This window comes from Pinus tabuliformis, chromosome 5_1 (assembly GCF_031772625.1).
Source record: "Pinus tabuliformis cultivar Carrire ecotype Pingquan chromosome 5_1, CPIR1, whole genome shotgun sequence".
Taxonomy (NCBI): Eukaryota; Viridiplantae; Streptophyta; class Pinopsida; order Pinales; family Pinaceae; genus Pinus; species Pinus tabuliformis.
The window spans coordinates 522,212,339-522,284,427 of record NC_142305.1 but is presented as its reverse complement, the minus strand read 5'-3'; positions in this window follow the sequence as shown (position 1 = coordinate 522,284,427).

The window sequence follows — 72,089 nt, the reverse complement described above, 5'->3', positions numbered from 1 at the left end:
CTTGAAAGAAGCATGGCTTCTGCCTCAGCAAAAACACTGGAGTTCATTCACTGCAACCTTTCTCAACCTTTTTTTTATAGCATTTGGCATTTTGGTTATGAAAATATGTCAACAGGGAGGTGCCAGTTTCACTAACTTAATCAATACATCTACATCATGAGAATATACAAGGTCTGACAACCCTTCACATGCCAACAAGGATTATAACAATATAAACTCTGTTCAAGGAACACTGAGAAACATTGTTCATAAAATGCCATTTCTCACCTCAGCACAAGCACAAAACCGAATCATCTCTGTGGTGTACGCTTGTGCTGAAGAAGCCACAAATGCACATAAAGATGCACCCTAAATAGATGTGCTAATACCTTTCGTTCATCTAATGAAGGTGGGTTGGCCCTCAGAGTTGTTTTGAGATTGCATGAAGAGAAGGCTGGTACTTTGCCTCTGAATTTTGGATCATTCAACCTATTTGGAAAGGAGAAAAAATAAAGAGGTATAGGAATCAAGTGATATGTGTTCTCCAAAACATAAGTAGAAGAAGGCCTGTCTGGGAGACTGATTTTAATAAATTCACAAGGTATTATTTCTATATATTAGGAATCACATCCTCAGGTTCTTGAGAATAAATAATAGGACAGTCAGATGGATAAGCAGGTCTAATTTATAGAACCTCACCCAGAATCTCACTCAAATCTCACACAAGGTATAGTAGACAATGAAGATGACCAATTTTTCTATCTTACTGATGCAGAGACCCAGTTGTTGCCATAGAAGTTAAACAACTAAATTTAGACTCGTGATTATAATAAAACTTTAATCATGATATATATAAGCTGGTACCTAATCATCCTTTCCCTCATTAAGTGAGGAATAAAGAGAGCACAAGTCCTGAAGTACCCTGAGAAATGTAGCACTAGAAATTTGACTTGAAAGAAGCATGGCTTCTGCCTCAGAAAAAACACTGGAGTTCACTCACTGAAACCTTGCTCAACCTTTTTTTTATAGCATTTGGAAATTTGGTAATGAAAATATGTCAATAGGGAGGTGCCAGTTTCACTAACTTAATCAATACATCTACATCATGAGAATATACAAGGTTTGACAAACCTTCACATGCCAACAAGGATTATAACAATCTAAACTCTGTTCAAGGAACACTGAGCAACATTGTTCATAAAATGCCATTTCTCACCTCAGCACAAGCACAAAACTGAATCATCACTATGGTGTATGCTTGTGCTGAAGAAGCCACAAATGCACATAAAGATGCACCCTAAATAGATGTGCTAATACCTTCCGTTCATCCAATGAAGGTGGGTTGGCCCTCAGAGTTGTTTTGAGATTGCATGAAGAGAAGGCTGGTACTTTTCCTCTGAATTTAGGATCATTCAACCTATTTGGAAAGGAGAAATATTAAAGAGGTATAGGAATGAGTTTGGCTATTGGGTTTTGATGTTTAGAACGATTAGGTGATATGTGTTCTCCAAAACATAAGTAGAAGAAGGCCTGTCTGGGAGACTGATTTTAATAAATTCACAAGGTATTATTTCCATCCATTAGGAATCACATCCTCAGGTGCTTGAGAATAAATAATAGCACAGTCAGCTAGATAAGCAGGTCTAATTTACAAAATCTCACTCAAATCTACTAGTATCATTTCCATGATTTAAATAATGAATGGAGGAGTCTTAATACTCCCATTCACTTAACATAAAAGCGACTAAGATGGTTAGAGGATAATACCACATGACTCTCAAGCCATATGTGTCCTATTGATAAAATATGTATACCCTTATCAAGGTCTTTCAATGTAAGGGCATCGATTGAGAAGAGTCTATATACTCCACACAAAATATTCCATGTTCTCAGAGTTGCAGCTGAGCCTCAACAACTGTACATTTGTGAGGCATTTAAACTTGTATTCTTGTAACTCTGTTTTTTCTTCATATGATTAGATAATAAGCAACTATACAAAGTCAAACAACCTCTGCATTCCAATAAGAAGACTCTATATCCCCCTCTCCAAGTCTTGCAAGGAAAGGACATACATTGAGAAGAGTTTATATACTCTCAAAACCTTCCAAGATCACATAATCACAATTGAGACTCAGAAACTATACAGTTACGAGGCAGACTAACCCATATTCCTGTACTCTATTTTCCTACATGACAAAGTGATAAATAGAGGAAATGAAGATTTTTTGAATATTTCTACCATTGATACAACCCATATGCAATTCTAGGAAGGTAGAAACCATGTTTCTACCCCAAAAGATCAACCATATGAAAAGTATGCTGAAGATCATGCTTTCCTTGTTGATAATTTAAATCATGAATACACTTTTGAGGTCACAGAAATACAGTTCAATAAACTAATCCTATTTTCACAGACACTGAAAGTAAGAGAGCTATAGACTTTCATGGCAATACACTTGGCACCTCAACATTTCATTGTGAGTTTGAGTAGGAGTAATGTAACCCCCATGTTGCACTTTGATGTCGATCATGATCGTGTAAGAAATAAATGGAAGTAATCATGGTTTCCTAGAGTTTGAGGTCAATAAACTTTTTCAAAGCTAGCAAAGAAATAATGTGACCATTTTGATTATATGAGTGAAGAAACAATTAATTTTATAGTTCAATCCTAAAAGATCCTTATCATGGAATTTGACAGTCCTGCTATTTTTTATGTCTACGATCTGAATTTATTCTTCAAGCCAGATGGGATAGGGAAGTCTCTTCCTTTTACTGTCAATACTCATATGGAATACAAATTTATTGACATATGTCATGGATATTCCTTGGTAGACAAACAAAGGGTATGTTATAAACACATAATTATTGAAGCTTTCAATCATACAAATCCATTTCCACCTCTAGATAGCTCTATTGTTGACAATAACAAAGTTGGACATCCCCAGAAGATTGATTAAACCTGTAATGAAACCCTCGATGACATATACAACTACAGTGATGAGAATTAAAACGATTTCAAGAAAATCATTGATAAAGAATACAGCTTGACCAAATAAAAAATTTCTCTCTGGACCACATCAAATGCAAATATGTTCTCTTCTCCATGAACATGTGGACAATAATTCATGCACTAGATTTTAAAAAGGAAATGTAGACAACAAACCTCTAACAAATCCACATGAAGTCAATGCTGAGGGACAATTTTGGGGCCTGGAAAAGGTGCACTCTGGAATGATCGATGATATAGGTCAAAATGATCTTGAAACCAATAAGAGGACATTTTCTCAACGTAGTCATAAACAAGATCTGGCTACTCTGACCACTCAACTTATGGGGTTTAGGGTTTGATGGTGATACAAACACCGTTATGAAGTGTTGTGTTGTGTCTGTGTATCAATTTCTGGGCATTATATTTCATAAACATACTCTAAGACGTTACTTATAGTGGACCACTATAAAACAATCAGGTTCCATCTTTCTAATTCCCTTCACTGTGTGTTCAATTTTTGAATGAGAAACGACTTTTTGTGGGTATTATTGGTCTTCTGGATCAACAAAAATCGCATTGGATATTCTATCGAGTTCGAAGAGATTCATTGGAATCATTCTCATTGCAGATGATAGAATAAAGCTCTATGGACCAGGCTGCCATCTATTACTTATTTTGCTTACCCCTAGGATCCATAATTGCAAGGTATATCTACCATGCATTTTGGGTATTCTATACTTTACAATAGTGATTTCGATACTATGATTTGTCATCCTTGCATGTGACATTATTTGATGTATGGATTCTCCATATCCACTATCTGGTTTCTTCTAAATATTTTTGTCATTGTATATGTTGGTCTGGCTTTCTATTCAGGACAATGGCATCATTATAATCCCAAACTAAAGTATTGATATCCGTACTTTAGCACATTGGCATCTCAGTGAATCAGTTATCACGATGGTATGGCAACTCAAAGACCTTGTTGAAGGTGTCATCACTGTTAGGTTTAGTCTCTGATTAGTTAGCATTTCATATAGTCTCACCGCACTTGTAATTATGTATAGATAAGTTTGGATACTTGTCAAATATATAGTTAAAATCCTGAACCAGTGATGATAGCTATGTTACAACTCATTTGACCGAGACAGTGTTATGCAGTAGTCTTGTTCACAAACGAAGTTGTGAACAAGCCTGATTCACATCTAGGAAGCTTGATTCATGAGATTTTGTACTTTGTATCTTTTTGATGAACTTTTGATGACAACTAATTGAAGAAGAGCAAGGATCAGGTGCAAGAAGGACCATTTGAAGCCAAGCTCTGTTCTTTGCAGATCCTTCTCTCAGTACAATTCTGCTTAGCATATATATCTTCAGTAGACCGACCAATATTGGCATTAACAGTTAGCACCAAAAGAATAATTCATTGTTCTCTCTGAAATCAAGTATGGCCTTAAGGAACTTTAAAATATTTGGCAAGCAAACAAACTTTGAAAGGGCTTATGGGCTTATAGCTTATTTTATTCTTTTAATGGTTGAGCTCATTTGTAGGTGGTTCTCCATATGTCATAAATTCTGGACTCTGAAGTAGTCAAGGGTTATACTCCATCTGTAACATTTCAACCCTCTAAGACAGTTCAAAATTCTTGGTAATGCATCAAGATTAAAAGAGAAGGCCCAACCCTCCACTCAATGTGATTTAACTATGTTTTCGACATTACTCACTAATGTGCCACATTTCTCAACTAACTTATATTTAAGGTAGAAGGGAAAATAGATCTATTTTCAACCTCTGGTGAAATCCAAGCTCAAAATACAATGGATTCAACACTTATTAAATTTGGGGTTTAAAAAGGGAGTCTCCCACTCTGATTGGTGATCACAAACTCAATATTTGGCACTGTTTTAGTTTATGCCCAACCATTCAACATTTAATGCCCCTTATGGGTTTGGAGTTTGCAATGGAAGATCCTAAATATGACTAGTGATAGCAGCCAAGCCATGAGATAGCATGTGAAGAAGCCTCTCATCCCCCACACTAAGGGCTTGTAAAATTATACAATTTTGTCCACCTTAGAGTTATTTCAAAATTTGCAAAGACATGTAAAGCCATTTTCTCTCTAGGTGTGATAAAGGGGTGTGTCTTTTCTGATGCCTAAGGTCTATTGTTAGACATACATTATTGGTTCTTGGTCCAAAAAGTTGTAAGCCAAGATAAATGGAGAAATAAACAACTTAACTAAAACCTTTAAAGCTGAAAATGAGATGCCATCTTGTTATTGTCTCAATGATGTTGGTATTCAAGACCATAGCCTTGATTTGCCTGTGATCCAAATAGGAGCATGCTTAGAGAATGTGCAACCACAAAAAGAAAATCAGAGTTTAATTAATTGTGGACACTTGTAATATTATGGCAAGACATATAAGATCAACAAATCAAAAAATCCACACACAATGCAGGTCATCAAGGAAATGGCCGACTCTTCAAAGAAAGTAAGGAACCCCAGGTATGAAGAATCAAATGTTGTTTGATAAAGAAGCATTATCTTGTATTGGCCCTCTCCTTTAGATTCTTTGGGAATCTGGCTTATTGATTGTAGTGCTTCAAGGCACTCCATCGGATAGAAGGGTGCACTCTCGAATTTGGTAGAGATGGAAACAATCGTGGGATTATAATTGGAGCCGATGCCACCTATACCGAAAAGGGTGTAGGGAATGTTACCCCTCAATTGAATGAGGGTAACTTGATTCATTTATAGAATCTCTTTATGTACCTGATCACAAGAAGAACCTGGTGTCCATTTTGGCAATGAAAGTCATAGGTTACAGGGTGGCACTCATCTATGGAAAGGTGTGTGTTTGAAAGTAGAATTTTCAAAGATGTTTTTGAGTTCAGGGTTGTATTCAAGTTGTAGGAAGTCCACTGGGGACCATGTCCATTGACACATAACACTGGAGATTTGTGAGTTAGATGGTGACAGGGATGCCTGAATTCAAAAAGAGCATGAAATTACATGTCTGAGATGTACCGAAGGAAAATCTTACAAGGGGACCATTCCCCTTATGTAGCAGGTCCACAAGTTTGGAACAACCCGAGGGGTTTGAGATTCATGATCAGGAATCTCACGTATGTAGGTGGAAGAAAGCCTTATAAGGCTTGAAGCAAAACTCCCCGGGCATAGTATGAGAGGATTGATAGCTGTCAGATGAAGGTAAGATTCACTAAGAGTGAAGCTGATCCAAACCATTGTTTGAAGGTTGTGGATGATAGACCTCTCATACCAGCACCTTCTGAGGATGACCTATTTCAAACAGGTGCAGACCCTCTCACTTGTAGAAGTAAGAGGGAGTTGGATTCTAGATGTGGAATGGTACACTGCAAGCCCGTGACTACCTCGAGGATCTTAACTTTCATAAGTTATATGGTGATGATGCCGGACCAGATTTGGGAAATGCCTCTAAGTTTCATAAACTCATTTGCATTGATGTTCTTGGTGAACTTCCGTTCGGACATATGTTTTGCAGTTAGCATGGTGAGCTCATATTTGGTTGAGCCTCACTGGATTGGTGCCAAGAATCTTCTGAGTTATCTTCGGGGCACAATCTCTCATGGATTGAGATACACTGCCGGAAATATGAAGCTGCATGATTATTCGAATGTTGACCGGGTAGGCAGTGTGGAGGATCACTAGAGCACTTCTCAGCGCTAGTTCTCTTTGGATTTTGCTTCGATATCATGGATGAGTAGGAAGTAGAAGTCGGTTGCTATAAGCACCACTGAGACTGAATATATGGCTACGAGTATGATATCATATGAAGTTTCCTAGTTGTGGAAGCTCTTTAGTGAGCTGTCTGTACATATGATGAATACCACCGTGATCCTCTGTGACAACCAGGGGGGATTCGATTATTGAGGAATCCCATATTCGATGATTTCTCTAGAAGATAGACATTAGATACTACCTTACAGTAATTCGATGAGCGAGGAGGCTCCATTGCATTGAGATCGATGTACAGGTTGCAGACATTTTGTCAAAGCCCCGGGGAAAGGTCAAATTATTGACTTTCCGAGAACGACTTGGTGTCGTTCAGAGACCCTCTTATGAGGGTCATGTATGATACACACATTGAGCTCTGGGAGCTCCAGGGGGCACAGGGTACTTCTTGGAGCGACATACGACCATAGGGCAATTCACCCTCCCCTAGTGGTGCGCTATGTACAGGGTGACAGGTTCAACCTTCCCCTGTGATACCCCGTGGCAATTGTGGAACAGGATGATTAGTTCTCCTGTGGGCCGGGATGATTATTTCTCCCATGGAAACTATGGAACAGGATGATTAGTTCTCATGTGGGCCAGGATGATTAGTTCTCCCATGGCAACTTTGAAGTAGGATGATTAGTTCTCCTGTGGGATGGGATGATTAGTTCTCCCGTGGCAACTGTGGGACATGATGATTCGTTCTCTTGTGGACAGGATGATTAGTTATCCTGTCAAGGCATCCTACCCATGTAGTTTAGGACTCATGGGAAGTACCTCTCATGTGATCAATGAGCATGGCAATGGGGTTAGGGACCATAGTAGTACTATCGATGGACGCTTTGTTGTATCTACCATACTCCCTATGCTAGGATGACTTCCATTGATCTGAGATCAATGAAACTGATCTGGGATCAGTATGAGTGGTTTGAGAAACTCTCTTGTGATATTGATCTGGGATCAATAAAATTGGCTTCAGGTCAATAAGAGTGATATGACGCACTCTCTTCAGATGAAACTGAATTCGGGTCAGTAGAGAATGGTATGGGACATCTTCGATCAATTCTTCTTATTCATGGTTTAGTAGAGCAGAGAAGAACTTAGCAGAGCTCAATAGAGAAAAGCAAAGCAGAGCTTAGCAGAGTAGAGCAGAGCCCAATAGAGTAGACTAGAGCAGTATAGGGCACTGATGGCAGAGATAGTACAGTCGTACATATGGATCAGTGGATGGAGTTCTACCTAGTTGAGAGGGAGTGTTAAAATTGGAAACTAGGGCCAAAATCCATCTGGGTCATATTATTAATGGAAGCTGATATTTTTCTTGGATCCCTCTCATCGAGAGGTGTAGGATTGATCTAAAGATCATCGAATTCCGATAAGTATTCATGGAGATATGAATTTATTTGTGTTATGGGACAATTCGTCAAGGTCGGCCAGCAACCAATTAAACCCCACTTGTGCTCAACGTTTTGGTATAAATAGAGGTGGCCTTCAATTCATTTCAACACACTTGGGATATCTTCCTCTCTACTTGTCTGTGTGTTTTAGTAGGAGGAGAGATCCTAAGGGATAACGCTGCCCTAATCGAGAGGGCAGAAGCCAGAACTGTCGGGAATTGCCGGAATAGCCAGGAATGTTGATGCAGAGGACATAAGCTGAAATTGCCGAGAATAGCCAAAATTGTCGGGAACTTTCAGGAAAGCAGATGTAGAAGGCAGAAGCCGGAGCTGTCGGGAACAACCGGAACTGCTGGGAACTGCCGAGAAAGATGACACAGAGGGCAGAAGCCGGAACTGTCAGGAATAGCCGGAACTGTCGAGAAAGCTTACGCAGAGGGCAGAAAAGGCTGACACAGTCCCTAGAGGCTGACGCTGGGGTTTTTCGTGGGGAATATTGGAGCTAAGGAGCTACCAGAGTGTTTATCTGGGGTTTCAGCTGGAGCATCTGTCTCAGAAGGAGAGCAGCATGCAAGGGACAACTAACTAACATTGGGATAGTTGTATGGTACTTAGCAACAAGTACACCAAGCATGCAATGTTACAGCAAGCATGCAAGGGACAACAAACTAATATTGGGACAGCAACATGATACTTAGTGCAGTAAGCATGTTTTGGTACAACTAGCATGCAAAAACAAGCATGCTAAGGACAACAAGCATGCGAGGGACAACAAGCAAGCAAGGGACAACAAGCAATCAAGGTGCAACCAACACATAGGTCAGTATGGCAACATGGTGCAGCAATGGCACATAATGCAGTACAGTGATGGGTACAGTCATGATTAATGAAGCATGATGAGATGCAACATAGTGATGATGGGTGCAGCATGGTGCAACACAGTGAGGTGTAACATGATGACAAAATGCAGCACAATGATAGGTGAAGGAGTCACCTTGGAGAATCAGTTGAAGCAACATGTTTTCAACTGATCTCATGTATAATCTTCTTAGAGATGATCTATGCTCTTATCTGGATAAGTCAAAGTGTTGACTTTTGTTGTAAACGTACTGTCTCTCTCTCTCTCTCTCTGCTGAACTATTGAAGAACATATAAGAAGAATTGATCAAGGGTTTCCCCACATTGGGGTTTGTCCCTGGCTAGTGCCACATCTTGTGTTCTCTTGTCTTGGCTTGTCTTCTACGATTTATGTTTATGTTCTATCTGTAGTTTACTTTAATGCTGAGGTGATTGCTAATCTAGAAAAGATATTGAGATAACTGTGAAAATTGAAATAAATTGCTCTAAGCATAGAACATACCTAAAATTAACAAATACCAAGTGTTTCATCTCTTATATGTGAGACAAGACACATCGACTCTAAAAACATGTCAATAATGATTTCAATTATTTTAGAATTTAGAAACTAGAACATTTACATGATACAAATTCAATCATACAACTAGTACTTACTAGTACTACATCAATGATGATCAAATGGAAAACACAAGAAGTTAGAACCATAAACTGCGGTCTTCTCATTAAGTCATAAAAATCAGAATGTAGAAAACATACTACATAGATATTGATTCAATGCTACTATAGATTGGAATGCCAATGGAAAATACAAAATAGCATGGATACTAGAACCATAGATGGAAGAATATCATAGCCGATGACTATCAGTAGTCCTCCTCGATGCCATAATCATCAGAATTTGTGCATTACCATTGTTGTCTCATCCATCATCCTCCTCCTCTATACCTAATCCAATCTATGCATCTACTAGTGTGGAGGATGAACACTCAAGAGGATCACCATCATCAAAAGTGACCAGCTATAGCACTAGTCTAGAGGGAGTGCCCTAGGCTCTACACTGCCCTAATGAAGAAGCCCTAGATGTAGGAGGAAAGGGAGATCTAGCACAGTGAAGGAAGCCCTAACACTACCCTATGGAGAAGCCCTAAATGCATTCCTATGGAGAATCCCTAAATGCTTCCCTATGGAGAAGCCCTAAACATTGCCCTATGAAGAAGCAATAATACGTAGCCATGGAAATGAAGGCAGAAACCCTATCCGTAGGTTTAAGGAGAAGAGATGAACTAAACCTAGTTGCTACACTGCCTAATGGAGATGGCACCTAAAAACTGTCCTAGAAGAAATGATCTACACATGGAATGCCCTTGCTGTCATGAAAGGAAAAGCCCTTATCCTATACGTAGCCATGAAAGGAATACCATTGCTGTTATGGAAGGAATGATCTCACACGTAAACACTGAGATAAAGAAGCCACACCTTCAACTATCCTTAACGTTGTTCTAAATAAGGATGCTCTATCTGCTATTTGGATTGAATCATAGTCATGAATGATAGATCCAATTCTTGTGATGAATGTTGTAACATTATAGACAACATAGTATATGACATCAAGATGTATGGTGTAGCAATGGTGCAACAATATGGACAACAAGATGTATGGATAGCAAGATGTATGGTGTAGTAGTATGGACAACAAGATGTATGGTGTTGCAGTGGGACAACAATGCTACATGGTGTTGCAATGATACATCAATGGGACAACAAAGGCAACTTGGTGCAATATGGTGCAGCATATGGTACAACAACGAGACAGCAATGGTCAATGGCATATAGTGAACAATGGGACAACAATGGTACAATGGTACAACATGGGACAACTAGTATTTAGTGTAGCAAATTCATGGTGCTGTTATGGTATGGCAAAGCACAGTGGGACAACCATGACATTGTGCAACAGTGGCACAATGGGATAGCCATGACATGGTGTAGCAGTGGCACAATGGGACAATCATGACATAAGTGTAGTAGTGGCACAACGAGACAACCATGACATTGTGCAGCAGTGGCACAATGGGACAGCAAGAATGTGCAGCATGGTGCAACATGATGACAAGATGCAACATAATGATAGGTGAAGGAGTCACCTTGGAGAATTAGTTGAAGCAACATGTCTTCTGATCTCATGTATCATCTTGTTAGAGATGATCTATGATCTTATCTATATAAGTAAGTGTTGAACTTTGTTGTAAATGTATTATCTCTCTCTCTCTCTCTCTCTCTCTCTCTCTCTCTCTCTCTCTCTCTGCTGAACTATTGAAGAACATATAAGAAGAATTGATCAACGGTTTCCCCACATTGGGGTTTGTCCCTGGCTAGCACCATATCTTGTGTCCTCTTGTCTTGGCTTGTCTTCTGCAATTTATGTTTATGTTCTATCTGTAGTTTACTTTAATGCTGATGTGATTGCTAATCTGAAAAAGATATTGAGCTAACTATGAAAATTGAAATAAATTGCTTTAAGCATAGAACATACCTAAACTTAACATGGTATCAGAGTTGAGGTGAAGAAAAAGCCCAAGCAAGAGTGAAAGAGCAATCACTGAAGACAGTTGGGAAAGGACAAAAGAATCAATGGATTCCTCATCCCTCTTCAAATTCACCAAGGGTAAAGTCGAAGCAGAGTATATCATCAGAATGGTGTAGTGGAAGCTTCTGATGGCCTACCTATAGATCACTTCAATGGGAAGTCTGAATCTCAGGGTGAAAGGAAAGGCAGATGCCTTTCTTACAATAAGTTCGGCCATTATGTGAAGGAGTGTCCAAATGGTAGGGACACATCTATTGATGAAGATAACAATCATTCCAATGACATCTTCAATGATCGAAGGAATGACAGATAATGTAGGTCATGAAGGAAACAACCTACTCTTCAAGGAAAGGAAGGAACCCCAGGTATGAAGAATCAAATGTTGTTTATGATAAGATAAAGAAGCGTTATCTTGTATTTGCCCTCTCCTTCAGATTCTGTGGGAATCTAGATGATTGATTATAGTGCTTCAAGGCACTTCATCGGATAGAAGTGTGCTCTCTCAAATTTGGTAAGAAACAATCGTGGGATTATACTTGGAGCCGATGCCACCTATCCTAGAAAGGGTGTAGGAAATGTTACCCCTCAATTGAATGAGGGTAACTTGATTCATTTACAGAATCTCTTATATATACTTGATCACAAGAAGAACTTGGTGTCCATTTCGGCAATGGAAGTCAAAGGTTTCAGGGTGGCATTCATCGATGGAAAGGTACATGTTTGAAAATAGAATTTTCAAAGATGCTTTTACTCATGAGTTTAGGGTTGGAAATTTGTACCAAGTTGTAGGATGGTCCATTGGGGACCATGTCAGTTGACACATCTCATCTATAGCACTGGAGGTCTACTTATTGTGGGGCCCTACTTGATGTGATTTAGATGGTGACTGGGATGCCTGAATTCAAAAGGAGCATGAAGGTACATGTCTGAGATGTACCGAAGGAAAATCTTACAAAGGGACCATTCCCCTCATGTAGTAGGTTCACAAGCTTGGAACAACCCAAGGGGTTTGAGATTCATCGAGAATCTCATGTATGCAGGTGGAAGAAAGCCATCTATAATGATGCAAATCACCTCAGGTTTGATATGAGAGGATTGATAGTCATTAGATGAAGCTGAGATTCACTAAGAGTGAAGCTGATCCAAACCATTTTTTGAAGATTGTGGATGATAGACCTCTCATACTGGAACCTTCTAAGAACGACCTATTTCTGATAGGTGCAAACCCTCTCACTTGCAGAAGTAAGAGGGAGTTGGATTCCGAATGTGGAATGGTAAACTGCAAGCCCGTGACTACCTCGAGGATCTTAACTTTCAAAAGTTATATGGTGATGATGTCGGACCAGATTTGGGAAATGCCTCTGGGTTTCACAAACTCATTTGCATTGATGTTCTTGGTGAACTTCTGTCCGTATATATGTTTTTTCGTTAGCATGGTGAGCTCATATTTGGTTGAGCCTCACTGGATTGGTGCCAAGAATCTTCTGAGATATATTCGGGGCACAATCTCTCATGGATTGAGATACACTGCCGGAAATATGAAGCTACATGATTATTCAAATGTTGACTTGGCAGGTAGTGTGGAGGATCACTAGAGCACTTCTCAGTGCTAGTTCTCTTTGGATTCTTCTTCGATATCATGGATAAGCAAGAAGCAAAATTCAGTTGCTATAAAAATTGCCGAGACCGAATACATAGCTACGAATATGATCTTGTGTGAAGCTGCGTGGTTGTGGAAGCTCTTCAGTGAGTTGTTTGTATACATGATGGATACCATTGTGATCCTCTGTGACAACTAGGGGGGATTCTATTGTTGAGGAATCCTGTATTCGATGATTGCTCCAATAGATAGACATCAGATACTACCTTATCTGGGATATGGTAAGTCGATGAGCGAGGAAGCTCGATCGCATTGAAACTGATGTACAGGTCGCAGACATTTTGTCAAAGCCCTGAGGAAAGGTCAAATCTGTGACTTTGACGAACGACTTGGAGTCGTTGAGAGACCTTCGTATAAGGGTCTTTCATGCTGCATGCATTGAGCTCTAGGAGATCTGGGGGGCTTGGTGTACTTACTAGAGCAACACACGACCATAGGGCGACTCACCCTCCCCTAATGGTGCACTGTGTATAGGGTGAATAGCTCAGCCTTCCCCTGTGATACCCCGAGGCAACTTCGGGATAGGATGATTCATTCTCCTATGAGCCAGGATTATTAGTTCTCCTCTGGGACAGGATGATTAGTTCTCTTGTCGAGGCATCATGCCCATGCAGTCTAGGACTCATGAGAAGTACCTCTCATCTGATAAATGAGCAGGGAAATGGGGTTAGGGACCATAGTAGTACTATTAATGGATGCATTGTTGCATCTATCGTACTCCTTATGCTAGGATGACCTCCAACTGATCTGGGGTCAGTATGAGTGGTTTGAGACACTCTCTTGTGATATTGATCTGGGATCAATAAAACTAAATTTGGGTTAGAAAGAGTGATATGACACACTCTCTTCAGATGAAACTGACTTCAAGTCAGTAGAGAATGGTACGAGACATTATCGATCAATTCTTCTTCTTTATGGTTTAGCAGAGCAGAGCTGACAGAGCTCAGCAGAACAGAGCAAAGCTCAGCAAAGCAGAGTAGTGTAGAGCACTGATGGCAGAGATAGAACAGTCGGACATATGGATCAGCGGATGGAGTTCTCCCTAGTTGAGAAATGAATACCATTGTTGTCATGGAAGGAATTCTCTCACACCTAAACGCTGAGATAAAGAAGCCACGCCTTCAACTATCCTTAATGTTGTTCTAAATAAGGATGATCTATCTGCTGTTTGGACTGAATAACAGTCATGAATGATAGATCCAAGTCTTATGATGAATGTTGTAACATTATAGACAACATAGTATATGACAGCAAGATGTATGGTGCAACAATGATGCAGCAATATGGACAACAAGATGTATGGTGCAACAATGGTGTAGCTGTATGGACAACAAGATGTATGGTGCATCGATGGGACAGCAATGCTACATGGTGCTGCAATGATACAACAATGAGACAACAAAGGCAACTTGGTGCAAAATGGTGCAACATATGGTACAACAATGGTCAATGGCATATAGTGCACAATGGGACAATGATGGTACAATGGTACAACATGGGACAACTACTATTTAGTGCAACAAATTCATGGTGCTGTTATGGTATGGAAAACCACAGCAGGACAACCATGACATTGTGCAGTAGTGGCACAATGGGACAGCCATGATAGTGCAACAATGGCACAATGGGACAGCCATGACATAGTGCGTAGTGGCACAACAGGACAATCTCATCAAGAAGTGTAGGAATGATCTAAAGATCATCCGACTCCAACGTGTATTCATGGAGATATGAATTTATTTGTGTTATGTGAAAATTCGTCAAGGTCAGCCAGCAACCAAATTACCCCTATCTATCCTCAACGTTTTATTATAAATAGAAGAGGTTTTCAAGTCATTTTGTACATAGACTTCACTCTTGATCTCTCTCCACTTGTTTTGGGTTTTGGTGGCAAGAGAGATCTAGATGATGAAGCCCTAGACGCAGGAGGAAATCAGATAGTCTGGCCGTAGTCAAGAAGTATTCTATACATTGTCCTAATAGAGATATGATGCCCTAACTGCAGTCCAAACTAGGAGTTGAATTTCTTGTTTATTTGTGCACTAACCCGCTATCAAGGGAGGTCTAATGCTGCCCTAAACACAATCTTAAAGGAAGAGTCAGAGCAGCAGCCTTGGAGGAGCCCTAGCTATTGTAAAATGTGCCTTATCCGCAAGCCTTATATACTGTCCTAAAGGAATTAAATCACAGTGAAGAGAGGCTCCTTCACTGTCCCAAAAGAAGGCTCTTCATCACAACAAGGAGGCTTCCATACACTATCAAAGGAAGCTCCAAAAGAGCCCTAGTTATAGTCTTCTATTCACAGCTACGCAATCAAAGGGAGCCTAAATGAATCCCTAATCCACAATAAGAAAGAGACTCAACACACAATTCTAAAGGATGTGTTTTAAGTGTTGTTCAAGTAAGGAGACCTAGCACGTCTTAGCCGCGGTTTTGAAGCCCAGCCGTGTTGAAGGGAGAAGTCTCTATAGTTGTCTTATGAGGAGGACCTATATGCTGTCAAAAGAGGTTCTAAACAGTAGTTAAGGAGGGCTCTACTACGCTAGCTAGAGGAACTATAAACCACTATAAAGGAAGGCTTCACAGTTATGATGAGGTCCTAAGCTACAACAATGAGAGACCCCAATCCGCTGATGGGAAGAAGCCCTAATAGCATATCGAGACTTGAAGGATCAACATAGTATTTCAGTGGCAACATGATGATGACAACATTGTGATTGAAACTATTCCTGAGGACTGTTTATAAGGTTGGTAACCTATAGTCATATTATATTAATGAAATCTGTCCTAGACAAAAGTTCAGATCAACACACTCAGATTGAGTCAAGTCCTTGTAGGACTTATACTACTGCATTGATATTATTTGTTGACTGAAGATCAGAGGCCAAACTTGCTGCTGGGCTAGGCCATAGGCCATAGCCAACAACAAAGGTATTGACTTGAAAGTGTGACAATGGTGGAGCTGCACCTCGAAGTCATGCATTGGTAACTGTGTGAAGGAAGAGGATTGAATGTTGACGCCATATCTCATAAAGCAGTTACAACTAGTGCAACAAGAAGTTATCAGTGTTTTTGGGAGCTGTATTGGGTCAAGGGTTGACCATGTTTGACTCAGTTTGATGAGCATCCTATTGGTGCCATATGGATGAACTTTAGAAGAAGGTTTTGTCTAGTTTGACCAGCATTGACTTCTCTGGTCAAGGGTTTTCTACTACTATCATAAATATCAGTTTTGTATATTTGTACTATCTCTCTGCTGAACTATTGAAGATCATAAGAAGATTTGATCAAGGGTTTCCCCACATTGGGGTTTGTCCCAGCTGGTGCCACATCTAGTGTCCTCTTGTCTTGGCTTGTTTTCTGCAATTTATGTTTATGTTCTATCTGCATTTTACTATCATGTTAAATGTGATTGCTAATTTGAAATTGATATTGAGTTAATATGGAAAATTGAAGTAAATTTTCTCTAAGCATAGAACATACCTAAAATTAACAATAACCCTTTGAGTGCTATTATTGATTGAGTTCTGTACCTCTTGAATTGGAATTGGGTTAGGTAGCTAAATAGAAATTTTGAGTTTTCTTCCAAGTCTAGGTACTTGTCTATGATTTCAGGAACATATGCAAGATATGTAAGTATGAGAATGCGCAAGAATAAACTCCTGGGATAAATACCCATTTGATTATAAGGACTTCTCTTACATTGATGTCAGAGTGTCAGCAAGGAAATTTGCAAATATCTTAACACAAAGAAACAAGCAATCAAATTCCATTAAAATGCACTTAACTTTACATATGCCCAAAAGCAGAGGAAATAACTAAGCTGGAATCTGATCCAAGAAAATGCCCCATATTATCATCCTATGCTTAGTAAAGCTTACAAGGAAATGGGTTGGGTATGTGTTTAAAGTCTGTACAATAAAAAAGATAGAATCTAAAGGTAGCCCCAACAATCTGAACAGGCAACAGGATATGATAATAATTTATTCAAAGAGCTATTTTTTAATAAAACAAACAGAAAGCCAAAACACATACCTATTTTAGGCAAAAACTATGGAAGATCGGCCTCATAGAAAAAAATGGTAGTAAATGCAGAGCTTGTAAACCTGTCTTGGCGGTCTGGAAGGGTTGTTGACAGAAGTGCCTCACCTGTTAATGCTACAGGATACTCCCTTGACCATATTGGAGTTAATGTGTGCACCCGCTCCTCAAAGCACATGGATCACGGATTATCAAAGCACATGAATCACGGATTATCTGCTCAAAAGTTTCCCAAATCGTTGAACACCAAATATTTAGAGTGCAACTTGAAATTTTAAATTTTCCCACAAAAATGTTTGAAAAGTCTCCATCCTAATATTTTTTTAAATGTTCATTTGCCAGTAGTTCTATTAATTGGTGCTTTTATTTTATTAATACAAACCATATAATATAAACTCATATTTTCATCCTATAAATTATATAAACTCACATTTGCATCCTATAAACTATTCACCTTAGAGGCACCAGGAGGTGGTTTTGTACCATGTGCATAGTTTATATTATTACTAAACCTTAAAAACCACTCGTAGTACCTAGGATGATAATGGTGTTTCTTCTTAGATGATGTCGAAGACCCCAACAAAAGCCATCCTTGTTGGGAAAATCATCACATTAACACCCATCCAACATCTATATACCTATGGTTTATAATGATGGCAAATAGTGCTCCCCATCACCTAATTGTGCAAAAAGCCCCAACTAACCTAGATGCCATGTCAAACATGTTCTCGATATTAGCATATTATCATCCTACATTATCCATTAGCTCATGGAGATAGAGGGTTCAAGTACTCTCAATTGATGGTTGGATACTATAGTCCATCGAGAGGTCAAATTTCGGGCTAACTATATTAAGGACATCTCATGGTCAACCAACACTAATGCAATGTATTAGTTGTTGGCACATTGACCTATCAAAATGTCACAATATTGGGTAGTAGACATTAGTAAGTAGGACACTAGTCACCAACAAGAAACCTTGATATCGATAGAGTAATGATGTAGTGAGTGGATGTGGAGTCGGGGATACCACATTTCAATTGTGTGGCAGTTGATTTGACATGCTAACGTTTCATTATGATGTGGCACCGAGGTGATGTCTAGGTGGTAACCATATAGCGATGACGTGGATGTTGGGCTTTTGGATGTTAAGATATCAACTAATTAGTATCAATGACACTCTTTAGCCTCTTACCGAGGGCCCAGTGGCTTGATAGCTCAACCATTGGCCTTTCAAGATATCGGGTATTGAGACATTAGGGCTTCAATCTACAAGCTCATTTGTATGTTAGGTTTCGAGTATCGAGACAATAAGTATGTATAGAGCATTAAGGAAAATCATGTGTTTCGTGTGAATTTGGGTAAGCTTAGAAGTCGGGTTGCAAACTGCTACAAGTGTCCTTATTTTTCTACAAGAAATAGTTTAATGTGAAGGTGAATATGCTAAATGTGATATTGGATGGAAATGATGCTAAGGAGAAGTTGGAAAATTGAAAAGTGAACCTATCCAATACATCAAAACAACTTGTGGTAGGGTTAATCTAACAAAATGCAAGGTTGTAGTGTTTCTTGTAGTTGCAAAATAGAGTAGAGTGTAAGAAACAATGAATAATACATAATGAACAAAAAATTAAAAATAGTAATGGAAATGAACTAAATTCAAAGTAAAAATTCTATATAACTAATGTAACAATGCTACAACTATCATCAACAAATGTTAAGATAAGCTGCAAGAAAAAATTGCTCATAAACAAATGTGTGAACATAAATGATACAAGAGGGATATCGACCACCTAGGTTGGGCCGTAAAACAAGGAAACTTAAAAACCTTGGAAGAAAGCTAAACTAAGAGCTGAAATCAAATATCACTTCGATTAACAAACATGTTGTTTGTACTTGACAAAGTTACAAAAAATGCTTGGAATCTAAACCTCTCGTATTATTCACATGCTTTCCTATGATTTTCTTCTAATCCTATTATGCTACTCAAGCTTATTATTTGTACAAGTGGCAATACAAGAAAAAAGGTCATTGGTGAGGGTCATGCTTGTGACGGACCTTTAAGGTCCGTCACCAATGTCGCATATGGTGACGGTCTTTAAAAAAGCATTGTTGTAAGTGTATATAGTGATGGTCGTCTACGGTTTGTCACCAAAGCCATTTTCAATGACACTTTTGGTGAGGGTCATTAAAGGCCCGTCACTAATTCTCTCTTTGGTGACACTTTTGGTGATGGTCGTTAAAGTCCCATCACTAATTCTCTCTATGGTGACACTTCTAGTGACGATCTTTTATTGACAGTCACCAATGATATTTTTGGTTACTTTTGGTGATGGTCAATAAATGTTCGTCATCATTTATCATTCCAATGAGTTTTTAATGACACTTCATGCCTGTGACGGACCTTTAAGGTCCATCACTAATGTTGCATATGGTGACGGTCTTTAAAAAATCGTTGTTGTAAGTGTATATAGTGATGGTCCATTAAGGTTTGTCACCAAAGCCATTTTCAAGGACAATTTTTGTGAGGGTCATTAATTTCCCATCACTAATTCTCTCTTTGGTGACACTTTTGGTGAGGGTCGTTAAAGGCCCATCACTAATTCTCTCTTTGGTGACACTTCGAGTGATGATATTTTATTGACCCTCACCAATGCTCTTTTTGGTTACTTTTGGTGACGATAAAAAATGTTCATCATCATTGATCATTCCAATGCTTTTTTGATGACACTATGTACCTATTACTATATTTTTTGTCAAAATATAATGATTTAAGACGATTATTGTGGAGTCTTTTTCATTATGTGTCGAAGGTCATAGTGGTTATAATAGCCAGTCAATTTGTTAAGAAGTAATTAATGTGTATCATTTCCCTCAAGTCATAAGAATATAGTCTTCCTATGAGTCAACACATGATTCATCTCTATTAGGTTTATTATCTAGCCAATTTCCTTTAAAGAAAGTTCCACTAGTGTGTGTAGGAACTATATTATTTAATACATAATCAAGCTCTATCAATTCTATTAATGAGAGAGACCTAGCACTCCTCAACACTCATGGCACACCTTAACATGCTTTGGAACAATACACTAACATTCCTTGGCACCTCACATGTCTTGGAACATCTTTGTACCTGGAACATCTTTGTACCTAGAACATCTTGCCATGAGTAGGACGCCAAAGCACATGTTGGCATGCCATAGCATAACATAGCACTCTCCTATCATGTGTTGGCATTCCCTATAGTCCCTAGCATGCCCTGGAACTCCTTGGCATAATATTGCATTGACAAAAATTAGCACTTGGCACACATTGGCACTTGGCATGTATTGGAACATATTATTAGTGTTCCTAGCATGCCCCTTTTGAAAAAGATAAAGTCCCGACTTATTAACCCTCTTATGTGTTCATTTCCTTTCATTTTAGCTTGGTTATTCCTTTTTTTGCCTTGAAACTCCTTGACGCATATTGGCATACTCTGGCACCCTGCACATCCTAGCATGTCTTAGCACCTGGAATGCCTTGGCACTATTTGGCACATGTTACCACACCCCGGAACTACCTATCACACTCTAGCACTTCTTGAAATTCCCTGATATTCCATGGAATTCATTACTCATTCTTATCATACCTTGTCACTCCCTCCTTGGCATGACAACTAGCACTGATTGACACTCCCCAACACACCCTCATATTCATTCACTTCCATGCATTTTGACCTAGTGCTCCCTTGTGTTGTCCTAGTACTCCCTAACACTCCTCAGCATGCATTGGCACTCTCTAGCACACCTTAGCACTCATAAGTGAAGAATGAAACTTGTAACCAATGTTACCAGACTTGAAATAGACAATAAATCAATGAGGAAAAAGAGCTAAGAGTTTTAATTAGATTGGGGAAAAATTGGAAAAAAATCGGGAAAAAATGGGGAAAAAATCAGCGAATTCAATAAATAAAAATATACACATATATTGAATTAAAAAAAAAAAATTTTTCATTGATATTCAGTAAAGCCATGTCCAAACAATTCACAATATTAATAGATGTCCAAAATACCATGAATGAATAAGTATCTCAAATATGTTATGAGTCCAAACATGATCCAAAGTACTGAGTCATGACTCCTAACTAGTGACTACATAGAACTAGAAGCAACTGCTTCTAAAAGTTTACAAACAACTGCATGCTAATTAGAAAAAAATAGTAACTAAGAGTCTAAGACTCTTAAGAGTGAGAACAAGAAGTGATTCCTCCCACTCCTCCACTTGCTTGACTCTCAAAGTTATACATGTCATGTAGGCTTAAAAGAGGAGCCTCCTCTAATTGGACCCAATTTGCTGCATTTGTAGTTTGCAAATCTATCTCTTCAAGGTCTATTGGTGAATGATCCAAACCTATCATTATCATGAGACATTGGAATGTGAATTTAAGTTTGACTTTGAATAAAGTTTAAACTTTAAATTCCAAATTAGATTATGAAACCTTCAAATTCAAGCTCTCACCTAGTATTTTCTTGTTGTGAAGTTATAGATTGTAATGGAAAAATACAAGGTCATTTAAGCGCTTTTGTGTCAATCAATTGTGCTTCTTAGAATGTATTTTCTCAAACATGCTCCAGTTGCACTCACAACCTGAAGCACAACATGCTTGGTTTAAGATTCGAATGGAAAATCTCCTCAAATCTGGCGTATCACTACAAAAGTTTTGCCACCAAAGACCTAGCAAGTGGCAAGGGTTCGTGAGTAGACGTACTAAATAATAAATAGTAAAAACTTAAAAAGACAACAAAATTTAATAAAACATTTAACATACAAAATAAAGTTTAAACAAATTTAATGAATTGATAAAGCCTTCAAGCCTCAAAGGGTACCTAGCAACACCATAGACCTTTCTTGTATAACTCTAGTATAGGAAAATAATTTAGGTGGTGCTATATAATCCTATAGTTGGGAAAAGACACGACTTTGAAATTCTAGATCAGGGAAGCACCTTTCCATGCATGTCATAAGTCCTCTGTGAACCTCCCCATCCTCATTAAATTTTCTCTTATCATAAAAATACTATGGGTTTAAGAAGTACCTAGCAACATGTAAGGGGGAATGCAATTTCCTATCCCAATGTGCATCAATAATGTCCCAAAGAGGCATATACTTTGCCTCCTCATCCCCATATCTTCTTTTGATGGCCTCCTTTGTGAGATCCATCGCCTCATAAATGTAACCCATAGCGGGTTTGTCACCATCAACCATCCTGAAAGTTCAAGCTTTCAAATTTAAATTAATATGAAACATTGAAAATAAAAAGAAGCTTGAAATGAAATTTAAAACATGAAAAAGTTAAAAGACTTGAAGTACCTGAGAACTCTAACAAGGGACTCCATCACAACAATAATCTCTTTGGCATCTTTCTAGAAACCGTCATTAAACACAAGTGCAACAAATTCAATGCCTTCAAGGGTATTGGAATGTTTAGATGCCATCCACTCAAGTCCCAAGCACATGCTCTTCAAATTTATCTTTTACTCAACCACAAATTGCAAACCTATTAAATTTGTTGCAAATCTAGTCACTGCAGGTCAAACAATTTCTTTACCTTCAGTGTATTTTCTCATGGTGTTTAGGACAATAATGTGGTTGTATAGGTATTTGGTTATGGATTTTTCCTTCTCCAGAACCTCATGTATCCAATGAAGCTTACCAATGTCCTCAAGCATTAAATCTATAAAATGGGCAACATAATAGGACCAAAAAATAGTGGGGTGTCTAATCTCAAAAAGTCTACCAGCAACCATATAATTAGCTACATTGTCGGTGAAAATTTGTACAACATGTTCTTCTCCCACTTATTGAACGAATTCCTCCATCATTTCACAAATAAGTGGTGCAGTCTTAACCTTGTCTGAGGCATCCAATGATTTGAGAAATATTGTACCTACTGGAAAAGATACAAGGAGATTTATTAAAGTTCTATTCCTCTGATCTGTCCATCCATCACTCATGATTGTGCACCCTTTTTCTACCCATGATGGACGAAACTCAGATAGCACAAGCATGGCATATTCAACACTTTCTAATAGCAAATTTGTCCTAATGCTCTCTAATGAGGGAGCTTTGAACCCTGGACCTGCAACAACAACTGCATCAATCATAGCTTGCCAATAAGGACTTATGGAACAGTGGAAAGGTATGTCAAAATAGTACCAAAAGTTAGCATTGGCCTTCCTTGCCTAAATATGGATATTGTTTTTTTCCAACTAGCGGTATCCAAGGTAGTTTGGGAACCAGGTTTTGTGCGGGGAGAAAAAAAGGTGTTTATGTTTCCACCTCCAATGTTGAATGCAGGAGGATTCATTTGGCATTGAGTTTGATTTGGACTTGGAGGCATGTGAGGGAAAATTGGGAACTGCATTAAGGATTCAACAGAGGGAGATGACAATGGGGTAGTGAAAGAAAAATTGTCAACTCCAGTTCCTATTTCTTTTTTTTTTTATTTTTCTTTCTTTGCATTATGCTGACTCAACATATCAATGGCCAAGGTTGCGTGGTGTTTGACATTTTTGTCAACGTTTTTGAAAAGACCTATATCATGGTGGGGTATTTATGCAAGGTGGTACTTGAATCTATAAATGCCTCCACTAGATTTCTCTTTGAAAAATTTACAAAGGAGCTTAGGGTCTCCAAGAATCTTGTCACAATAAGTCCAAGCAAAGTCCTTCTCCCTCGACATTATTGTTGTTTTGGACTTGTGTTTAAATTGCGGCTTCTGTTTAGATTTGGAGTTGTGCCTTCTATTTAATTTGGCTCCTGTAAAATTCAATAAAAAATTAAAATTAAAAATGCCATATATAAATTCACAAAAAAGAGGGTTGGTTTTAAAGGATATGAGGTTTTGTTAAGGATCAAAGAGGAGTCTGTCCAGCAACACAAGCACATTTCGACCTAATATATCATTATGACCTTGAAACAAAATTAGGTATATATGAGGAAATGCTACCTAAAGGAAATATTATCAACATATATTGCATTGTAATCTTGAATTTGCAAGTTCGTTTAGCATAAGACAACTGAACCAATATATCAATAACAGATTCTGAAAGAAGAAAAATACCCAAAGTTGTGAATGCATGGTTAAAGCCTTTGAAATCGGCAAGACATCGACCAAGGAAGGAATGCTTGATGACTTGGTCAATGGTTGGTATGAAACCATTTCTTAGTGCATTTTAAAAATCTATTTAAGCCCCATTTATATGAAAAGTCATAACCAAAGGAATACATCGAACATTCGATTGCTGAACAATGAAACTTGAAACTTGCCATTGAAAACGACATTGAAACTTCAAGATAGTAATATAGCTATTAATTAAGCTAAGTGCCAATGTACCTCGATTGTTGAATAGTGAAGCAGCTAAGCCTAAAGGTGACACGCAACTACCCAAGGGTTGATATGGAGTATGGATAGAGCACACATTGGCAACTGCCCGATATGGAGTCTGGACTTAGGCTCACCTTGGTGGTTCCCCGATATTGAGTTTGGACTGTGTAATAGTGAGTAGTGATTGATTACTGAAGGTCTCGACTTATGAGTTTTGGGTCTGAGAAATGAGAAATAAATTTTGGAACTACTGACGTTTAGTTTTTAGCAATGCGGGATACCTAAACTTGAAAAACTCATGCTCGTCGATTCGAGGTTGAAAATGAAATAAACTGGAATCAATTGCAGGAATCTTCTTTAATTGGAAAGTCTCAAGTCAAAATTTCATTAACCATGAGTTAAACTTGGTCAACATGAGTTAGACTCACAAATATTTAGATCAGATCGTTTGGAGAGCGAGCAGATTCCAACTCGTGATTAATCATGATTGATCGACGAGTCCTATTTCACTGCTTGTAACTAAAATCTGAACTGAAAATAGGAGATCTTACAATTGAAACTAATTGTGAATTTTCTAAACTGAAATTGGCCCATCGGCATCATTTCTATTTGTGGCTGGGCACGTCAATGAAAGAGATTCATTTTAAATCAGGTTCATGGAGAAAATATTTTATGGAAGATGTTTCTTTTATGTCGAGGAAGACATAGTAATATTTTTTATTAAATTTGAATAACAATAGTATCTACTCTGTATCTCCCGTATCTCATTATTTTTATCTCCTGTAACTCATACAGAAAGTGGGGTAATAGTGGACATGTAGCATCAAGCTCCACTCCTTTTAATCCAAAGTTCTGCATGCAAACCTTTGTGTCACTTGTGCCGCAAAGCCTTCATTGTAGAGTGTGGAGTTAACACCTACCTCTACATGACAAAAGCTACACATACCTTTTGACTTGGTTTTTTCACCTTTTTGTCAATTCTTTGTTTGGAGTCTGGGACAACAAGCTCCACATACTTTTTTTCCATACCTCTATGTGAGTGTAACTTTGTACATTTTCTTTGCTTCAACCAATATCAAAAGAATTTGTGAGCTTCTTTCAAGGCATGAATACATGCTTCAATCATGGAAATTAGCAAAGTTTCTAAAGAGAAAAATAACGATGGAGTTATCCTTTTCCATTTCAAATATGTTAGGATTCTATTAAGAGTTTTTTAGAGATAATTATTAATTGGACCTCTACTTTTCCCTTTTCCTTAATATAAACTGCATCTCTTATTACATTTCTAATCAAGAGATTTACATCAAATACTGGATCAAAGGGCCAAGGACTTTTCATAAATGTTTCCTTTTCCAGTAGAAGAATAAATGGTCAACATGCTAGCTTGGCTCCAATTTCTTGGGAATTGGTAATTGTTTTGAAAAATGACTATTGTTTGAACCTAGACCTATGTTTAAGCTTTGAAAATGGATTTTCCTCCAAATTGATCTTGGAAAGGTCCTTATTAAAGGCTTCTCTATATCTCCTCCACTAGAATGAATGGCTTGTATGTTGAAAAGTATAGCAGAGCTCCCTTCTGAAAAGCCTGATCATCCCATTGTCACCAAGAGCTCCCCCTTTCCCCAAATTGGACCCAAAACAACACTGAGTACTTAATTATGATCCAACCTGAGAAATTTTGATTGACACTGCAACTCAAGAGCTATTAAATTTAAAGTGCGCTAATATGATTCGTCATTCATTCATTGAATAAGTATATTGTTTTTGAATTTGTCATTTGTGCTTGTAGTATGTGCTATTGACCTTGTTTCACTTGAAAGGGTTTTTATTCTTGGAATATGACAATGCTAGTAAGATTTAGTGCTTTTGTAGTATTTGTACCCCATGATCATTTTTGCAAGATGTATTTCCTATGTGGAAAAAAATAAGCATTTAGTTATTACCTCCTAAACTAAAGCACTGTTTCTTTTATTAGGTGCCATGTAACGTTCTCTACAAATTGAGGATGAATGGGACGTAATATCCTATCCATCCTCGTAGACTATAGGGCTCCATAAAGGGGGAAAACCCCAAAATACCCATTATTGGGCAATTTTTGGGGAAACTAGGCTTAAAAAACCCAAATTTGGGGTTTGGATATTGGTCTCTTGTCTTTTTTCTGGGCACAAGATTTTTGTTAAAGGTGAATGAATTTGGAGGAGAGTGCATGATAGCTTAGCTCAGTTTGGCATACGCCTCTCTTGAAGGAAGCAACAAAGTTTTTGAGTCTTTAATATCTTGTTTTGGGAAACGCACTTACCTTAGGTAGTGGATTCGTTTTGGCACCTGGAGTAGCGAAACTCTTTGCTTTATTTAGTTTTTGCATGCACAGTTAAAACAAGCACTTCCCTAGTTATTAATTCTCAGTCTTAGCTAAGGAAGCATGTTTGCATATATCATATCATATTTGTTAGAAAATTATATATTATAGAGCAATGGAACACATAAAATATTGCAGAAATATAAACACAGAAAACACATAAAACAAGAGAGACACAGATATACGTGGTTCACCCAGTTTGGGCTACGTCCACGGAGAAACAACCAGTCCTTATTTTTATATTATCCAGCAAAATGAAGAGATACAACCTACAACAGATCCGTTGTAACTCCCTCTTCGCTCTCAATCTCCTCTCTCTTCCTCACTCAGAATACAGATCTACATAGTCGCAATACAATTCCCTCATATGTAGCGAGGGGTTGCCTTATAGGGCAAAAAACCCTAAATTAAACATAACTTCTACTGCCAGATCTACGCCTACTGAACGGCCCAGATTGACTACGAAATTACAACATTTTAAAAGGAAAATTTACATCTATTCTTAGCTTCGGGGGCACTGCCCTTGATCCCCCCGCCAGGGGGGGTTCCCAAAAGGTCATAGCCGCCTGCCCAAGACCCCCCTGCAGCGAATATTTTACAGGCGGCATGAACTGGGGTCCAATGCGGTGATACCTTTGAATATAGAAGATAATCAGGCTCCACACCCAACAATATTCACTAGCGGCAGACTTTAATTGTCTTATCTATCCATGCAAAGAAGGTGTATTAGGATTAGGAGTTAATAAAGTTGACACATTGTTGTACATGTTTCCAGATTAATTGTACCTTCTAGACTAAAGGAAAAGTGAATAGTAGTGTTTGAAATTTTTAGTTATTTCTTGTTTCAAAGAGTAATAAATAGTGATGTGATTTGAGTTACAAATATTTGCACTTGCTGTTACTTTCTTCAATGGCATGTGCTTCCCTGTTCAGAACAAGGGGTTTTTCTGCAGTATCTTGCCTCCAAAGCTTCTTCAATGCAAACTACATATCAAATCATGCCCTCGTACTCCAAATCATCTAAGGCATCACCCTAGAGAGGTTCCAAAGTAGACCAATGAGCTTTGACAGGCCAACTCCAACCCCATGTCACTATACAAGTGTTAACATTACTGCTACAAAAATTATTCTGAAGTGTTGCATCCTACACCAATTCCTAAGATGGATGCCCAAATGGGTTCTAGAATGAGGCTCAATCTTCATTACCACATTTAAGACTTTTCAAAGGGATTGGTCCCTTTAAACCATACCAATTTTTACACTTTCACAATTTGGCCATGTTCCTATCAATTTATATTTTGTATTGAAAAGTCAATGCTATTTTACATGTTTATTAAATTTAGGAACATTTATAGGTCAGCTCCAGCAAAATGTCAACAAATTTGTGGGTTAGGTTGGCATTTCTCCAAATACTATCACACATGTATATATAATCACACATTTTCCTTTTTAGATCTTGGTTGGTTGCACAAAAAGGTTCGCTACCTGTGTAATTTTGTCCCATACCTCCACATCAGCACTCATAGATAACAATATTCTTAATTCTTCATCTACGTGCACAGTAAGGTCCCTTTTGGTTGCTATTTTTGATGGAGCAACCTCTGACAGTACACCTTTTACCACAGAGATGTTGTTGTTGGATAGAAATCTTCAGAGGAGTCTTACACCAGAAATATAAATGGCTATTGTATATCACAATAATAAGCATGAACATATGAAGATGTGCAAACCCTAAACTATGTGCATTCAATCCATTACTTTTTCTTTCATGGTAGATTTCATTCTGCATAGTAGATGTGTTGTGCCACTTGAGTGTGTTCGCATAATAAATTCTAAGGCCAAACCGGATTCTCATGTGTCATGGAAATTCAACATATGCCTTGTTCACCTAAGAACTACTTGTAACTCATCTTAGGGTACTCATGTAGAATCTCACTCATCCCACTTAACAAGTTACCAAGACAAGGCTCATCACATCCAACCTTGGTCTAAAACAATTAAGCAACACAATTTACATCTTGACATCCCATAGCACCTGGCATGTCTTAGAGTGCCTTGGCACTATGTGGCATGCGTTAACATCCCCTACATTCCTTGGCATGCTTTGACACTCCCTAGCACACCGTGGCACTTCCTAACATGCCTTGGTAGTCTAGCATACCTTGGCATTGCCTAGCATATAACCTTGTCACTCCCTCCTTAACACACCTCGAACTCATTGAAACTCCCTCTCACACACTCTTATTTGTTAATTTCCATGAATTTTTAACTAGTGCTTCCTTATGTTTCCTTGACACCCCCTAACACTCCCTAGCTCACCCTAGCACCTGACACATCTTGGCCTACTGCCTTAACACTCTAACATTCCTTGGCACTACATAGTATACCTTGTCACTCTCTCCTTAGCACACCTAGACATCGTTGACACTCTTGGTCACAAACTCTTATTCATTCATTTCCATGCATTTTTACCTAGTTCTCCCTTGTGTTTCCTAGAACTCCTTATCACTCCTTGACACGTGTTGTTACACACTAGCACCTATGACATCTTGGCATGTCGCCCTAGCCTCTATCATGCCTTAACACTGCCTAGCATACCTTGTCAATTTGTCCTTAGCACACGTAGAACTCACTGAAACTTCTAATCACAAACTCATATTTGTTCATTTCCATTCATTTTGACATAGTTATCCCTTGTGTTTCCCTGGCACTCCGAGCTAACACTTCCTTACACGCGTTGGCAAATCTTGGCGGCATGTCGCCCTAGAACTCTAGCATTCCTTAGAATTGCCAAGCATGCCTTGTAACTCCTCCTTAACACACTTGGAACTCACCAACACTCCATGCCACACACTCTTATTCCTTCATTTCCATGCATTATGACCTAGTGCTCCCTTGTGTTTCCCTAACACTCCCTAACACTCCTTGGCACACATTGGCACACCAAGGCACTTGTCACATCTTAGTAGGATTCCCTAGCACTCTATCGTCTATTGGCACTGCTTATCATACGTTTCACTCCCTCCTTAGCACACCTATAACTTGTTAACGCTCCCTGTCACACACGCACATTCATTCATTTACATGTAATTGAAACGAGTCCTCTGTTGTGTTACCTTGGCAATCCCTAGAATGTGTTGGCGCCACATCCTAGAACCTAGCGCACATTGGCATGCCTTAGCACTTGGCATGTCTTGACATGACTAAAACTCCTTGGAACTTTATAACATGTGTTAGCACTTCCTAAAATTCCCTACACACCTTGGCACTCCCTAGTTTTCATGTCCTCATAGATAACCTTACTTTTTTTGTGACTTGGGAAACCAACCAAGTTATTGAAAAAATAGTGTTGTGCCTAGACCAAAGTCTCCCTTTGTCTCAAACTACTTTTTCCATCCTCTTATCACAATCGTAGGCTTTCCTCCTACAAGTCCTAATATGAAATTCTCCTAACACACTTCGTCCATGGGACACCTAGAATTCACTAACACTCTGTGGCAAATCTCTTATTCATTCATTTCCATGCACTTTGACCTAGTTCTCCCTTATGATTCCCTGACACTCCCAAACACTCCTTGAAATGCATTGACACTATCTGGTATATGTCAGCACGCCTTTTCATTCCTTGGCATGCCATGGCACTCCTTAATTATCATTCCCTCATAACTAGCCTTATTTTCTTTTAGACTTAGGAACCCAACCAAGTCCAACCTCAACTACAACAACTTTACCAAGTTACATTTACTACAACTAGACTATGCCTTGTTCCCCTAATGGACTATAAATCATCTTAGGCTTCTCATGTCCAATATTAACTCATCCCACTTAACAAGTTACCAAGTCAAGGCTCACATCCAACAGTGCCCATAAAACAACTAAGAAACATAGTTTACATCTTCATATTCCATAACATCTGGCACGTATAACAATCCATTGGCACTACATGGCACACATTATCATCCCCTACAATCCTTGGCATGATTTTCCACTCCCTAACAGACCTTACCACTCTCTAACATGCCCTGACACTCTAGCATGCCTTGGCACTGCCTAGCATATACCCTTGTCACTCCCTCCTTAACACAATTGGAACTTGCTGACACTCCCTATCACACACTCTTATCTATTCATTTCCATGCAATTTGAACTAGTTCTCCCTTGTGTTCTCATGGCACTCCCTAACACACATTGGCACACCCTAGGACTTGGAACATCTTGGCATGTCACCCTGGCACTCTAGCATTCCTTAGAACTACCTAGCATACCTTGTCACTCCCTCCTTAGCACACCTAGAATTTGCTGACAATCCCTGTCATGCACTCTTATTCATTCTGTTAGGTTCCTATACAAATAGGTTTCATTTTTCATGATTGACTGTAGAAAAGTCAAATATGTTCATCCTTGCATGCTGCAAAGGTTCCATATTTTGTAAACAAATCAAGAAAATTAAAAAATGAAAAGAGGGTATGCCCCAAAAGAAAAATCAAAGGGCAAAAAGAGTAAATTGGTCAGAAAAAATGATGAAAATGAACCCCAAACCAAAAAGACCAAGAAAGTGTGCTAGTTTAAATGCCACTACTGTTCCATTGTTGCAGGACTTCATTGTGTACAGATGGTAGATTTTTCATACAGTTGATGAATAGCCAGACAGTCCAATCCTGGCTAGATCATGTTTGAATTTACTTGTCTTTAGAATAGAGAATAAAGATCTATCCAAACAGTTCAAGCTTGGTAGATGAGTAAATAGGTAGAGAAACAAAGGAGCCCAACTGCTTAATCTGGGCCCTTGGAAGAGATAAGGGTAGACTTAGATAGGAGGGCATTCAAAAGAAAAGAGGAAAATCAGGGTTTGCTAGTCCAAATGCACCCAATCAAAAGGAAGAAAAAATGCTAGGTGTTTTTAGGCTGGGTAGGTAGTTTGAGGTTGCAGAAGCAAGTTGGTGATCATTTTTGTCTTGTCTAGAAAGGCTTATCTCATATATGTCACAAAAACCATGGCAAAGTAACTGCAGGAGAGTGGAAGCATGACTAACTTCCCTTATCATTCCCCCAGAAATCATTTACTAACATCCCCTCAAGGACCTTGGGATCTGCCCAATAGTCCTTTTTCACTTCATTTTATGAGAAATGCTAAGTTAAACTCTGAGTTTACATAGTTAAAAGAAGCCACATTTCTTGTGTAAAAATGATCATTCCATACTCCTTTCATTTCCCTATGCCTAAGTTTTCACTCTATAGACTTAGCATGTATTCATCCAGTTTCATTCGATATATTCATATTGACATCTTAACTTATTATATAGCTTCTTTATCAATATCCCCACCCCTATTTTACAAAAAACTATATAAAAAGCCCAAAAAGTATTTAATATTCCCAACCTTGGCACCTATAGCCATATAAACAGTTTCGGGAATTATTAAGTCCATCCGGGACCTTAGTAATAACCCTCCCGCGTTCATAATCCATTAAGGGTTAATTTAACATCTGGTTAAATTAATAACCGCACCTAAACCCTCCACCTAAAAACCATGCATTAACCCCGACGCACATGTATATTGTGATTTGTTTTAACATTTTGTTAAACAAATAACCATGGCAGCCTGCATAAAACCCATAACTCAAGGTTCTATACCCCGTGAATATTAAAAACATTAAAATATTCGTCGGGTCCCGTATCATAAACTGTCCACCACCTATCATCGCCCGTCGACCGTCCGATCCTGCTCCCAACATCCAACAGCTGGCGGAAATATCGGACCCCCGATCTGCCAGAAGTTAGTGTCCGGGGGATGGGAAGTATTACTGCCGTACCCCTGCCATGCCTCAGATTTCCGGCATGATCGGAGCCCCCTCCTGCAAAACCACCCTGGGCCAAAGGCGGTGCGAGGAAAACCACTTACTGCCCGGCCGCCTACCCCCTGATGTCAAGCCCATGTCACCCAATGACGTCGCGTCCACGTCGCCCGCCACTGCTCTGTACCAACGCCACATCATCTACTGACATTATCGCCTGGCCACCGTGTCATGCGCCACTTCACCATACACGTCAGCTGCCATGTCATCCTCCGTACCCGTTATGCGCCAAAAATACGTCATGATGATGTCATCATAAAAAAGCGTTAAAATGTCCAAATTTTGTTAAAAGTCATGAAAACAACGGTTTTTGTTTTTTTTTTTTTGTCCGCCTGCGGAAACGTGCATGCCATTTACGATGAATTCGCTTCTAGAACTCCAATTAGCTAACTAGACGAGTTCATCCTGCAAACTCGGCCCCCCAGTTCAGCGTTCTACCTGCAATTTGTACCAGTCGCCTCTAAGAACAGGTATTTACCCATTGTTTGCCCGTAAACCCTATTTTTAGAAATTTCTCCATTTGAAATCAACTGTGGAACTACAATTCAAACTAAAATGCACTCCTGCCTGTGAATCACCACCTTTTAATTCATTAGTTGAGCCATTGTTCAAAAGCAAACCAGCAAACTTTGCCCTCCTCTGCAAATTGATCATTAAAACACACTTCGAGCCCACTTCCGTTGGCAGAGTCTCCAAACTGCCCATGCATTAAGTTCATTTGTCAAAATCCTCTGCAAAGAACACTATTTCCTCTCTATATCCAGCCTCCCAATTTAACTGTGTACACTTTGTCCTTCCTGTGAGCTTTATCCGGTAAACCCGTTTTTATATCAAAGTTTAGTCTGCCAGTTCCCTGACAAAGCCTCAGAGGAAGTTTTCACTATTCAGTTGTTGCACAAATCCAAATTCCAGATTACAAACACAGAGAAGTTAAAGATGGCCACTCTAGCAGCCTTGAATATCACTCCTCTCAATGCACCTCACAAGGAACTAGAAGCATTACCTTTGGCTGATAGGGATCACTTAATTCAAGACTTGGTTGGTGACAGAAACCACCTGCAGACTTTCTGTTAGCTGAGGAACAATTATTTGAACAACAATGACATTTATGGCATTTGGGAATCAAACTTGCCCATATACTTCCTCCCTTTTGTCAATGTCTTCCCTGAAATAATTCGCCTCTGCTGTGAAAACTATGACCCAACTCAAAGGGCAGTCAAGTCTCCATCTGGGAGCATCCTCTTCCATATAACTCCTGACTCCATCAATCAAATGCTAAACTTCAAGAAAACTCAGCTTTTGGTCCCTCTCTCTATGAAATTCCTACTTGATGAAGGTCCTAAACTCTCCAGCTTAGAGATAGCTCGAATTGCCAAAGTATTCATGAGAGCAAACCGCCAGCCTACAGGGCCACCTCCTTTTCTCTATGTATGTTTCAATGAAGTGGGTAAATTACTAGTACATATGATATCTTATGTATTGGGCTTCTAGACAAGTGAACATATTGATCATACTATATTGGTCTTGCTGTCTGCATTTACCCCAGGACAACCCCCTACTGTCAAATACAACTATGCCAAATTCATTGCCAATAAGATACATGACCAACTGCTAAAACTGGATAGGGAGGGAGTCTTCAAATACTCATCTTACATCTATCATCTATTCATGTATTATCAGCCAGACTGTTTCCAATGCCCCATCAAAAGATTGGACTCCAAAGGAGAAAAGAGGTCTGTGATTTTTTGGACCTCAGTCTTTCATGAAGTCCACAACTCCCCTTACTCTTACTGTGAGTTCATTGACCTGTTTGTCTATCTAGTCTCTTGTCTCCTGATGAGAACTCCTCCTGCTAGGCTATCCTATGACATGCAGAAAATATTGCAGCTTTCAAAGAACTATAAAATAGGTGATTGGTACTTTTACCAGAATCACACTGTCATTAGGATATATGGCTGTGAGCTCTGTCCCTACAGGTTGCCAAGATATGTGCCAATGAGACTGTTTGCCTTAGAATATTACTTGCAATTTATCAACTATGATTTAACTCATTTTCATAGCACCAAGAAAAAGGCTCAATTGAAATTCAAAGACCAACTAGGCCCCTTTGTCATGAACAAAAAGAAGGATGGAAAGATGCTGATCAAATATTGGGGGAGAAATTCGGGTTAAAAAGAAGTTTTTGGTGGGTACCTTATGACCCAAATGGTTTTATCAATGCCAGAAAAATAAAATATAGGCTGTCAGCCTATGAACATTGCAAAATCCCACAGATTGAACAATTTGCCAACCAAGATGAGTGGGTGGTAGGGACACTAGTTGAAGAATTCACCCAAGAAGAAATAATGGAGCAAAATGTAAAAGATTTGGAAAAGACTCTTGACTTGGATTCTTTTGAGCAGGTGACATTCAAACTGCCAAAGCAAGTTGGAGAAGGCACATCAGCTGCTGCTCCACAAGCTGCCCAAGAAAGGTCTACACCAGCAACAGGGACAGCAAAGGGCAAGGAGGTAGTTGATGCAGAGCAAGAAACAATGACAGAACAACCAACTACTTCAAAGGAACAGAGTCAAGGGAAAACCCCTCCACTGCAGACAGAGGCTCCACAGGTACCAGCTTTACAGACTCCTCTCAATGAGGAAAGAGGAAAGAAGCGGGATAGGGAAGAAACTACACCTACTAGTGGCTCAAAACAGCAGCGAGAGGCCAAAAGGCCAAGAATAGATCCTCAAATTGAAGAGGAAATTAGCGAAGAAGTCATAGAGAGCCCAAGGAGGGAGAGGGAAACCAGTCAGCAAACATCCATCAGCTCTCAAAGACAGGAAACAGAGAAGCAACATGGTATGGAGATGTCCTCCTCAAGGCAGCAAGATGCACAACCATCTGGCATTAAAGGAACCTTCATGGAAATCAAGGCCCAAAATGAGGTGTTGAGAATACAGTTGTATGATCAATCTCTAAAGACAACACCCTCCAAACAGCAGAGATTAATGGAAACTTATGATATTAAGGAGGAGAAAATGATCTTAAGTCATTTCAAACCGAAGATACCACAGCCACAAACAGCTGCAGATTACATAAAGACAAACTTAGAGGTCCTCGCCAAGGACATACACCCGATGGACCAAATTGAGCTACACAAGCAGACAGGTGAAATGGTCTATGCTACTCTAGCAGACAAGGCAATGCTGGCCCACCAATTGAAAGAATCATTGAAAAATACAAATACTCAATTGGATTTGGAGAGAATGTCTTCATTGGCCAAAGACAACAGAATAAAGACATTGGAGGAAATTATTATGGAACTAGGGCATGATCCTAAGGATGCCAAGGGCATAAAAGCTCTCATAAGAAAAAAGGAATAAGATATTGCTGCACTTAGAAATCAGCTAAGGCTACCTGCAACCATGCACCCTCAAACTACAGAACTTGTGCAAGAGAAAGAAGGTGAAGATATAATGGATTTGCTCATGAGGATGAATCAAAGGATAATTCAAATGGAGGAAGAGTTGGAGAAAGCATTGCAAAGCAAGCAGGGAGAGTCAACCTCCCAGCCACCGGTAACAGCTCCAACAGTCCCCACTGCCCTTCCTACAGTAGCATCAGTAATTCCTCCTGTCATTCCAACATCAACAACAAGTACGCAACTATAGATCCTACAACAGCAGCAACAACAACACCAGAGTCTAGCTTGAGTATGGAAGAAATGATGAAAGCAGTCAAAGAGCTAGAAGTCCAAATGATAGAGCTGAAAGAGGCCAAGGAAAAGTTGGCCAAACTTGAAGTAAGCTATGACAAGTCCAAGGTAACAGTGTCTGAGAAAACAAGGGAAATAAAAGCCTTGGACAATAAAATAAAGTCCTTAGAAAAAGAGCTTACTCTAGATAGAACTCTGGCTGAAATCAAGAAAATCTTATGGGCCAAGATTGGCCAATCTATCACTAACCAATGGCAATCAATCCAGATTATACATGAGCAGATAGAATTAGTAGGCAAAGCTCAATTTGACACTCAAAAGGCTAGAGCATCATTGGGAAATATGCCTGAGCAAGCTAATAGGATGATTCAATTTTTGAACACTCATACTAAAGAGCAGCTGGCAGCTCTAGATATCAGGAACCAGACATATACTATTTTGATAGTGAAGAAGGTGCTGACCCTAAGAAATTTTGTACAGACTCTAGAAAGAAAATGTCAAGAAATGCAGGCAGAAATAAATGACTTCAAAATAAAGTTTGCAACATTACAGAGCAAAGGACTACCCAGCTTATTAACCAGCAGTGGAAGGCTGCTAACACATGAACAATATGCGAACAGGGTGAATAATTATGTTGCCAATCAAATTACAACATCCTCTAGCACCTCAGAAGAAACAGGGCCTCCCTCTGGATAGAGTCTTTATGATAAATTAGAAAATCTGTTCTACATTGAACATGAGATAAATCACCTTTTTGAGGTCCAGCCCAACTTTTATAGATATACTGAAGCTGATGAAACACAGATAAAAATACAAAGACATCAGTTGCCTACAGAAGACTGGTGGTAGAGAATGATGGAAATTTTACCAAGGTGATTTTGTTTTTGTTTCCTCTTTTTGGGTCAGCTACAGGTCAGCAAATTCAAAGGCACGGGCCACCTATCAAAAAAGTAAAAACAGCAGAAAGAAGAAGCCAAATTGTGACTGCAGCTCATTAATGAAAAGATCAAGCACTGATGACATAGCAACACAGCAAAGACAGCAAGACAACAAACGCAGGAAATGCAGAATAAAGATGCAGCCATTAGCCGACTCACTTAGTCCAGAAAGTCAAATATCTCTGACAAATTGGACAGCTAGCACACCAACATTTACTGTGGCATTTATTTCTCTTATTTACTTCTTCTGAAGAGTTGGTGAAGGAAGTTATTGCATGAAGACTTATCTACAAGATATTTTGTATCTAATTTTTGTATAAAGACCTCCCCATAAAATGTATTTGGGGTTGGCGATTTTCTCTCTGGACTGCGCTGTAAATTTTGAAACTATCTAATACAAAGGCTGTTGAAGTTCACTATTGCTGGACCATCTGAATGTGGATTTTGATGTTCTGGGAACTGCTACAGAATTCCTGTGTCTTTCTATGGATCAATAAGTTGCTCTAACCTACATTTATGTTTTCTATGTTTGCAAATTTCATACATGTTTCATAGTCTTAGTAACAGAGAAAAAGAATAGCCCAGAATTTGTTTAAATACACTCTGTGTTCAATCTCTGCTATTAATTATGTTTTCTTCAGAATTAGTCATAAATAGGAATTCTTAGCTGCTCCTGTTTTCACTAATTCTTTCATTTTGAATACTATTTAGGAATTCTTAATTGCTCCTTGATAATATTCAAGCACCTTCCCTCTGCCAGCATGATCAAGGATTCTTGACTGCCCTTCATCCACTGGCTTACATTCCATTAATCTCCAGATTTCAGAATTGTTCCAAGACTGATTATCTTGCTCTGTAGCATTGCCCTTTACCAAAGAAACACTTTCAGCAGTACATCATCATTGACCCCATTGCCCAATGGTATAAACTATTTTTGACTTGCATCCTAGCTCTATTTGATGTCACCATCCAACAAACTAAAAACCAAACTCTGTGCATCATAACTAGCCTAAAATACTCCAAAACAAAGTTAAATTACAAAGAGAGAGCCCTCTCTGGTTGCAGATTGGCTAGAATCTGCAGCTAAAAGATTGGTTAGTGGTTACCTCGGCCGTATTCCCTTCAAGAGGCAGGGAACAACCTGAGTGATAACATCATTGGCGACTCCACTGGGGACCTGAATGACTGTTTGTAACCGCTGCCTTTGAAACTGTCTTTGATGTGGATTTACAGGAGTAAATAAAAGTTGCTTCAGTCAATCTCCAGTATAGTTTTAGGCTTTAAACAATTTTCCAAAGATTTGATTAGTTTCCCTACTTTAACATATTCAAAGGAAAGCCCAAAGCCTCCTATATTTCAAAGAATTTCCTGTAGAATATTGTCAAAGACTGTGATCTTTAAAACATTTCCAGAAAATACCAAAACATATTTAGAAGCTGGCTCCAAAGAAGAGAACTCGTTACACCAGGTCAAATCCTGATCCAGATCCTCCAGCTATTTTTGAAAATCCTAACTTAATTTCTAAGACCCTTAGAAAACAAGAAAAACTAGAAAAATCTACTGATTTAGACCTTGATATACTTCAGCAAAACCCTACTAAATCTGAGCTCACCCCTGGGAGAGCAGCAGTCCTTTCTACAGCCTCTCCTAGTTCCTCATCCACACCTCAAAGTATCCTTTCCACTCCCCTATCCACTGCACATATTTCCACTCCTGTCCCTGCTGTTCCAGCTGTCTTATTTCTTCCTGTTGTCCCATTTATCCCTGTAAATATGGAAAACCGTTATGCTCCTCTTTAGTTGCCTGGAAATCCAGGGGCTATGCCTCAGGATTATCAGAGAAAAATCACATATTTTGATGGTACTGGCTCCTATACAGCCCAGCAACACACTAAGAAAATGCAAGATTATTTTGAGAATTATGAAATTGATGATGATGATGTGAGCATGAAGATATTTGTCCAAAGTCTAACTGGTGATGTAACGATTTGGTTTAGAGCACTGGCTATAAATTCCATAGCCGATTCAGAAGCTCTTTATCGATCCTTCTTAAATAGATGGGAGAAGAAGAAAGACCCTTTACACATTTTAACGGTATATGAGAATTTGAAAAGAGGCCCACAAGAAACTGTCCAAGACTATTGTGCTAGGTTCAACAATGTCTATAATGCTATTCCTCAGAACCTTCGACCTCCACCTGATTTGGACTTAATCAAATTCCCTGATGGATTTGATTCTGACATGGCATATCAACTGAGGGAAAGAGCCCTTCCAAGCTTAGCAGACATGCAGAATATAGTTGTTAGTGTGGAGGCAAACCTGATTGCTAAACAAAATCAGGCAAGTGCTGAAAGAAGAACAACTTTCAAAGAAGAGCCTTCAGCATTTGAACAAAAACTGGATGCAATCATCAAAGGTATGGACAGACTTGGAGATAGAGTGGAAACTATTGAAAGGAAATCATCTTGGGAAGGTCAACCAAGTAACACTGCAAGAAACCCAAACTTTAGAAAAAATAAAAATCCAAATGTTGGAAGGGCTGGCCCTGACCAGAACATCAGACCTCCATTTCAAGAGAACTATGTTGAAGCCTCAACATCTAGTGAACCAACAGAGAACACCCAAATCAATCTAATGGGTTTGAACAGTGAGCAACAAATCTTCCTAACCTAAGATGACCAAGAAGCTCATAATTTCAACCAATTTCAAACCAAGTCCGGAGAGTCATTTGATTTCAGAGAAGGGTATGATGCAGCAGTCTATGAGGTCCATAAACAATACAAATTAAGAAGTAGAACCATAGATGTGCCTGAATCTACCAAGCTCAAGGATACCAAGCAGCCAAAGAAAACAAAGGATAAAGTTGTCCTAACAGAACTCCCTGCTAGAACAGATCCCAACCCAAAGGAAGCCACTGTGGAAGACATATCAGACTTACAGCCCTAAAAAAATCACCCATCCACATCCCATTCTTCAAAAGAAAATCTAAACTGTCCTCCTGAAAATAATTTCAAATCAGATGTACCTCAAAACAACACTCATGATCAAGAGAAGGTCACTGAAAATTCAGCTAAAAAGGAAAAGTTTGTTGTCCACAATACAAAAATTCAGATAGAAAAACCTTTTAACTTAGAAACAGAAATAGGCAAGCTGAAAATAGCTATTCCCCTCTTTGAATTGGCTAAACATGAAATTTACAGATAGCAAATCAATAGGTCACTCCAAATATCAGAGAATAGGGATGCAGTCAATGTTCTAGATGATCAACCAGAACTAATTTTTGGTCCTGAAGTCAATGGTAAAACAGTAGATGGAGGAGTTCCTCCATTCTATGTGAGCTTAAACATTCATGACAAAGTGCTACACAATGCAATGTTTGATTCGGGAGCTTCCCATAACCTAATGCCTAAGTCTGTGATGGAAAGACTGGACCTAGATATCACAAGGCCATACAAAGACTTGTTCTCATTTGATTCCAGCCAGGTCAGGTGTCTAGGCCTAATTAAAGATCTTTGTGTATCCTTAGTCCAATATCCAGCCAAAACAATCTTGATGGATGTGGTGGTAGCTGATATTCCACCTAAGTATGGTATGCTTTTGTCAAGATCTTGGGGTGCAAAACTCCAAGGATCTTTGCAGCTAGACATGTCCTATGCCACTATTTCAGTCTTTGGCCACCCAAAGAGATTGTACCGGGAAACACTAATGAAATATGTGGTGAGCAGTCAAGAGAAACCCCAAAACTTCCCCATCTATTCTATGCACTCCGATATGGATTCATTCATTTTATATAATGCTGAGATGTGTCCCAAAACTGATGTCAAACTCCTAGAAACAGCACAAACAGAAAGCATGAATGAACAATCTAGTTCCCAAGATCAAAAAATTGTTGATGTGATTGATGCAACAAAGGAAAATGACATATCATATGAATTACAAGAGCCAAATCTGCCCACTGAACAAGCTTCCAAAACTCTTAAGGCTAGTCATAACCAAGAAATCTTATGGTACTTAGAGTTTTATGGGTCTGTGAACAAATTAGGAGCAGGGGTAGGGGTTTGGACACACAACATGAAATATGACCATGTTGAAGGTCATGCATATAGGTTAAATTTCAGATGTACAAACAATATGGCCAAGTATGAAGCCCTTATATTGGGTCTCAAACTCATCAAAAGTCTTGGGGCAGCTAGGATTTCAATTCTAGGGGATTCAGATTTGATTATACAGCAGATGAAGGGAAACTTTGTTACAAATGATCTCAAGTTGAGAGCTTACAGAGGGGTTGCCATTGAAATACTTAAAACCTTCTCAGAATCTTAGCTCACCAAAATTTCAAGAAAGCATAATTTACATGCATATAGTTTGGCAACCTTCGCCAGCACTTGCAAGCTTCCATTTGAGCCTAATCACCACTTCACTGCTAAAATCAAACACAGACCTGCTATCCCAGATAATGTCAAAAATTGGCAGGTCTTTGAAAATGATACACAAATAAATAATTTCCTGACTTTGAAAGAGGAATTCTCAAGTATAAACATAGACACAAGCACCATGGATGATCAACAACAAATAGACAAAATTGAGCAAAGTATATAAGCTCAAACAACAAATTTAATTTTGCATCCAACAACTTTTGACCGTAAAAATTTACAAGAGCTGAAGCAATTAGATCTTGATGAAATGACTGAGGCAGAATCTGAAGTAATTGAACTAAAAGATAATTTTTTGCCCACAGGATTAACTCCTTTGGAAGATATATTTGATTCAAATGACATTCCTAGAAAGCCAAAGATGCAACCTCGCAATGCAGAAATTGAGGACTGCAACATTGGAACCACAGAAAATCCCAAAATGGTAAAACTGTCCAAAACATTGCCTCCTGATCAGAAGCTGAAATACATTGAGTTGTTCAAGGAGTTCCAAGATGTCTTTGCCTAGAGTTATGAGGACCTCAAGTCCTATGATACTTCGGTCATCCAACATACTATACCCTTGAAAGAGAATCAAAAACCTTTTAAACAAAAGCTTAGAAGGGTGAATCCTGTCCTCCTTCCCCTGATTGAAAAGGAAGTTAAACGAATGTATGAAGCTGGAATAATTGCACCTATCAGGTTTTCAGAGTGGATTTCAAATCTAGTGCCTACTAGAAAGAAAATGGGAGAGATAAGACTGTGCATTGACTTAAGAAATTTGAACAAAGTCTCTCTCAAAGACCACTACCCCTTACCAAAAATGGATCATATCCTACAAAGGGTAGTGGGGGCTTCTAGGATCTCATTGCTAGATGGATTCTCAGGATTCAATCAGATTTTAGTCCACCTGGATGATCAAGACAAAAATGCCTTTACAACACCTTGGGGAACCTTCAAATATGTGAAAATGCCTTTTGGACTAAAAAATGCAGGGGCCACATTTCAAAGAGCAATGGACATAGCCTTTGCCAAAGAGATCCATGATTTCTTAGTCATATACCTTGATGACCTCAGTGCTTTTTCAAAATCAGATCAAGAACATTTAGAGCATCTAAGACAAGTGTTCCTAATTTGCAGAAAATATGGCATATCACTGAACCCAAAGAAATCATTGTTTGGCCTAGAAGAAGGCAAACTCCTAGGCCACATAATTTCAAAAGATGGCATTAGAATTGACCCGGACAGAATACAAGCTATTCTCCATGTGCCTCACCCAAGAAACATCAAAGAACTGCAAGCTTTTTTAGGAAAGATCAATTTCCTAAGGAGATTCATTCCCAATTTGGCCGAGCTTATAAGAATGTTGAATAATATGCTAAAGAAAGATTCTAAAGTCAAATGGACAATAGAAGCTAAACAGGCCTTTGAGGACATCAAAATAGCTTTAACAAAAACACCAGTCCTCACCAGCCCCAAGTTTGATAGAGATTTCATGATCTTTTCCTTTGCATCTGAGCATACTATTGCTGCTGTCCTATTGCAAAAAGATGACCAAGGATGTGAGAAGCCCATTTCTTTTTTCAGCAAAGCACTTAGAGATGCTCCACTAAAATATCAAATCATGGAAAAGCAAGCTTATGCCCTTGTAAAAGCCATCAAGGATTTCAGAGTTTATATCTTATATTCTCATGTGATAGCTTATGTCCCTAATGCTGTGGTCAAAGACATCCTAACTCAAGAAGGAATTGAAGGTAAAAGGGGCAAGTGGATAGCTAACATTTTAGAATATGACATTGAAATTAAGCCAACCAAACTGATAAAAGGACAGGGATTAGCCAAGCTGATGACTGAAACCAATTTTCAAGCCCTTGACATCAATGAACTAGATAACGAACAGGAGATGGCGACTCCACAGATCAATCAAGCCTTTTTACAATCACCTTGGTATGCTGACATATGTTTTGTATTGTTAAACCTGCAAGCTCCTCCAGGGTTATCTAGGACTAAAAAGAGATTCTTGAAAATGAAGGCATCAAAGTTTTGTATTATAGATAATGTGTTGTTTTGGAAAAACCATGAAGGTATTTTGCTTAATTGCCTAACACTGGATGAAACTGACAATGTACTCAAGGAATTTCATGCAGGGGACTGTGGTGGACACTTATATTGGAAATCAACAGCTGATAAAATCCTAAGGGCTGGTTTCTATTGGCCCACCCTGTTTGCTGATGCTAAGAAATATGTAACTTCTTGCCACAAATGCCAAATTTTTGAAGGCAAGAAAAAGCTGCTGCCTTTGCCCCTCAAACCTATTTCAACTGAAAGGCCATTTCAACAATGGGGTTTAGACTTCATTGGAGAAATCCACCCTTCATCCTCTGGCCAGCACAAGTGGATTTTGACTGCCACAGACTATTTTACCAAGTGGATAGAAGCTGCCCCTTGCAGGCAAGCCAATGACTCAATCATCATGCAATTCTTAGAAACCAACATCTTGTCTAGATTTGGCTGTCTGGAAAAGATCATTACAGACAATGCAGCAACCTTCAAGTCCAAAAGAATGATCAATTTTTGCCACAAGTACCACATTACCTTGGGCCACTCCACAGCCTATTACCCTCAAGGTAATGGTTTAGCTGAGTCATCCAACAAAAGCTTAATCAACATTATTAAAAAAGTCTTGGAGGAGAATAAAAAGAATTGGCATAAGAAGCTTGTGAATGCACTATGGGCAGACAGATTGACCACCAAAAGATCTATTGTAACCAGCCCATATGAACTGGTTTATGGCATGGAGGCAAGATTCCCTTCATCTTTGGGAATCCCAGTGATAAAGTTGCTACAAGAAATACAAGCAGAACCTAATGATATTCAGAGAAGGATCAATCAAACTATTCACTTGCAGCAGACTAGAGAGGAAGTATATCAGAGAAGTCAAGTTCTACAAGAAAAACTGAAAAAGATGTTTGATAAAAGAACCAAAGTAGAGGATTTCTTCATTGGGGATAAAGTGTTAAAGTGGGATTCTAGAAGAGAGGATAAAGGGAAACATGGCAAATTTGATTTTCTTTGGAAAGGACCATTTCTTATTCAGACTGTGCAAGGAAATAACACCTATTTTCTGAAAAGCTTGGATGGTACAGAAGCTGAAGAAGGCCCAGTTAATGGGCGAATGCTCAAACATTATTTTGATCCCCTTGCTTAGAGACAGAGGGGTAGTTTTGTATGTAAATAGTTGTTTTTTCCAGCAGTTTTTATTACATCAATTAGATAAGGAATAACATGCAGCAAATTTTGAGGAAAGGTGAGGAATTGTGGCACCTAAGGGTATGGCACTTTGAGTATATCACAAGAAGTTAGAAGGAGACTTGGGAACTGTAATAATGATGGAAAATGTTCAGACAGAGTAAGCCAAACAGAGCTGCAACTAAGTGAATGAATTCATGAGAAACACTCAAATTTTGCAGAGCCACTATTTTGTCCACAACAGAAGGCAATTTCAGATTACATCAAAAGGTGAAAATAAGGCCATCTGACCTACTGTTCTTGGCTTTCACCAAGAAAAGCCATCCCCAAGTGGAGCCACTGTTAGGTTCCTATACCAATAGGTTTCATTTTTCATGATTGATTGTAGAAAAGCCAAATATGTTAATCCTTGCATGCTGCAAAGGTTCCATATTTTGTAAACAAATCAAGAAAATTAAAAAATGAAAAGAGGGTATGCCCCAAAAGAAAAATCAAAGGGCAAAAAGAGTAAATTGGTAAAAAAAATGATGAAAATGAACCCCAAATCAAAAAGACCAGGAAAAGTGTGCTATTTTAAATGCCACTACTGTTCCATTGTTGCAGGACTTCATTGTGTACAGATGGTAGGTTTTGCATACAGTTGATGAATAGCCAGACAGTCCAATCCTGGCTAGATCATGTTTGAATTTACTTGTCTTTAGAATAGAGAATAAAGATCTGTCTAAACAGTTCAAGCTTGGCATATGAGTAAACAGGTAGAGAAACAAAGGAGCCCAACTACTTAATCTGGGCCCTTGGAAGAGATAAGGGTAGACTTAGATAGGAGGCATTCAAAAGAAAAGAGGAAAATCAGGGTTTGCTAGTCCAAATGCACCCAATAAAAAGGAAGAAAAAATGCTAGTGTTTTTAGGCTGGGTAGGTAGTTTGAGGTTGCAGAAGCAAGTTGGTGATCATTTTTGTCTTGTCTAGAAAGGATTATCTCATATATGTCACAAAAACCATGGCAAAGTAACTGCAGGACAGTGGAAGCATGACTAACTTCCCCTATCATTCCCACAGAAATCATTTACTAACATCCCCTCAAGGACCTTGGGATCTGCCCTATAGTCCTTTTTCACTTCATTTTATGAGAAATGCTAAGTTAAACTCTGAGTTTACTTAGTTAAAAGAAGCCACATTTCTTGTGTAAAAATGATCATTCCATACTCCTTTCATTTCCCTATGCCTAAGTTTTCACTCTATAGACTTCACATGTATTCATCCAGTTTCATTCCATATATTCATATTGACATCTTAACTTATTATATAGCTCCTTTATCAATATCCCCACCCCTATTTTACAAAAAACTATATAAAAAACCCAAAAAGTATTTAATATTCCAACCCTTGGCACCTATAGCCATATAAGCAGTTTCGGGAATTATTAAGTCCATCCAGGACCTTAGTAATAACCCTCCCGCATTCATAATCCATTAAGGGTTAATTTAACATCTGGTTAAATTAATAACTGCACCTAAACCCTCCACCCAAAAACCATGCATTAACCCTGGCGCACATGTATATTGCGATTTGTTTTAACATTTTGTTAAACGAATAACCGTGGTCGCCCGCATAAAACCCATAACCCAAGGTTCTATACCCCGTGAATATTAAAAACATTAAAATATTCGGCGGGTCCCGTATCATAAACTGTCCGCCACCTATCATCGCCCGTCGACCGTCTGATCCTGCGCCCAACATCCAACGGCTGGCAGCAATATCGGAGCCCCCGATCTGCCGGGAGTTAGCGTCCGGGGGATGGGCGGTATTGCTGCCGTACCCCTGCCATGCGTCGGCTTCCCAGTGTGATCGGAGCCCCCTCCTGCAAAACCACCCTGGGCCAAAGGCGGTGCGGGGAAAACCACTTACCGCCCGGCCGCCTACCCCCTGACGTCAAGCCCACGTCACCCGATGATGTTGCATCCACGTCGCCCGCCACTGCTCTGTACTAGCGTCACATCATCTACTGACATTACCGCCTGGCCACCATGTCATGCGCCACGTCACCACACACATCAGCTGCCACGTCATCCTCCGTACCCGCTACGCGCCAAAAATACGTCATGATGACGTCATCATAAAAAAGTGCTAAAATGTCCAAATTTTGTTAAAAGTCGTGAAAACGACGGTTTTTGTTTATTTTCTATTTGTGCGCCTGTAGAGAACGTGCATGCCATTTACGACGAATTCGCCTCCAGAACTCCAATTAGCCAACCAGACGAGTTCATCCTACAAACTCGGCCCCCCAGTTCAGCATTCTACCTGCAATTTGTACCAGTCGCCTCTAAGAACAGGTATTTACCCATTGTTTGCCCGTAAACCCCGTTTTTAGAAATTTCTCCATTTGAAATCAACGGTGGAACTACAATTCAAACTAAAATGCACTCCTGCCTGTGAATCACCACCTTTTAATTCATTAGGTGAGCCATTGTTCAAAAGCAAACCGGCAAACTTTTCCCTCCTCTGCAAATTGATCATTAAAACACACTTCGAGCCCACTTCCGCCGGCAGAGTCTCCAAACCACCCATGCATTAAGTTCATTTGTCAAAATCCTCTGCAAAGAACGCCATTTCCTCTGTATATCCAGACTCCCAATTTAACTGTGCACACTTTGTCCTTCCTGTGAGCTTTATCCGGTAAACCCGTTTTTATATCAAAGTTTAGTTTGCCAGTTCCCTGACAAAGCCTCAGAGGCAGTTTTCACTATTCAGTTGTTGCACAAATCCAAATTCTAGATTACAAACACAGAGAAGTTAAAGATGGCCACTCCAGCAGCCTTGAATATCACTCCTCTCAATGCACCTCACAAGGAACTAGAATCATTACCTTCGGCTGATAGGGATCACTTAATTCAAGACTTGGTTGGTGACAAAAACCACCTGCAGACTTTCTGTCAGCCGAGGAACAGTTATTTGAACAACAGTGAAATTTATGGCATTTGGGAATCAAACTTGCCCATATACTTCCTCCCTTCTGTCAATGTCTTCCCTGAAATAATTCGCCTCTGCTGTGAAAACTATGACCCAACTCAAAGGGCAGTCAAGTCTCCATCTGGGAGCATCCTCTTCCATATAACTCCTGACTCCATCAATCAAATGCTAAACTTCAAGAAAACTCAGCTTCTGGTCCCTCTCTCTATGAAATTCTTGCTTGATGAAGGTCCTAAACTCTCCAGCTCAGAGATAGCCCGAATTGCCAAAGTATTCATGAGAGCAGACCACCAGCCTACAGGGCCACCTCCTTTTCTCTATGTATGTTTCAATGAAGTGGGAAAATTACTAGTAGATATGATATCTTATGTACTGGGCTTCAAGACAAGTGAACATATTGATCATACTATATTGGTCTTGCTGTCTGCATTTACCCCAGGACAACCCCCTGCTGTCAAATACAACTATGCCAAATTCATTGCCAATAAGATACATGACCAACTGCTGAAACTGGATAGGGAGGGAGTCTTCAAATACTCATCTTACATCTATCATCTATTCATGTATTATCAGCCAGACTGTTTCCAATGCCCCATCAAAAGATTGGACTCCAAAGGAGAAAAGAGGTCTGTGATTTTTTGGACCTCAGTCTTTCATGAAGTCCACAACTCCCCTTACTCTTACTATGAGTTCATTGACCTGTTTGTCTATCCAGTCTCTTGTCTCCTGATGAGAACTCCTCCTGCTAGGCTATCCTATGACATGCAAAAAACATTGCAGCTTTCAAAGAACTACAAAATAGGTGATTGGTACTTTTACCAGAATCACACTGTCATTAGGATATATGGCTGTGAGCTCTGTCCCTACAGGCTGCCAAGATATGTGCCAATGAGACTGTTTGCCTTAGAATATTACAGGCAATTTATCAACTCTGATTTAACTCATTTTCATAGCACCAAGAAAAAGGCTCAGTTGAAATTCAAAGACCAACTAGGCCCCTTTGTCATGAACAAAAAGAAGGATGGCAAGATGCTGATCAAATATTGGGGGAGAAATTCAGGTTAAAAAGAAGTTTTTGGTGGGTACCTTATGACCCAAATGGTTTTATCAATGCCAGAAAAATAAAATATAGGCTGTCATCCTATGAACATTACAAAATCCCACAGATTGAACAATTTTCCAACCAAGATGAGTGGGTGGTAGGGACACTAGTTGAAGAATTCACCCAAGAAGAAATAATGGAGCAAAATGTAAAAGATTTGGAAAAGACTCTTGACTTGGATTCTTTTGAGTAGGTGACATTCAAACAGCCATAGCAAGTTGGAGAAGGCACATCAGCTGCTGCTCCACAAGCTGCCAAAGAAAGGTCTACACCAGCAACAGGGACAACAAAGGGCAAGGAGGTAGTTGATGTAGAACAAGAAACAATGACAGAACAACCAACTACTTCAAAGGAACAGAGTCAAGGACAAACCCCTCCACTGCAGACAGAGGCTCCACAGGTACCAGCTTTAGAGACTCCTCTCAATGAGGAAAGAGGCAAGAAGCGGGATAGGGAAGAAACTACACCTACTAGTGGCTCAACACAGCAGCCAGAGGCCAAAAGGCAAAGAATAGATCCTCAAATTGAAGAGGAAATTAGCGAAGAAGTCATAGAGAGCCCAAGGAGGGAGAGGGAAACCAGTCAACAAACATCCATCAGCTCTCAAAGATAGGAAACAGAGAAGCAACATGGTATGGAGGTGTCCTCCTCAAGGCAGCAAGGTGCACAACCATCTGGCATTAAAGGAACCTTCATGGAAATCAAGGCCCAAAATGAGCTGTTGAGAATACAGTTGTATGATCAATTTCTGAAGACAACACCCTCCAAACAGCAGAGATTAATGGCAGCTTATGATATTAAGGAGGAGAAAATGATCTTAAGTCATTTCAAACCAAAGATACCACAGCCAAAAACAGTTGCAGATTACATAAAGACAAACTTAGAGGTCCTCGCCAAGGACATACACCTAATGGACCAAATTGAGCTACACAAGTCGACATGTGAAATGGTCTATGCTACTCTAGCAGACAAGGCAATGCTGGCCCACCAATTGAAAGAATCATTGAAAAATACAAATACTCAATTGGATTTGGAGAGAATGTCTTCATTGGCCAAAGACAACAGAATAAAGACATTGGAGGAAATTATTATGGAACTAGGGCATGATCCTAAGGATGCCAAGGGCATCAAAGCCCTCATAAGAAAAAAGGAAGAAGATATTGCTGCACTTAGAAAGCAGCTAAGGCTACCTGCAACCATGCACCCTCAAACTACAGAACTTGTGCAAGAGAAAGAAGGTGAAGATACAATGGATTTGCTCATGAGGATGAATCAAAGGATAATTCAAATGGAGGAAGAGTTGGAGAAAGCATTGCAAAGAAAGCAGGGAGAGTCAACCTCCCAGCCACCGGTAACAGCTCCAACAGTCCCCACTGCCCTTCCTACAACAGCATCAGCAATTCCTCCTGTCATTCCAGCATCAACAACAGGTACAACAACTACAGATCCTACAACAGCAGCAACAACAACACCAGAGTCTAGCTTGAGTATGGAAGAAATGATGAAAGCAGTCAAAGAGCTAGAAGTCCAAATGACAGAGCTAAAAGAGGCCAAGGAAAAGTTGGCCAAACTTGAAGTAAGCTATGACAAGTCCAAGGTAACAGTGGCTGAGAAAACAAGGGAAATAAAAGCCTTGGACAATAAAATAAAGTCCTTAGAAAAAGAGCTTACTCTAGATAGAACTCTGGCTGAAATCAAGAAAATCTTATGGGCCAAGATTGGCCAATCTATCACTGACCAATGGCAATCAATCCAGACTATACATGAGCAGATAGAATTGGTAGGCCAAGCTCAATTTGACACTCAAAATGATAGAGCATCATTGGGAAATATGCCTGAGCATGCCAATCGGATGATACAATTTTTGAACACTCATACTAAAGAGCAGCTGGAAACTTTAGATATCAGGAACCTGACATATACTATTTTGATAGTGAGGAAGGTGCTAACCCTGAGAAATTTTGTACAAACTCTAGAAAGAAAATGTCAAGAAATGCAGGCAGAAATAAATGACTTCAAAATAAAGTTTGCAACATTACAGAGCAAAGGACTACCCAGCTTATTAACCAACAGTGGAAGGCTGCTAACACATGAACAATATGCCAACAGGGTGAATAATTATGTTGCCAATCAAATTACAGCATCCTCTAGCACCTCAGAAGAAACAGGGCCTCCCTCTGGACAGAGTCTTTATGATAAATTAGAAAATCTGTTCTACATTGAACATGAGATAAATCACCTTTTTGAGGTCCAGCCCAACTTTTATAGATATACTGAAGCTGATGAAACAAAGATAAAAATACAAAGACATCTGTTGCCTAGAGAAGACTAGTGGCAGAGAATGCTGGAAATTTTACCAAGGTGATTTTGTTTCTGTTTCCTCTTTTTGGGTCAACTACAGGTCAACAAATTCAAAGGCACGGGCCACCTATCAAAAAAGTAAAAACAACAGAAAGAAGAAGCCAAATTGTGACTGCAGCTCATTAATGAAAAGATCAAGCACTGATGACACATCAACACAGCAAAGACAGCAAGACAACAAATGCAGGAAACGCAGAATAAAGACGCAGCCATCGGCCGACTCACTTAGTCTAGAAAGTCAAATATCTGTGACAAATTGGACAGCTAGCACACCAACATTTACTGTGGCATTTATTTCTCTTATTTACTTCTTCTGAAGAGTTGGTGAAGGAAGTTATTGCATGAAGACTTATCTACAAGATATTTTTTATCTCATTTTTGTATAAAGACCTCCCCACAAAATGTATTTGGGGTTGGTGATTTTCTCTCTGGACTGTGCTGTAAATTTTGAGACTGTCTAATACAAAGGTTGTTGAAGTTCACTGTTGCTGGACAGTCTGAATGTGGATTTTGATGTTCTAGGAACTGCTACAGCATTCCTGTGTATTTCTATGGATCAATAAGTTGCTCTAATGTGCGTTTATGTTTTCTGTGTGTTAGAGTCGGTCTGGTCAGCCCTCCGTCAGAGATCAAAGCTCTTTGTGCATTTAAAATTTAGGTGTCCCGCTCCATCCACTCAGTTGCATTTCGCTAGGGACATGCCATGATCTGATGGAGAAAGTCATGCTACTCATTTTCCCTCATGTCTGGCCTCTACTGATTCATGAATTGGTTTGTAATCAATGTAATTCATGATAGTCAAAGTCTGGTCATATTACAGGTCAAAGTCCTTTTATTGCTGGGTCTAGGAAATCATCAATGTGGTTTTTTGAAAAACATGTCCAGAACAAAGTCATGCAGGCCAGAGGGAGATCTTATACACCTACAGTGCAGAAAGCTTCATCATCACCGCAAGAGACATCGACTCTTCTTCAAAACTCTATTTTGAAGAAAAGTCAAACAAGGTCAACTATGACAAAATTTTCCAAAAATCGACAGTTGACATTTTCAGATGCAGTCATGGATTTCAAAGCCAAAGGCCCAGTCACACAGTTCCCACAAAGAAACGCCGAAAATTTTATCATGAGAGCCAAAATTTCAAAGAAAAAAGGAAAAACAGAGTGTTTTAAAAGTCAATGAAAAGTGAAAACAAAAAACATTAGAAAGTGGGTTTTCAAGGAAGAAAAAATCAAACTAGTTTCTCTCAAGCCTATATATACATGTTTTGACCCAAAGCAGAGGTATTGTGCTACTAAATGACTTGGAGAAGACATTTGCAAAGGTGTGAAGTTGATATGGTGAGCATTTGAGTGAGTTGGGAGGTGATTTGGGAAGCGCGGCGCACACAAGCAGGAGCGTGACGCACACACCGGGCACGATGCACACGCAGCCAGCCCGCCGTTGAAAGATTACATGGTGCGGCGCATACAAGGCGCGCAACGCACTGGGGATTGCGTGTGGCGCACACAGTCCAGCAGCCCAAAACAGTGCCAAACCACTTCAAAACTTGGAAAAAGCGATCAAATTGAAAGGCAAGCCTTGTAAACATCACCTGCTTATCAAGTTTTGTCAAGAATATGGTATTTGTGAAGAGGTTGAATGATATCCAAAGCACCATGGCCAACCATGAAAAATTCACCATGAAAACAATGGATGGGGTTGCAAGTTTGCGATGATGCCACCAAGGTTTTGCTCCCTTCCCCTTGTCCCCTCACTCCTCACCATTTTCACCCCCATTCCTCCTTGTCTCCCAAGCAAACCAACCTAAACCCCCCTAAAAACCCCTCCCCTGTTTTTCAAACAAAAATTGTGTCGTTTGACCGCGCGCGGCGCACACACAATGTGGCACGGCGCACTTAGGGCGCGGCGCACTGGGAGCCCGGCCACAGCATTAACTTTACACTGTCGCGCGGCGCACAGGCCTGTGAGCCTAAGAATGCACCGAATCACCCAAAAATTTTGGAATTGGCTCTTAAAATTGCAAAAGTGCCCATAAATATTTTCACCACTGATCCTAAGCTTAAAGAAAAATATGATGTTGGTGACCATGAGACCAAAAACAATTTTTTTTAAGCAAACACAAAAATGACACAAAAGGGTAAAAAAGCTAGGGTTTTTGCTACAGTAACACAATTGCTAAATAAGCTCCTACCTTACCTTGATCAGCTGATTTCCCTGGAGCATTTTCCCCTGATAGTTACCCTAGCTACATTGCAATCATATCCCTTTGTCCCCTTTACTCATATAGCTCAAAAGTTCCTTAACCCTACCCCATCAAAAACACACCCCAAACACTCCCAAATCCCTGATAAATTTCCCCTTTAAACCCCTATTCCCCTTTTCATCATTCCCCTCCTAACACTCCCCTGTTTTATTGCCCCCTTGGTAATAGATTTTCAGAGCATTCATCAATGTCATCGAATTCAAAGGGCAGCACTAAATTCAGGGTACAAACAGCAGTGATGGCATCAGAAAATTCATCAGACTATGAGGGGGATGCACACAGTGACATAGCTTCAGGAGAACAGGCTCCCCGGAGACCTAGGAGTGGCAGACATGTCAGGGATGAACCAAACACCCTCACTGAGTTGCAGGCATGCCCTCTCGCTATGTCTTGTTTCCAACACTTAGCATGTTTCGAATTTTGTTAGAGGGTGGCAAATGTCAGGATTCATCATGAGTTGGCTCATCTTTTTGTACTTCACCTACATGGAGGTCAGTCTATCTTGGGAGGGGTCACTTTCACATTGACACCCGAAACCATATCAGTGGCAACAGGTATAACGAATGTTGGAGAACAGTGGCACAAGAAGATGAAGGTGGAGAGGGAACTTTATGAGCCTTACATTAAGGCCAGTTGTTTGAGTCAGCTCACTAGAGTTTTCCCATTCAGATTTCTGAGAGATGAGTATGCTCCGCTCATGAAATTGATCATGAAATACTTCAGTTGTGAGGGGAGGTTTTCTCGCCTTTATGCCTATCACATCAGGCTGCTCATGCATTTTACCAGGGTGCATATGATGAACCTCCCATTTTTCATCAGCGGGAACATAGAGAAAATGAAAAAGTTCATGCAGCACAAGACCCCTCGGCAGCAGCTCAACAGTGTATATCACTTCGCTCTTATCCAGATTTTGGTGGATCATTAGTTGGGATTGCAGGGAATTGCTTGGGAAGACTTCATCTCCCGTGATTTCTTCAGTGCTCCACAGGTAGTATCAGAGGAAAAACATGAGATAGGTGGTCCTTCTCATCAGCATCAGTGCCATGAGACCACTGTGGTGCCATTTTCCATCACATATCAGAGAGGCTATCCGAAAGGCACCAGGCCTTTGTTTGCGGCAGCAAAGCGAGTGTTATCTCCACTCGGGGTGGAAGGGGCCTCGCTTCCTACATCGGCAATACAGGTACAGGACAAGGGCAAGAAGCCCAAGCATGAGGAGGGGCCTTTAGGTGTGCCACCAGGTAAATGAGAGACCAGATTCATTCTCCTTCGTGATGATGATGATGCAAATACACGTCCACAAAATGCACAGCTGAAAAAGATCTTCCAGGAGCAAGAGACAGAGATTCAATCCTTGACACTCAAGTTGGAGATTGCCAAATGGAACATCAGGTATTTGGAGCAGAGGAACAAATAGCTGGAAGACCAGCATGTGATCATGGAGCTGCAGAACATCTGTGAGGATCGCCTAACTGCCCAGCAGAGGAGGATTGAATTCACTTCATTGGAGCAACAGGTTATTGATGATCATGAGTCTGTTCTTGAGAGAGTTAACATGCACCTGGACAACATGTTGAACAAGGCCGATGAAGAGAACACACTGCTAAGACACATGGCTCGTCATTACAGGGCACGAAACTTGAGTTTGAGAGCCAAAATAAGGAGTTTGAAAGCAAAATTGAGGAAAGCCACAAGAAGGAAAAAATGGGAAAAAGAGAAAGACAGGCTTAGAATCTTGGCTGAGGCTTCTGTGGCTCAACATGGCACTCCATAGAGAGCCTGCAGCCCAAATTTCAAAAAATTTGGGGCAATTTTGTGTTTTTGGAAATTTTTTGGTCAAAAAACAGGGTTTTTCTCCCTGTGCGTTGCGCACCCCGCGCGGCGCTAAAATTCTAGAGCTCAAAATGAGGAATGGCTTACATATTTGGATTCAAAATCGAAAAATATGTCTCCTGGTGTTCGGGCTAGAAATTTTGACAAGTTTTGGGTCTCCTAAAGGTAAAAAAACACCCAAAAATGGCCTCTCTGCCACTTTTTGGACACACAGAAAGCAGTCTTGGGAGAATGAAGTTTTGGAGGGGAAAATGAGCTTCAAATTCAGAAATTCCAGTTGCGTCGGAAATTAGATAGGCCAAGATTTCCAACAAGCCCACTTGGGCACATTTTTGACACTTGCAAGTGCCCCAAAACATGCCCCAAAGTAGCGTGACGCACAGAGAAAAGTGCGCGACACACAAAGGAAATTTTGCCCAGTTTGCTCCTGTTTTGCGAAATTTCGGGTCACGACTTCTCCAAGTGGGCCCGGTCATCCACTCTTCGGTTTTTTGGAACCAAAGGCAGCTTTTAAAGAGTTTTCTCTCCAGGTGGGCATCTATCCAAGTGGAAAAGAATGCAAAGGGTCACCACAGCCAAATGTCATGCTTGAGAACGCTGCACTTGTAGCTGATGGTTGGCTCTCCATCTCCATTTCGAAATGATTTGAGTAACTTCCCAACCCCTGGGCGTTCCATCTCTTCTCCCCACATTCTATCTATTGTATACATTTTATTTGAAAAGGGTTGGCTGGCTTGTAACTTCTGAGAGACTGTGGGAAAGAAACTCTGTTTCTGCACTGTGTATTTTTGACAGAGAGTTTAATGAAAGGCAGCGGCTATGTTTCATGAGATTATTGTGGTTGTGAGTGTAGAAAATGTGTTCTTATGTTCCATATGTATCTTGTTATGTTTCATAATTCATTTCATGTTTCATTTCAGTGAAATTTTCTAAGTGAGATTAGGTAGAATTCAATTTATATTGCTCTGCCTGTGGGAAAATTTCATATGCAGTGTTATTCTTTAGTTGAAAAGGATTCATGCGACCATGCCCTTTTCACTATCTTCGAAAATCCTTCCATTCTGTGTCACCTTAAGTTGAAATTGCTACACTTCCCGCCTACCTCGCCTCACGGAATAATCTGTGCCTTCATTCTCAATTCTCTGTTCTTTGCTAAGCGCCAGTCCCATATACATCTCAAAAGTTCAGTCACTTCGAAAATCTTTTCCAAAATCCTTTTTCACTTACTAGCCTAAGGTAAACATCGTATTGTAAGTCATCTCAGACCATTTTTCTTATCCATTCATTGAGTGTGACTCGGAAAGAGCCCTCTCCTGCTCTCATAGGGCTAGCTACGAGACTGAGCGTGGTTTGTGGTTAGCCTAATTTTTTCCTTCTTTCAGCCTAAGGCAGATTTAGGTGCTAACATAGTGGCGACTCCGCTGGGGAACTTAAGTTGAAAATAAAATCCCCTTGTATCATAAGAATTCTAGGCTTCCAGATGATGAGCTTAGGATTGGAAAGGCTGAGTAAGTTGATTGTGTCCCGTGACTCCTCTCAATAGCACGCTGGCTCCAAGACGATACACCAGAGCGAATCTGGACCCGGACCCTCCTCACATTTAGAAAAATCCAAATTTGATCCCAAGACTCCTTCGTCAAGAAAGCACCTTCACCCCTGTATTCAAATCCCCTTCATGTCCCGACATTTTTGAGTATCTTGAAGAGCTTGACTTTGACAAACAATTTGAGATATCACTGTTTGAATCTAAATCCGAAAAGGCTGTTGATTACACCGTTCCCGATCAGCAATTTCTTGTAGACCTTGAGATGGAAAAAGCTAATAGGTTAATCGATAACTACATTGCCACACAGCCCCAAACTCCTAGTGCAAGCCCCTTGCAAACTGTGCACACTCCTCCAACACCTCCAAGGCCAAATCCACCAAGAATGATGGCTGCCCGTTTTGCTCCTCTTGTTCTGCCCCAAGTCCTAGATGACATGCCAAATGACTATCAAAGTAAAATCCCATTTTTTGATGGCACTCCTAACAGTATTACAGCTCAACAACATGTGGATAAAATGGCAGATTTCTATGAACTTCATGAGATCGATGCAGAGAACGTGGCAATGAGGCTCTTTGTACAAACATTTGCAGGTGATGTGAGGAAATGGTTCAGAGGTTTGACGGCTGCAAGTATCACCACCTTGGCTGAGCTACAAAGACAATTTTTGAATAGGTGGGAAGTCAAAAAGAATCCCCTTCAAATTCTAGCCGAGTATGAACAAATCAAGCGGAATGCCGGTGAGTCGGTCCAAGATTATTGTGTTAGATTTAATGCAGTCTAAAATGATATCCCAGATCATCTAAAGTCACCTATGGGTCTAGCAATGATGAAGTTTTTGGATGGATTTGATGCTGACATGGCGTACCAATTACGAGAGAGAGAACCGGCTACAATGGAAGATATGCAGAAAATTGCAGTCAGCGTTGAGGCTAACTTGCTGTCCAAAAGAGCAAGAGCGAAAGCAGAGAAGAAAACCATGGTGAAAGAAGAATCTTCTTCAATGGATCAGCTGCTCAAGAAGGTAGAACAGATGCTCGAAAGGGTAAAACTTGACAAGCCAGAGCCACAAGTTAGGAATCCTAACTTTCGGGGCCAACAACAGCAACAATATAGAATTAGACAAAGAGATCAGTGGACTCAAGAGCAGACAGCACAACAGCCGATACAAACACCTTTGCAGCAGAATTTTGTCCATGGACCGAAATAAGATGAGGAAGGGAATGTAATAGGCAAAGAAAACCATCTCTTTACTCCAGATGAGCTGCCTACTTACATCACCGAAGAAGAAGAATGTGCAGTGAATTCAGCTACACACCAAGACACTGATTTTATCCTAGCTAACGAAACCGTGTTGGAAGAAGAGTCAGAAGAATATCAAAGGGGGTATATGAATGCTTTTTCCACACAACAACAACGATATTCCCTTCGAAACAGAGATGTACCTACTAAACCAATTCAGAAAAAGAAGGAGGATGAAACAACAAAGAAAGATCTATCAGCTGCACAAAGAAAGGGAAAGGAGGTGGTTGTTCCGGAGAGTAGCAAATCGAAATCAGCAGAACAATCACAGCAATCAGCCACATCAAAAGAGAAGGAAAGAAAAGAGATCCTGGTCAAAGAGGTAGAAAAAACTCCCGCTTTCAGCCTAGAGAATGAGATTTCTAAGCTAAAGGTATCCATCCCTTTGACTGAAATCATGAAAAACAACAGTTATAGAGGACAGATTTCTAAAATGTTGAATTTGGACCCAATGTCCAACATGGTAAACGTGGAAGATGATCAACCTGAAATGATTTTTGGGCCAGCAAAATGGTGAGTCTCCCGAGAGCGAAGTGCCACCTTTCTATATCAGTTTACAATTGCATGACTTTGTGCTACACAATTCCATGTTCGATTCCGGAGCCTCTCATAATCTCATGCCCAAGGCTATCATGGATAAGCTTGGTCTGGACATCACCCGCCAATATCATGATCTCTATTCATTCGACTCCAGCAAAGTAAGGTGCATAGGGCTCATCAAAGACTTAGTCGTGAGTCTAGATCAGATTCCTATGAAAAATGTTCTAATGGATGTAGTGGTAGCAGACATTCCTCCAAGGTTTGGTATGCTTCTTTCCAGGACTTGGGTGGAAAAATTGAAGGGGACACTACAGCTGGATTTCTCCTATGTGACAATCCCGGTGTTTGGACAGATGAGGAAATTATATCGGGAACAAAAGATGAAGTATATGATCACAAGCAAGGAGAAACCAATAAATCATCCTATAAACTATGTACATACAGATTTAGAGTCTTTTGTTTTGTTTTCAGATAGTTTAAATGAAATAGACAGTCAGATAGTAGAAGCAGACAACATTCCAGAGATAACAGAAAATTTTAGAGAGATTTTGAAGAAAGAAAGACAAGAAAAGCAACAAAAGATTGGGCAATTAGTTGGAAACGATGGACAGCAAATGAATGATGGACAATAAACGAACAATGGACAGAAAACAAACGATGGACAACAAGCAAATAATGGACAACAAAAGATTTTCAGCACTTGTAAGAAGAAGAAGAAGGCTTATGGACCATGGATTTTGATGGAGCAGTAGGGAATGATGGAGCTGGTATTGGTATTTGGGTACGCAGTCCTTTCTCCGCCCCAAACAAAGTACCTAGCAGCATGAGAATTTTCTCCTACAAGCTAGCCTTCGAATGTTCCAACAATGAAGCCGAATATGAAACTCTGATTGCTGGCCTAAAGATTCTTAGAAAGCTGAATGCAAAGAGGATTTCAGTATATGGCGACTCCGAGTTGGTGATAAAACAGGTCAGAGGTGAGTACCAAACAAAACATCCTAGGATGCGGGCCTATCGTAATGTAGTTTTGGACATCTTGAAGCTATTTTCCGAATACACCTTGACATGTGTGCCACAAATACAAAATAGTATTGCTGATGCTCTTGCCAAGGCAGCGAGCAGCTTGAAGATCCCCATGAACTCCAGCAATAAATTTGAAATCCATGTCAAGCACCGTCCAACCATTCCAGACAATCAACGACATTGGCAAGTGTTCCAAGATGATGAGGAGATTAAGGATTTTCTGCTCAACAAGGGCAAGTTCAAAGAAACCTTAATCGATGTGGAAAACGATGAGAACAAAGGGAATGGTACAGAAGAGGTACAAATTAATCAAATGGACGTATTGCAGCTAAAGAAAAACATCATTCCTAAAGGCTTGATACCCTTAGAAGAACTTTTCGATCAGGATGATGTAGCCCGCAAGCCAACTTTGCAGCCCATAGAGAAAGGTGTAGAGGAAGTCAACATCGGTACAACAACAAATCAAAATTGGTAAAATTGTCCAGGACACTACCGCCAAAGATCAAGGAAAAATATATCAATTTGATGGCTGCATTTGCAGATGTATTTGCTTGGGATTATTCAGACTTAAAGACCTATGATACGAACATCATTCAGCACACCATACCTATCAAGCCCAATCAGAAACCATTTAGACAAAAGCTAAGAAGGATCAATCCAAAGTTGCTGCCATCCATCGAAAAAGAGGTAAATAGGTCGTACAAGTTAGGTATCATTGTGCCTATCAGATTTTCAGATTGGATATCTAACTTAGTACCTGTACGAAAGAAGACCGGTGAGATCCGCCTATGCATTGATTTCAGAAATCTAAACAAGGTCCCATTGAAGGAAAACTACCCATTGCCCAAGATGGACCATATACTTCAGAGAGTAGTGGGGGCATCTCGTATGTCGCTGCTTGATGGTTATTCCAGATATAACCAAATTTATGTCCATGAAGATGATAGAGATAAGACAGCATTCACAACTCCATGGGGAACATTTCACTATGCCAAAATGCCATTTGGTTTGAAGAATGCAGGTGCCACATTTTAGCGTGCAATGGACTTGGCATTTGCAAATGAGAAGGATGTGTTTTTGGTGTTGTACTTGGATGACTTGACGGTGTTTTCAAAATTTGATGAAGAGCATATGCATCACCTAAAAATTGTCTTTCAAAAATGGAGGAAATATGGCCTATCGCTGAATCCTAAGAAGAGCTTGTTCGCCATGGAGGAAGGAAAACTACTCGGGCATATCATTTCAAAAGATGGAATCCGCATAGACCCAGCACGTGTCCAAGCAATTCAGCAAATCGATCTGCCTAGGAACAAAAAGGAGATACAGTCATTTAATGGTAAGATGAATTTTCTGCGTCGCTTTGTGCCCAATCTTATGGAACACTTGAAAGAAATGACCAACATGCTTAAGAAGGAAAGCCAGGTGAAATGGACAGATGAGGGTGTAAAATCTTTCGACTTGGTCAAATTGGCCCTCTCTTCAGCTCCAGTTCTAGTCAGCCCAGATTATACTCAAGATTTCATATTGTTTTCATTTGCTTCTGAGCACACTATGGCAGCAGTATTGTTGCAGAAAAGGGATGATCATGAAAGACCCATTGCATTCTTCAGTAGGGCTATAAGGGATGCAGCTTTGAAGTACAACATCATTGAGAAGCAAGCCCTGGCATTGGTGAAGGCATTGAAAGATTTCCGGGTATATATATTACATTCTCACATTCCAGCCTATGTTCCTAGTACTGCTGTGAAAGGTGTTTTAGTACAGACTGATCCGGAAGGGAGAAGAGGCAAATGGATCGCAGCCTTGCTAGAGTACGATGTGGAGATAAAGCCTACAAAGCTGGTCAAAGGACAGGGATTGGTGAAACTAATGGCAGAATCAAACTTGCACGCATTGGACATAAATCTGATCGCTGCCTTGTCTGATGAGAATGAGGAAGGAACATCAGTTCAGGTATCCGAAATGTTTGCTTTGTCCCCATGGTATTCTGATATAATATATGTGCTGAAAAATCTATCACCACCACCCGGCATGGTTAGAAAAAAAGCGAGAACACTTAAATTGAAAGCTGCCAAGTTTTGTATCTTGAATTCGGCACTGTATTGGAAAGATCCCGTTGGCATTTTGCTAAATTTTCTGGTGGAAGAGGAGGCAAAGAAAGTCATGGAGGACTTCCATGGAGGAGAGTGTGGTGGACATCTTTTTTGGAAGTCAACAGCGAACAAAATCTTGAGAGCAGGGTACTACTGGCCTACTTTGTTTGCTGATGTGCATAAGATGGTAAAGCACTGTCATAAGTGTCAAATTTTCGAAGGAAAATAGAAACTACAGCCTTTGCCACTCAAACCTATCAAAGTGAGCGCTCCATTCCAGCAGTGGGGGTTGGATTTCATTGGGGAAATTCATCCCGCATCTTTCGGACAGCATAGGTGGATCCTTACAGCGATGGAATACTTCACAAAGTGTATTGAGGCAGCACCTACCAGACAAGCAACAGACACGGTAATCATCTCATTTCTCGAAAATAGCATCTTGTCCCGCTTTGGTTGTCCAAACAAAATAATCACTGATAATGCAGCCGCTTTTAAATCGAAAAGGATGGTAGAATTTTGTCGCAAATACCACATAATTTTGGGTCATTCAACTACCTATCATCTGCAAGGCAATGGATTGGCGGAATCTTTGAATAAATCTTTCGTCAACATCATCAAGAAGCTGCTGGAAATTAATAAGAAGAGCTGGAACAAGAGGCTGGTTCATGCACTTTGGGCAGATCGAATCAGTCAGAAAAAGTCTATTGGTATGTCACTGTTTGAGCTGGTTTATGGTGTGGACATAGTATTTCCCACTTCCCTTGCTGCCCTGTAGTGAGGAAGATCCCATGCAGAGAAGGCTGAATCAAATGATCCACTTGCAGCAAACAAGAGAAGAAGTTTTCAAAAACACATCCAAGTTGCAGGAGAAGATAAAGAAAATCTATGACAAAAAAGCAAAAGTGGACAAATTTCAGTTGGATGATGTGGTGCTGAAGTGGGATGCAAGAAATGAGGAGAAAGGCAAGCACGGGAAGTTCGAAAATCTGTGGAAAGGTCCTTTCAAGATCGTAGCATACAGGGGTCAAAATGCCTTTCTTCTTAAAGAAATGAACGGGGAAGACTGTCCTGGAGGGCTGATCAATGGTCGGCTGCTCAAGCGGTATCATTGTTGATCTATTAACACTGCTTCCACTGTCATTGTAAATACCATTTTTACTTCAGTTTGGTTTCAATATGTACAGTCAGTTTTTGAGTTATTCCAATTGTCAAGTTTGAGTCAATTTCTTGGTTACTTCAGTTTTGTAAATAAGTCAGAGTCTTGTGCTGTTTATCAAAATGATGACTCCATAGCCCAATGGACAAAGAGGCACTGTCTAGCTCCTCCAGAGATCTGCTGTTCTTGGCACCTCCAAGGAGCTACCATCCCCCATTGGAGCCAATGTTAGAGTCAGTCTGGTCAGCCCTCCGTCAGAGATCAAAGCTCTTTGTGCATTTCAAATTTAGGTGTCCCGCTCCATCCACTCAGCTGCATTTCGCTAGGGACATGCCATGATCTGACGGAGAAAGTCATGCTACTCATTTCCCCTCATGTCTGGCCTCTGCTGATTCATGAATTGGTCCGTAATCAATGTAATTCATGATAGTCAAAGTCTGGTCATATTACAGGTCAAAGTCCTTTTATTGCTGGGTCTAGGAAATCATCAATGTGGTTTTTTGAAAAACATGTCCAGAACAAAGTCATGCAGGCCAGAGGGAGATCTTATACACCTACAGTGCAGAAAGCTTCATCATCAGCGCAAGAGACATCGACTCTTCTTCAAAACTCTGTTTTGAAGAAAAGTCAAACAAGGTCAACTATGACAAAATTTTCCAAAAACCGACAATTGACATTTTCAGATGCAGTCATGGATTTCAAAGCCAAAGGCCCAGCCACACAGTTCCCGCAAAGAAACGCTGAAAATTTTATCATGAGAGCCAAAATTTCAAAGAAAAAAGGAAAAACAGAGTGTTTTAAAAGTCAATGAAAAGTACAAAACAAAAAACATTAGAAAGTGGGTTTTCAAGGAAGAAAACATCAAACCAGTTTCTCTCAAGCCTATATATACATGTTTTGACCAAAGCAGAGGTATTGTGTTGCTAAATGACTTGGAGAAGACATTTGCAAAGGTGTGAAGTTGATATGGTGAGCATTTGAGTGAGTTGGGAGGCGATTTGGGAAGTGCGACGCACACAGGCAGGAGCGCGACGCCCTCACCGGGCGCGATGCACATGCAGCCAGCCCATCGTTGAAAGATTACATGGGCATGGCGCATACAAGGTGCACGACACACTGGGGATTGCGTGCGGCGCACACAGTACAACAGCCCAAAACAGTGCCAAACCACTTCAAAACTTGGAAAAAGCGATCAAATTGAAAGGTAAGCCTTGTAAACATCACCTACTTATCAAGTTTTGTCAAGAATATGGTATTTGTGAAGAGGTTGAATGATATCCAAAGCACCATGGCCAACCATGAAAAATTCACCATGAAAAACAATGGATGGGGTTGCAAGTTTGCGATGATGCCACCAAGGTTTTGCTCCCTTCCCCTTGTCCCCTCACTCCTCACCATTTTCACCCCCATTCCTCCTTGTCTCCCAAGCAAACCAAGCTAAAATCCCCCTAAAAACCCCTCCCCTGTTTTTCAAAAAAAAATTGTGTCGTTTGATCGCGCGCGGCACACACACAATGTGGTGCGGCGCACTGGGAGCCTGGCCATAGTGTTAACTTTACACTGGTGCGACGCATACCCGGCGCATGGAGCACTGGGAAAAGCGCACAGCGCACAGGCCTGTGAGCCTAAGAATGCACCGAATCGCCCAAAAATTTTGGAATTGGCTCTTAAAATTGCAAAAGTGCCCATAAATCTTTTCACCACTGATCCTAAGCTTAAAGAAAAATATGATGTTGGTGACCTGTTGTGGCCACCAACAACCCCCCTCCTTACTTAGTATTAGCAATAACACTAGGTAAGTGGGGACCCTTAGTAAAAAATTCAAAAAATTCAATTAAAACTCATGTATTATACTCCTTAAGAAAATATCGCATCGCGCAAAGAAGATAAGACATTTCCTTGTGAGTAGAATGACAAACCGTGAGAGTGCGACGCGAAATCCATCGCATCGCATGCATTAAGAAATGCTCACAAACGAAAACTTTAAGAAATCGCCGATGGCCGATATGCGACATCGCATATCGCAACATCGCAAAAAACAACACATAACTATTTAACGAATTGTAAAATCTGCGACCTTGCGATAACGCGATGTTGTGATCGGCGATCTTGCGATCGCGCGAAACAGAAATCTGTGATTATGCGATAAACGTGATCTGTTAACCCTGTGATAACACATCTTGATAAAAATGCGATAACGCAATGACGCGATGCTGCGATGCAAATTGTAGAGATCGTCCATCGCAGATTTTCCCCGTCTCAACATTTAAGAAAAATTGAACACGCGCGTTAATGAAAATTAATGAATGTACGCCAAGTGTTAATGAAAGACAGTTTTGTGTTTTTTCGAAGAGTTAGTTCACGTCAGGTGGCATGTTTTGGTACATCCATAGAGCTCAGAACTTTCTTGTCAATTTTTATTATCATTACTCTCTCCTTATGTGTGAACTGCAGGAATGAAAAATAGGAACAATATGAAGCAATGTGCAGGGAGCGATTAAGGAAAAAGGATAAAACTCCAATGCTCGGAAGCAGAGAAGAAATGCCCTCATGAACGGATACCGCATGCAACAGAGCCGCAAATTCCAGAGCGCTGCTGAGCTATCCATTACAGATCTATCAGTCAAAGCCATGGTTCAATGAGTAGTTGAACAATGCTGATATCAACAGGCGATTTAACGCTCAAGGTTAGAATCTCACGAAAAGCAGTATGTTTGCAATATTTTAAAGCTTATACCTGGTGAAGGAAAAGCGCTAAAGGCGAAAAATGCACCAGAAAGGCTTGGATCAAAGAACAGAGGCAGTTTTCGAGGCATCGCTGAGAAAATTGCTCAAAAAGCAAAGTCCCTAACTGCTTAGTCACTCGTAAGCCCAGAAACGAAAGAAAGCAAAGGTAGAGACAATTTGAGGGTTAACCAAGAGGAATTTGGGTTATTACTAAGCATGCACAGTAAATCCACATAGCCAGAGATGATCCTCAAGTATATCTGCTATTTTGCTGGAAAAAATGGTGCCAGCGCTTGCTATTTTTGTTTACTTAGCTCAACCAAAAGCGGAAGACAGTTAGCCGACTCTACCTAGGAAAATATTGAATGCTCGCAACATTAAGGAGCAAATGCAGAAATAGTTAGATATTAGATTTAATTTTTAGAAATAATTTTGCTTAGAAAAAGGGCGGTCATTTAAACCGTATCCTGAATATGTGTAATTAAGTTATTTAGTTAGTAGTATTTAAACCCTTCTCATGCATTTAGAGAAGGGTCCAGAAATTTATCAAAAACTTGTCCTCAGAACATGCACTTTTGCACCCTCAGAGGAGGTTTTGGTGAATGAATGGATCAATATTTGTTGATGTTTGCATTTGATATCTGCTACTGATGTTGCACTTTTGTACTCTTAGTAGATGTTAGAGCAAGGAGAAATAAATCATTATTGCTTGAAGCTTATGAGTAGGACCAGTCATAAATGGTACTTTTATCTCTTGACCATTTCTGCTTATATGTTAAAGTGATATACAGTTTTTAGTTTTTTATATGTTATTGCATGAATGCTTGAGTTACCATTTGGCACTTTTGTACGGTGGTAGCTATTTATTTATGTTTAATGTATGAATAGCTTATTATGCGATATGTTGTTCATAACTGTTTTGCCTAACTTTTTATGCAAAATAGTTCATCTTAATTGATTTCCTTTCTTATAATCGCTGAATGATCTTTATTACCAGTTGTTATATGAAATCTCTTTAGATCGCATAATAGAAGAGTTACATCCCGGGTTAGCATAGATTAGATGTGTTGTTTTTATTAGATTACCATAGTATAGAATTAGATTAAAGTTTGAATTAGAATAGCTTAGATAGTTACTGTTAGATCAGCAACATCCAATTCTACACACACACACCCATAGATTGGGAAACTGGTCCCATTATCCCCAGTCGGACCCGCTATACCAAACAGATAAGAAGCTGCCAACCAAGGTCCGGATCGGGCGGGTATCCCCCTTGTTGTCGACCCGATTTTCGGGGCTTCAACATGACCATGAGACCAAATTTTTTTTTTAAGAAAACACAAAAATGACACAAAAGGGTAAAAAATCTAGGGTTTTTGCTACAGTAACACAATTGCTAAATAAGCTCCTACCTTACCTTCATCAGCTGATTTCCCTGGAGCATTTTCCCCTGATAGTTACCCTAGCTACATTGAAATCATTTCCCTTTGTCCCCTTTAATCATATAGCTCAAAAGTTCCTTAACCCTACCCCATCAAAAACACACCCCAAACACTCCCAAATCCCTGATAAATTTCCCCTTTAAACCCCTATTCCCCTTTTCATCATTCCCCTCCTAACACTCCCCTGTTTTATTGTCCCCTTGGTAACAGATTTTCAGAGCATTCATCAGTGTCATCGAATTCAAAGGGCAGCACTAAATTCAGGGTACAAGCAGCAGTGATGGCATCAGAAAATTCATTAGAGTATGAGGGGGATACACACAAGGACACGGCTTCAGGAGAACAGGCTCCCCAGAGACCTAGGAGTGGCAGACATGTCAGGGATGAACCAAACACCCTCACTGAGTTGCAGGCATGCCCTCTCGCTATGTCTTGTTTCCAGCACTTAGCATGCTTCGAATTTTGTCAGAGGGTGGCAAATGTCAGGATTCATCATGAGTTGGCCCGTCTTTTTGCACTTCACCTACATGGAGGTCAGTATATCTTGGCAGGGATCACTTTCACATTGACACCCGAAACCATATCAGTGGCAACAGGCATACCGAATGTTGGAGAAAAGTGGCACAAGAAGATGAAGGTGGAGAGGGACTTTATGAGCCTTACATTAAGGCCAGTTGTTTGAGTCAGCTCACTAGAGTTTTCCCATTCAGATTTCTGAGAGATGAGTATGCTTCGCTCATGAAAGTGATCATGAAATACTTCAGTTGTGAGGGGAGGTTTTCTCGCCTTTATGCCTATCACATCAGGTTGTTCATGCATTTTACCAGGGTGCGTATGATGAACCTCCCATTTTTCATCTGCGGGAACATAGAGAAAATGAAAAAGTTCATGCAGCACAAGACCCCTCGGCAATAGCTCAACAGTGTATATCACTTCGCTCTTATCCACATTTTGGTGGATCATCAGTTGGGATTGCAGGGCATTGCTTGGGAGGAATTCATCTCCCGTGATTTCTTCAGCGCTCCACAGGTAGTATCAGAGTCAAAAAATGAGATAAGTGGTCCTTCTCATCAGCATGAGTGCCATGAGACCACTGTGGTGCCATTTTCCATCACATATCAGAGAAGCTATCCGAAAGGCACCAGGCCTTTGTTTGCGGCAACAAAGCGAGTGTTATCTCCACCCGGGTGGAAGGGGCCTCGCTTCCTACATCGGCAATACAGGTACAAGACAAGGGCAAGAAGCCCAAGCATGAGGAGGGGCCTTCAGGTGTGCCACCAGGTAAATGAGAGACCAGATTCATTCTCCTTCGTGATGATGATGATGCAAATACACGTACACAAAATGCACAACTGAAAGAGATCTTCCAGGAGCAAGAGACAAAGATTCAATCCTTGACACTCAAGTTGGAGATTTCCAAATGGAACATAAGGTATTTCGAGCAAAGGAACAAATAGTTGGAAGACCAGCATGTGATCATGGAGCTGCAGAACATCCGTGAGGATCGCCTAACTGCCCAGCAGAGGAGGATTGAATTCACTTCATTGGAGCAACAGGTTATTGATGATCATGAGTCTGTTCTCGAGAGAGTTAACATGAACCTGTACAACATTTTGAACAAGGCCGATGAAGACAACACACTGCTGAGACACATGGCTCGTCATTACAAGGCACGGAACTTGAGTTTGAGAGCCTGAATAAGGAGTTTGAAAGCAAAATTGAGGGAAGCCACAAGATGGACAAAACGGGAAAAAGAGAAAGACAGGCTTAGAATCTTGGCTGAGGCTTCTGTGGCTCAGCATGGCACTCCATAGAGAGCCCCCAGCCCAAATTTCAAAAAATTTGGGGCAATTTTGTGTTTTTGGAAATTTTTTTGTCAAGAAACAGGGTTTTCTCCCTGTGCGTCGCGCACCCCGCGCGGCACTAAATTTCTAGAGCTCCAAATGAGGAATGGCTTACATATTTGGATTCATCATTGAAAAATATGTCTACTGGTGTCCAGGATAGAAATTTTGACAAGTTTTTGGTCTCCTAAAGGTAAAAAAAAAACCAAAAATGGCCTCTCTGCCACTTTTTGGACACACAGAAAGCAATCTTGGGAGAATGAAGTTTTGGAGGGGAAAATGAGCTTCAAATTCAGAAATTTCAGTTGGGTTGGAAATTAGACAGGCCAAGATTTCCAACAAGCCCACTTGGGCACATTTTGGACACCTGAAAGTGCCCCAAAATAGGCCCCAAAGTAGCGTGACACACAGAGAAAAGCGCACGGCGCATAAAGGAAAATTTGTCCAGTTTGTTCCCGTTTCGCGAAATTTCGGGTCGCGACTTCTCCAAGTGGGCCCGGTCATCCAATCTTCGGCTTTTTGGCACCAAAGGCATATTTTAAAGAGTTTTCTCTCCAGGTGGGCATCTATCCAAGTGGAAAAGAATGCAAAGGGTCACCACAGCCAAATGTCATGCTTGAGAACATTGCACCTGTAGCTCATGGTTGGCTCTCCATCTCCATTTCAAAATGATTTGAGTAACTTCCCAACCCTAGGCATTCCATCTCTTCTCCCCACATTCTATATATTGTATGCATTTTATTTGCAAAGGGTTGGCTGGCTTGTAACTTCTGAGAGACTGTGGGAAAGAAACTATGTTTTTGCACTGTGTATTTTTTACAGAGAGTTTAATGAAAGGCAACAGCTCTGTTTCATCAGATTCTTGTGGTTGTGAGTGTAGCAAATGTGTTCTTATGTTCCATATGTATCTTGTTATGTTTCATAATTCATTTCATGTTTCATTTCAGTGAAATTTTCTAAGTGAGATTAGGTAGAATTCAATTTATATTGCTTTGCCTGTGGGAAAATTTCATATGCAGTGTTATTCTTCGGTTGAAAAGGATTCATGCGACCATGCCCTTTTCACTATCTTCGGCAATCTTTCCTTTCCGTGTCACCTTAAGTTGAAATTGCTACGCTTCCCGCCTACCTCGCCTCACGGAATAATCTGTGCCTTCATTCTCAATTCTCTGTTCTTTGCTAAGCGCCAGTCCCATATACATCTCAGAAGTTCAGTCACTTCGAAAATCTTTTCCAAAATCCTTTTTCACTTACTAGCCTAAGGTAAACATCGTATTGTAAGTCATCTCAGACCATTTTGCTTATCCATTCGCTGAGTGTGACTCGGAGAGAGCCCTCTCCTGCTCTCGTAGGGCTAGGTACGAGACTGAGCGTGGTTTGTGGTTACCCTAATTTTTTCCTTCTTTCAGCCTAAGGCAGATTTAGGTGCTAACACTGTGTTTGCAAATTTCATACATGTTTCATAGTCTTAGTAATAGAGAAAAAGAATAGCCCAGAATTTGTTTAAATACACTCTGTGTTCAATCTCTGTTATTAATTATGTTTTCTTCAGAATTAGTCATAAATATGAATTCTTAGCTGCTCTTATTTTCACTAATTCTTTCATTTTGAATACTATTTAGGAATTCTTAATTGCTCCTTGATAATATTCAAGCACCTTCCCTCTGCCAGCATGATCAAGGATTCTTGACTGCCCTTCATCCACTGGCTTACATTCCATTAATCTCTAGATTTCTGAATTGTTCCAAGACTGATTATCTTGCTCTGTAGCATTGCCCTTTACCAAAGAAACACTTTCAACAGTACATCATAATTGACCCCATTGCCTAATGGTATAAACTGTTTTTGACTTGCATCCTAGCTCTATTTGATGTCACCATCCAACAAACTAAAAACCAAACCCTGTGCATCATAACTAGCCTAAAATACTCCAAAACAAAGTTAAATTACAAAGAGAGAGCCCTCACTAGTTGTAGATTGGCTAGAATCTGTAGCTAAAAGATTGGTTAGTGGTTACCTTGGCCGTATTCCCTTCAAGAGGCAGGGAACAACTTGAGTGATAACACATTCATTTCCATGCATTTGAAACTAGTGCTCCCTTGTTTTTCCCTGACACTCCATAACTCACCCTAGCATGCATTGGAACACCTTAGCACCTAGCACATCTTGTCATGTTTCCTTGGCCTCTAGAATGCCTTAGCACTGCCTAGCATACCTTGTCACTCCCTCCTTAGCACACCCTGAAATCACTGACACTTCCTGTCACAAACTCTTAATCTTTAATTTGCATGCATTATTTTCACCTAGTTCTCCTTTGTGTTTCTCTAACACTCGCTAACACTTCCTAGCACTATTTGGCACACCTTGGCACCTAGCACATATTGGCTGCATGTTGCTCTGGCACACTAGAATGACTTAGCGCTGCTTAGCATACCATGTCACTCCCCTCTTACCACACTTGAAACTCATTAACAATCCCTATCACACACTCTTATTCATTCATTTCCATGCATTTTGACCTAATGCTCCCTTATGTTTCCGTAGCACTCACTAACACTCACTACAGATTGGCACACCTAACTGCAATGAGTTTCACGAACAGTCAATACAAAAACCCTTCCAGAGTCCAGCTAGTTACTTGTTCTTCACTAAGATATTAGGGTTAAGTTTATTGTATAATGTTCAGTGTGAAAATATTACTAGGTGTTTTTATCGCATAGAATAATTATGATCTTCCCCATGTA